We start from the raw sequence: 69364 nt of genomic DNA, 5'->3' as shown, positions 1-69364 counted from the left end.
TATGATATATGAGTATTTTTCATATTTTTTCATCAATATGTTGTATTTTTAAATAATTTTCTTAAAAACTGCTATTTTTAGAAAGTTTTCATTTTATAGAGAAATATTGTGATTTGGGTTTGGGTTGTGATTTAGAAATTAGGATTACAATAATATTTATGGATATATGAGTATTTTTCATATTTTTTCATCAATATGTTGTATTTTTAAATAATTTACTTAAAAACTGCTATTTTTAGAAAGTTTTCATTTTATAGAGAAATATTGTAGATTTGGGTTTGTGATTTAGAATTAGGATTACAATAATATTTATGGATATATGAGTATTCTTTCAGATTTTTTCATCAATATGTTGTATTTTTAAATAATTTCTTAAAAACTGCTATTTTTTGAAAGTTTTTATTTTATAGAGAAATATTGTAGATTTGGGTTTGTGATTTAGAAATTAGGATTACAATAATATTTATGGATATATGAGTATTCTTTCAGATTTTTTCATCAATATGTTGTATTTTTAAATAATTTCAAAAACTGCTATTTTTTAGAAAGTTTTCATTTTATAGAGAAATATTGTAGATTTGGGTTTGTGATTTAGAAATTTGGATTACAATAATATTTATGGATATATGAGTATTCTTTCAGATTTTTTCATCAATATGTTGTATTTTTAAATAATTTTCTTAAAAACTGCTATTTTTAGAAAGTTTTCATTTTATAGAGAATATTGTAGATTTGGGTTTGTGATTTAGAAATTAGGATTACAATAATATTTATGGATATATGAGTATTTTTCAGATTTTTTCATCAATATGTTGTATTTTTAAATAATTTTCTTAAAAAAACTGCTATTTTAGAAAGTTTTCATTTTATAGAGAAATATTGTAGATTTGGGTTTGTGATTTAGAAATTAGGATTACAATAATATTTATGGATATATGAGTATTTTTCAATTTTTTCATCAATATGTTGTATTTTTAAATAATTTCTTAAAAACTGCTATTTTTAGAAAGTTTTCATTTTATAGAGAAATATTGTAGATTTGGGTTTGTGATTTAGAAATTAGGATTACAATAATATTTATGGATATATGAGTATTCTTTCAGATTTTTTCATCAATATGTTGTATTTTTAAATAATTTTCTTAAAAACTGCTATTTTTTAAAGTTTTTATTTTATAGAGAAATATTGTAGATTTGGGTTTGTGATTTAGAAATTAGGATTACAATAATATTTATGGATATATGAGTATTCTTTCAGATTTTTTCATCAATATGTTGTATTTTTAAATAATTTTCTTAAAAACTGCTATTTTTAGAAAGTTTTCATTTTATAGAGAAATATTGTAGATTTGGGTTTGTGATTTAGAAATTTGGATTACAATAATATTTATGGATATATGAGTATTCTTTCAGATTTTTTCATCAATATGTTGTATTTTTAAATAATTTCTTAAAAACTGCTATTTTTAGAAAGTTTTTATTTTATAGAGAAATATTGTAGATTTGGGTTTGTGATTTAGAAATTAGGATTACAATAATATTTATGGATATATGAGTATTTTTTCAGATTTTTTCATCAATATGTTGTATTTTTAAATAATTTTCTTAAAAACTGCTATTTTTAGAAAGTTTTCATTTTATAGAAAAATATTGTAGATTTGGGTTTGTTATTTAGAAATTAGGATTCAATAATATTTATGGATATATGAGTATTTTTCATATTTTTTCATCAATATGTTGTATTTTTAAATAATTTTCTTAAAAACTGCTATTTTTAGAAAGTTTTCATTTTATAGAGAAATATTGTAGATTTGGGTTTGTGATTTAGAAATTAGGATTACAATAATATTTATGGATATTGAGTATTTTTTCATATTTTTTCATCAATATGTTGTATTTTTAAATAATTTTACTTAAAAACTGCTATTTTTAGAAAGTTTTCATTTTATAGAGAAATATTGTAGATTTGGGTTTGTGATTTAGAAATTAGGATTACAATAATATTTATGGATATATGAGTATTCTTTCAGATTTTTTCATCAATATGTTATATTTTTAAATAATTTTCTTAAAAACTGCTATTTTTTAAAGTTTTTATTTTATAGAGAAATATTGTAGATTTGGGTTTGTGATTTAGAAATTAGGATTACAATAATATTTATGGATATATGAGTATTTTTCATATTTTTCATCAATATGTTGTATTTTAAATAATTTTCTTAAAAACTGCTATTTTTAGAAAGTTTTCATTTTATAGAGAAATATTGTAGATTTGGGTTTGTGATTTAGAAATTAGGATTACAATAATATTTATGGATATATGATTATTTTTCATATTTTTTTCATCAATATGTTGTATTTTTAAATAATTTACTTAAAAAACTGCTATTTTTAGAAAGTTTTCATTTTATAGAGAAATATTGTAGATTTGAGTTTGGGATTTAGAAATTAGGATTACAATAATTCTTATGGATATATGAGTATTCTTTCAGATTTTTTCATCAATATGTTTATTTTTAAATAATTTTCTTAAAAACTGCTATTTTTTGAAAGTTTTTATTTTTTAGAGAAATATTGTAGATTTGGGTTTGTGATTTAAAATTAGGATTACAATAATATTTATGGATATATGAGTATTTTTTCATATTTTTTCATCAATATGTTGTATTTTTAAATAATTTACTTAAAAAACTGCTATTTTTAGAAAGTTTTCATTTTATAGAAAAATATTGTAGATTTGGGTTTGTGATTTAGAAATTAGGATTACAATAATATTTATGGATATATGAGTATTCTTTCAGATTTTTTCATCAATATGTTATATTTTTAAATAATTTTCTTAAAAACTGCTATTTTTTGAAAGTTTTTTTTATAGAGAAATATTGTAGATTTGGGTTTGTGATTTAGAAATTAGGATTACAATAATATTTATGGATATATGAGTATTTTTTCATATTTTTTCATCAATATGTTGTATTTTTAAATAATTTTCTTAAAAACTGCTATTTTTAGAAAGTTTTCATTTTATAGAGAAATATTGTAGATTTGGGTTTGTGATTTAGAAATTAGGATTACAATAATATTTATGGATAATGAGTATTTTTTCATATTTTTTCATCAATATGTTGTATTTTTAAATAATTTACTTAAAAACTGCTATTTTTAGAAAGTTTTCATTTTATAGAGAAATATTGTAGATTTGGGTTTGTGATTTAGAAATTAGGATTACAATAATATTTATGGATATATGAGTATTCTTTCAGATTTATTCATCAATATGTTATATTTTTAAATAATTTTCTTAAAAACTGCTATTTTTTGAAAGTTTTTATTTTATAGAGAAATATTGTAAATTTGGGTTTGTGATTTAGAAATTAGGATTACAATAATATTTATGGATATATGAGTATTCTTTCAGATTTTCTCATCAATATGTTATATTTTTAAATAACTTTCAAAACTGCTATTTTTAGAAAGTTTTCATTTTATAGAGAAATATTGTAGATTTGGGTTTGTGATTTAGAAATTTGGATTACAATAATATTTATGGATATATGAGTATTCTTTCAGATTTTTTCATCAATATGTTGTGTTTTTAAATAATTTACTTAAAAAACTGCTATTTTTAGAAAGTTTTCATTTTATAGAGAAATATTGTAGATTTGGGTTTGTGATTTAGAAATTAGGATTACAATAATATTTATGGATATATGAGTATTTTTCATATTTTTTCATCAATATGTTGTATTTTTAAATAATTTTCTTAAAAACTGCTATTTTTAGAAAGTTTTCATTTTATAGAGAAATATTGTAGATTTGGATTTGTGATTTAGAAGTTAGGATTACAATAATATTTATGGATATATGAGTATTTTTCATATTTTTTCATCAATATGATGTATTTTTAAATAATTTACTTAAAAAACTGCTATTTTTAGAAAGTTTTCATTTTATAGAGAAATATTGTAGATTTGGGTTTGTGATTTAGAAATTAGGATTACAATAATATTTATGGATATATGAGTATTCTTTCAGATTTTTTCATCAATATGTTATTTTTAAATAATTTTCTTAAAAACTGCTATTTTTAAAGTTTTTATTTTATAGAGAAATATTGTAATTTGGGTTTGTGATTTAGAAATTAGGATTACAATAATATTTATGGATATATGAGTATTCTTTCAGATTTTTTCATCAATATGTTATATTTTTAATATTTTCTTAAAAACTGCTATTTTTAGAAAGTTTTCATTTTATAGAGAAATATTGTAGATTTGGGTTTGTGATTTAGAAATTAGGATTACAATAATATTTATGGATATATGAGTATTCTTTCAGATTTTTTCATCAATATGTTATATTTTAAATAATTTTCTTAAAAACTGCTATTTTTAGAAAGTTTTTATTTTATAGAGAAATATTGTAGATTTGGGTTTGTGATTTAGAAATTAGGATTACAATAATATTTATGGATACATATATTTTTCATATTTTTTCATCAATATGTTGTATTTTTAAATAATTTTCTTAAAAACTGCTATTTTTAGAAAGTTTTCATTTTATAGAAAATATTGTAGATTTGGGTTTGTTATTTAGAAATTAGGATTCAATAATATTTATGGATATATGAGTATTTTTCATATTTTTTCATCAATATGTTGTATTTTAAAATAATTTTCTTAAAAACTGCTATTTTTAGAAAGTTTTCATTTTATAGAGAAATATTGTAGATTTGGGTTTGTGATTTAGAAATTAGGATTACAATAATATTTATGGATATATGAGTATTTTTCATATTTTTTTCATCAATATGTTGTATTTTTAAATAATTTTCTTAAAAACTGCTATTTTTAGAAAGTTTTCATTTTATAGAGAAATATTGTAGATTTGGGTTTGTGATTTAGAAATTAGGATTACAATAATATTTATGGATATATGAGTATTTTTCATATTTTTTCATCAATATGTTGTATTTTTAAATATTTTCTTAAAAACTGCTATTTTTAGAAAGTTTTCATTTTCTAGAGAAATATTGTAGATTTGGGTTTGTGATTTAGAAATTAGGATTACAATAATATTTATGGATATATGAGTATTTTTCATATTTTTTCATCAATATGTTGTATTTTTAAATAATTTTCTTAAAAACTGCTATTTTTAGAAAGTTTTCATTTTATAGAGAAATATTGTAGATTTGGGTTTGTGATTTAGAAATTAGGATTACAATAATATTTATGGATATATGAGTATTCTTTCAGATTTTTTCATCAATATGTTATATTTTTAAATAATTTTCTTAAAAACTGCTATTTTTTGAAAGTTTTTATTTTATAGAGAAATATTGTAGATTTGGGTTTGTGATTTAGAAATTAGGATTACAATAATATTTATGGATATATGAGTATTCTTTCAGATTTTTTCATCAATATGTTATATTTTTAAATAATTTTCTAAAAACTGCTATTTTTAGAAAGTTTTTATTTTATAGAGAAATATTGTAGATTTGGGTTTGTGATTTAGAAATTAGGATTACAATAATATTTATGGATACATGAGTATTTTTCATATTTTTTCATCAATATGTTGTATTTTTAAATAATTTTCTTAAAAACTGCTATTTTTAGAAAGTTTTTATTTTATAGAGAAATATTGTAGATTTGGGTTTGTGATTTAGAAATTAGGATTACAATAATATTTATGGATATATGAGTATTCTTTCAGATTTTTTCATCAATATGTTATATTTTTAAATAATTTTCTTAAAAACTGCTATTTTTTGAAAGTTTTTATTTTATAGAGAATATTGTAGATTTGGGTTTGTGATTTAGAAATTAGGATTACAATAATATTTATGGATATATGAGTATTCTTTCAGATTTTTTCATCAATATGTTGTATTTTTAAATAATTTTCTTAAAAACTGCTATTTTTAGAAAGTTTTCATTTTATAGAAAAATATTGTAGATTTGGGTTTGTTATTTAGAAATTAGGATTCAATAATATTTATGGATATATGAGTATTTTTCATATTTTTTCATCAATATGTTGTATTTTAAAATAATTTTCTTAAAAACTGCTATTTTTAGAAAGTTTTCATTTTATAGAGAAATATTGTAGATTTGGGTTTGTGATTTAGAAATTAGGATTACAATAATATTTATGGATATATGAGTATTTTTTCATATTTTTTCATCAATATGTTGTATTTTTAAATAATTTACTTAAAAACTGCTATTTTTAGAAAGTTTTCATTTTATAGAGAAATATTGTAGATTTGGGTTTGTGATTTAGAAATTAGGATTACAATAATATTTATGGATATATGAGTATTTTTTCATATTTTTTCATCAATATGTTGTATTTTTAAATAATTTACTTAAAAAACTGCTATTTTTAGAAAGTTTTCATTTTATAGAGAAATATTGTAGATTTGGGTTTGTGATTTAGAAATTAGGATTACAATAATATTTATGGATATATGAGTATTCTTTCAGATTTTTTCATCAATATGTTATATTTTTAAATAATTTTCTTAAAAACTGCTATTTTTTGAAAGTTTTTATTTTATAGAGAAATATTGTAGATTTGGGTTTGTGATTTAGAAATTAGGATTACAATAATATTTATGGATATATGAGTATTCTTTCAGATTTTTTCATCAATATGTTGTATTTTTAAATAATTTTCTTAAAAACTGCTATTTTTAGAAAGTTTTCATTTTATAGAGAAATATTGTAGATTTGGGTTTGTGATTTAGAAATTAGGATTACAATAATATTTATGGATATATGAGTATTTTTCATATTTTTTCATCAATATGTTATATTTTTAAATAATTTCTAAAAACTGCTATTTTTAGAAAGTTTTCATTTTATAGAGAAATATTGTAGATTTGGGTTTGTGATTTAGAAATTAGGATTACAATAATATTTATGGATATATGAGTATTCTTTCAGATTTTTTCATCAATATGTTATATTTTTAAATAATTTTCTTAAAAACTGCTATTTTTAGAAAGTTTTTATTTTATAGAGAAATATTGTAGATTTGGGTTTGTGATTTAGAAATTAGGATTACAATAATATTTATGGATATATGAGTATTTTTCATATTTTTTCATCAATATGTTGTATTTTTAAATAATTTTCTTAAAAACTGCTATTTTTAGAAAGTTTTCATTTTATAGAAAAATATTGTAGATTTGGGTTTGTTATTTAGAAATTAGGATTCAATAATATTTATGGATATATGAGTATTTTTCATATTTTTTCATCAATATGTTGTATTTTTAAATAATTTTCTTAAAAACTGCTATTTTTAGAAAGTTTTCATTTTATAGAGAAATATTGTAGATTTGGGTTTGTGATTTAGAAATTAGGATTACAATAATATTTATGGATATATGAGATTCTTTCAGATTTTTCATCAATATGTTATATTTTTAAATAATTTTCTTAAAAACTGCTATTTTTAGAAAGTTTTTATTTTATAGAGAAATATTGTAGATTTGGGTTTGTGATTTAGAAATTAGGATTACAATAATATTTATGGATATATGAGTATTTTTCATATTTTTTCATCAATATGTTGTATTTTTAAATAATTTCTTAAAAACTGCTATTTTTAGAAAGTTTTCATTTTATAGAGAAATATTGTAGATTTGGGTTTGTTATTTAGAAATTAGGATTCAATAATATTTATGGATATATGAGCATTTTTCATATTTTTTCATCAATATGTTGTATTTTAAAATAATTTTCTTAAAAACTGCTATTTTAGAAAGTTTTCATTTTATAGAGAAATATTGTAGATTTGGGTTTGTGATTTAGAAATTAGGATTACAATAATATTTATGGATATATGAGTATTCTTTCAGATTTTTTCATCAATATGTTGTATTTTTAAATAATTTACTTAAAAAACTGCTATTTTTAGAAAGTTTTCATTTTATAGAGAAATATTGTAGATTTGGGTTTGTGATTTAGAAATTAGGATTACAATAATATTTATGGATATATGAGTATTTTTCATATTTTTTCATCAATATGTTGTATTTTTAAATAATTTACTTAAAAAACTGCTATTTTTAGAAAGTTTTCATTTTATAGAGAAATATTGTAGATTTGGGTTTGTGATTTAGAAATTAGGATTACAATAATATTTATGGATATATGAGTATTCTTTCAGATTTTTTCATCAATATGTTGTGTTTTTAAATAATTTACTTAAAAACTGCTATTTTTAGAAAGTTTTCATTTTATAGAGAAATATTGTAGATTTGGGTTTGTGATTTAGAAATTAGGATTACAATAATATTTATGGATATATGAGTATTTTTCATATTTTTTCATCAATATGTTATATTTTTAAATAATTTTCTAAAAAGTTGCTATTTTTAGAAAGTTTTCATTTTATAGAGAAATATTGTAGATTTGGGTTTGTGATTTAGAAATTAGGATTACAATAATATTTATGGATATATGAGTATTTTTTCATATTTTTTCATCAATATGTTGTATTTTCAAATAATTTTCTTAAAAACTGCTATTTTTGAAAGTTTTTATTTTATAGAAAAATATTGTAGATTTGGGTTTGTGATTTAGAAATTAGGATTACAATAATATTTATGGATACATGAGTATTTTTCAGATTTTTTCATCAATATGTTGTATTTTTAAATAATTTTCTTAAAAACTGCTATTTTTAGAAAGTTTTCATTTTATAGAGAAATATTGTAGATTTGGGTTTGTGATTTAGAAATTAGGATTACAATAATATTTATGGATATATGAGTATTTTTCATATTTTTTCATCAATATGTTGTATTTTTAAATAATTTACTTAAAAAACTGCTATTTTTTGAAAGTTTTTATTTTATAGAGAAATATTGTAGATTTGGGTTTGTGATTTAGAAATTAGGATTACAATAATATTTATGGATACATGAGTATTTTTCAGATTTTTTCATCAATATGTTATATTTTTAAATAATTTTCTTAAAAACTGCTATTTTTTGAAAGTTTTTATTTTATAGAGAAATATTGTAGATTTGGGTTTGTGATTTAGAAATTAGGATTACAATAATATTTATGGATATATGAGTATTCTTTCAGATTTTTTCATCAATATGTTATATTTTTAAATAACTTTCTGAAAAACTGCTATTTTTAGAAAGTTTTCATTTTATAGAGAAATATTGTAGATTTGGGTTTGTGATTTAGAAATTAGGATTACAATAATATTTATGGATATATGAGTATTCTTTCAGATTTTTTCATCAATATGTTATATTTTTAAATAATTTTCTTAAAAACTGCTATTTTTAGAAAGTTTTCATTTTATAGAGAAATATTGTAGATTTGAGTTTGTGATTTAGAAATAAGGATTACAAGAATATTTGTGGATAGTTGAGTATCCTTTCAGTTTTTTTCATCAATATGTTGTGTTTTTAAATAATTTACTTAAAAACTGCTATTTTTAGAAAGTTTTCATTTTATAGAGAAACATTGTAGATTTGGGTTTGTGATTTAGAAATTAGGATTACAATAATATTTATGGATATATGAGTATTTTTCATATTTTTTCATCAATATGTTGTATTTTTAAAAAATTTACTTAAAAACTGCTATTTTTAGAAAGTTTTCATTTTATAGAGAAATATTGTAGATTTGGGTTTGTGATTTAGAAATTAGGATTACAATAATATTTATGGATATATGAGTATTTTCAGATTTTTTCATCAATATGTTGTATTTTTAAAAAATTTACTTAAAAAACTGCTATTTTTAGAAAGTTTTCATTTTATAGAGAAATATTGTAGATTTGGGTTTGTGATTTAGAAATTAGGATTACAATAATTCTTATGGATATATGAGTATTCTTTCAGATTTTTTCATCAATATGTTATATTTTTAAATAATTTTCTTAAAAACTGCTATTTTTAGAAAGTTTTTATTTTTTAGAGAAATATTGTAGATTTGGGTTTGTGATTTAGAAATTAGGATTACAATAATATTTATGGATATATGAGTATTTTTCATATTTTTTCATCAATATGTTATATTTTTAAATAATTTTCTTAAAAACTGCTATTTTTTGAAAGTTTTTATTTTATAGAAAAATATTGTAGATTTGGGTTTGTGATTTAGAAATTAGGATTACAATAATATTTATGGATATATGAGTATTTTTCATATTTTTTCATCAATATGTTGTATTTTTAAATAATTTTCTTAAAAACTGCTATTTTTAGAAAGTTTTCATTTTATAGAGAAATATTGTAGATTTGGGTTTGTGATTTAGAAATTAGGATTACAATAATATTTATGGATATATGAGTATTTTTCATATTTTTTCATCAATATGTTGTATTTTTAAATAATTTACTTAAAAAACTGCTATTTTTTGAAAGTTTTTATTTTATAGAGAAATATTGTAGATTTGGGTTTGTGATTTAGAAATTAGGATTACAATAATATTTATGGATACATGAGTATTTTTCAGATTTTTTCATCAATATGTTATATTTTAAATAATTTTCTTAAAAACTGCTATTTTTTGAAAGTTTTTATTTTATAGAGAAATATTGTAGATTTGGGTTTGTGATTTAGAAATTAGGATTACAATAATATTTATGGATATATGAGTATTCTTTCAGATTTTTTCATCAATATGTTATATTTTTAAATAACTTTCTGAAAAACTGCTATTTTTAGAAAGTTTTCATTTTATAGAGAAATATTGTAGATTTGGGTTTGTGATTTAGAAATTTGGATTACAATAATATTTATGGATATATGAGTATTCTTTCAGATTTTTTCATCAATATGTTATATTTTTAAATAATTTTCTTAAAAACTGCTATTTTTAGAAAGTTTTCATTTTATAGAGAATATTGTAGATTTGAGTTTGTGATTTAGAAATTAGGATTACAAGAATATTTGTGGATAGTTGAGTATCCTTTCAGTTTTTTCATCAATATGTTGTGTTTTTAAATAATTTACTTAAAAACTGCTATTTTTAGAAAGTTTTCATTTTATAGAGAAATATTGTAGATTTGGGTTTGTGATTTAGAAATTAGGATTACAATAATATTTATGGATATATGAGTATTTTTCATATTTTTTCATCAATATGTTGTATTTTTAAAAAATTTACTTAAAAACTGCTATTTTTAGAAAGTTTTCATTTTATAGAGAAATATTGTAGATTTGGGTTTGTGATTTAGAAATTAGGATTACAATAATATTTATGGATATATGAGTATTTTTCAGATTTTTTCATCAATATGTTGTATTTTTAAAAAATTTACTTAAAAAACTGCTATTTTTAGAAAGTTTTCATTTTATAGAGAAATATTGTAGATTTGGGTTTGTGATTTAGAAATTAGGATTACAATAATTCTTATGGATATATGAGTATTCTTTCAGATTTTTTCATCAATATGTTATATTTTTAAATAATTTTCTTAAAAACTGCTATTTTTAGAAAGTTTTTATTTTTTAGAGAAATATTGTAGATTTGGGTTTGTGATTTAGAAATTAGGATTGCAATAATATTTATGGATATATGAGTATTTTTCAGATTTTTTCATCAATATGTTATATTTTTAAATAATTTTCTTAAAAACTGCTATTTTTTGAAAGTTTTTATTTTTAGAGAAATATTGTAGATTTGGGTTTGTGATTTATAAATTAGGATTACAATAATATTTATGGATATATGAGTATTTTTCATATTTTTTCATCAATATGTTGTATTTTTAAATAATTTACTTAAAAAACTGCTATTTTTAGAAAGTTTTCATTTTATAGAAAAATATTGTAGATTTGGGTTTGTGATTTAGAAATTAGGATTACAATAATATTTATGGATATATGAGTATTCTTTCAGATTTTTCCATCAATATGTTATATTTTTAAATAATTTTCTTAAAAACTGCTATTTTTTGAAAGTTTTTATTTTATAGAGAAACATTGTAGATTTGGGTTTGTGATTTAGAAATTAGGATTACAATAATATTTATGGATATATGAGTATTTTTCATATTTTTTCATCAATATGTTGTATTTTCAAATAATTTTCTTAAAAACTGCTATTTTTAGAAAGTTTTCATTTTATAGAGAAATATTGTAGATTTGGGTTTGTGATTTAGAAATTAGGATTACAATAATATTTATGGATATATGAGTATTTTTCATATTTTTTCATCAATATGTTGTATTTTTAAATAATTTACTTTAAAAACTGCTATTTTTAGAAAGTTTTCATTTTATAGAGAAATATTGTAGATTTGGGTTTGTGATTTAGAAATTAGGATTACAATAATATTTATGGATATATGAGTATTCTTTCAGATTTTTTCATCAATATGTTATATTTTTAAATAATTTTCTTAAAAACTGCTATTTTTTGAAAGTTTTTATTTTATAGAGAAATATTGTAGATTTGGGTTTGTGATTTAGAAATTAGGATTACAATAATATTTATGGATATATGAGTATTCTTTCAGATTTTTTCATCAATATGTTATATTTTTAAATAACTTTCTGAAAAACTGCTATTTTTAGAAAGTTTTCATTTTATAGAGAAATATTGTAGATTTGGGTTTGTGATTTAGAAATTAGGATTACAATAATATTTATGGATATATGAGTATTTTTCATATTTTTTCATCAATATGTTGTATTTTTAAATAATTTACTTAAAAACTGCTATTTTTAGAAAGTTTTCATTTTATAGAGAAATATTGTAGATTTGGGTTTGTGATTTAGAAATTAGGATTACAATAATATTTATGGATATATGAGTATTTTTCATATTTTTTCATCAATATGTTGTATTTTTAAAAAATTTACTTAAAAAACTGCTATTTTTAGAAAGTTTTCATTTTATAGAGAAATATTGTAGATTTGGGTTTGTGATTTAGAAATTAGGATTACAATAATTCTTATGGATATATGAGTATTCTTTCAGATTTTTTCATCAATATGTTATATTTTTAAATAATTTTCTTAAAAACTGCTATTTTTAGAAAGTTTTTATTTTTTAGAGAAATATTGTAGATTTGGGTTTGTGATTTAGAAATTAGGATTACAATAATATTTATGGATATATGAGTATTTTTCATATTTTTTCATCAATATGTTATATTTTTAAATAATTTTCTTAAAAACTGCTATTTTTTGAAAGTTTTTATTTTTTAGAGAAATATTGTAGATTTGGGTTTGTGATTTAGAAATTAGGATTACAATAATATTTATGGATATATGAGTATTTTTCATATTTTTTCATCAATATGTTGTATTTTTAAATAATTTACTTAAAAAACTGCTATTTTTAGAAAGTTTTTATTTTATAGAGAAATATTGTAGATTTGGGTTTGTGATTTAGAAATTAGGATTACAATAATATTTATGGATATATGAGTATTCTTTCAGATTTTTTCATCAATATGTTATATTTTTAAATAATTTTCTTAAAAACTGCTATTTTTTGAAAGTTTTTATTTTATAGAGAAATATTGTAGATTTGGGTTTGTGATTTAGAAATTAGGATTACAATAATATTTATGGATATATGAGTATTCTTTCAGATTTTTTCATCAATATGTTATATTTTTAAATAATTTTCTTAAAAACTGCTATTTTTTGAAAGTTTTTATTTTATAGAGAAATATTGTAGATTTGGGTTTGTGATTTAGAAATTAGGATTACAATAATATTTATGGATATATGAGTATTCTTTCAGATTTTTTCATCAATATGTTATATTTTTAAATAACTTTCTGAAAAACTGCTATTTTTAGAAAGTTTTCATTTTATAGAGAAATATTGTAGATTTGGGTTTGTGATTTAGAAATTTGGATTACAATAATATTTATGGATATATGAGTATTCTTTCAGATTTTTTCATCAATATGTTATATTTTTACATAATTTTCTTAAAAACTGCTATTTTTAGAAAGTTTTCATTTTATAGAGAAATATTGTAGATTTGGGTTTGTGATTTAGAAATTAGGATTACAATAATATTTATGGATATATGAGTATTTTTCATATTTTTTCATCAATATGTTGTATTTTTAAATAATTTACTTAAAAAACTGCTATTTTTAGAAAGTTTTCATTTTATAGAGAAATATTGTAGATTTGGGTTTGTGATTTAGAAATTAGGATTACAATAATATTTATGGATATATGAGTATTCTTTCAGATTTTTTCATCAATATGTTATATTTTTAAATAATTTTCTTAAAAACTGCTATTTTTTGAAAGTTTTTATTTTATAGAGAAATATTGTAGATTTGGGTTTGTGATTTAGAAATTAGGATTACAATAATATTTATGGATATATGAGTATTTTTCATATTTTTTCATCAATATGTTGTATTTTCAAATAATTTTCTTAAAAACTGCTATTTTTAGAAAGTTTTCATTTTATAGAGAAATATTGTAGATTTGGGTTTGTGATTTAGAAATTAGGATTACAATAATATTTATGGATATATGAGTATTTTTCATATTTTTTCATCAATATGTTGTATTTTTAAATAATTTACTTAAAAAACTGCTATTTTTAGAAAGTTTTCATTTTATAGAGAAATATTGTAGATTTGGGTTTGTGATTTAGAAATTAGGATTACAATAATATTTATGGATATATGAGTATTCTTTCAGATTTTTTCATCAATATGTTATATTTTTAAATAATTTTCTTAAAAACTGCTATTTTTTTAAAGTTTTTATTTTATAGAGAAATATTGTAGATTTGGGTTTGTGATTTAGAAATTAGGATTACAATAATATTTATGGATATATGAGTATTCTTTCAGATTTTTTCATCAATATGTTATATTTTTAAATAATTTTCTTAAAAACTGCTATTTTTAGAAAGTTTTCATTTTATAGAGAAATATTGTAGATTTGGGTTTGTGATTTAGAAATTTGGATTACAATAATATTTATGGATATATGAGTATTCTTTCAGATTTTTTCATCAATATGTTATATTTTTACATAATTTTCTTAAAAACTGCTATTTTTAGAAAGTTTTCATTTTATAGAGAATTATTGTAGATTTGAGTTTGTGATTTAGAAATTAGGATTACAAGAATATTTGTGGATAGTTGAGTATCCTTTCAGATTTTTTCATCAATATGTTGTGTTTTTAAATAATTTACTTAAAAACTGCTATTTTTAGAAAGTTTTCATTTTATAGAGAAACATTGTAGATTTGGGTTTGTGATTTAGAAATTAGGATTACAAGAATATTTGTGGATAGTTGAATATTCTTTCAGATTTTTTCATCAATATGTTGTATTTTTAAAAAATTTACTTAAAAAACTGCTATTTTTAGAAAGTTTTCATTTTATAGAGAAATATTGTAGATTTGGGTTTGTGATTTAGAAATTAGGATTACAATAATATTTATGGATATATGAGTATTCTTTCAGATTTTTTCATCAATATGTTATATTTTTAAATAATTTTCTTAAAAACTGCTATTTTTAGAAAGTTTTTATTTTATAGAGAAATATTGTAGATTTGGGTTTGTGATTTAGAAATTAGGATTGCAATAATATTTATGGATATATGAGTAGTTTTCATATTTTTTCATCAATATGTTGTATTTTTAAATAATTTTCTTAAAAACTGCTATTTTTAAAAAGTTTTCATTTTATAGAGAAATATTGTAGATTTGAGTTTGTGATTTAGAAATTAAGATTACAAGAATATTTGTGGATAGTTGAGTATCTTTCAGATTTTTTCATCAATATGTTGTATTTTAAAATAATTTACTTAAAAACTGCTATTTTTAGAAAGTTTTCATTTTATAGAGAAATATTGTAGATTTGGGTTTGTGATTTAAAATTAGGATTAAAATAATATTTATGGATATATGAGTATTCTTTCAGATTTTTTCATCAATATGTTGTATTTTTAAATAATTGTTTTTTAAAAATTGCTATTTTAGAAAAAATTTCATTTTTTTAGAGAAATATTGTTGATTTGAGTTTGTGGTTTAGAACTTAAGATAAAAAAGATTATTTGTGGATAATTGAGTATTCTTTCAGATTTTTTCATCAATATGTTGTATTTTTAAATAATTTACTTAAAAACTGTTATTTTTAGAAAGTTTTCATTTTATAGAGAAATATTGTAGATTTGGGTTTGTGATTGAGAGATTAGGATTACAATAATATTTGTGGATATATGAGTATTCTTTCAGATTTTTTCATCAATATGTTATATTTTTAAATAATTTTGTTAAAAACTGCTATTTTTTGAAAGTTTTTATTTTATAGAGAAATATTGTAGATTTGGGTTTGTGATTTAGAAATTAGGATTACAATAATATTTATGGATATATGAGTATTTTTCATATTTTTTCATCAATATGTTGTATTTTTAAATAATTTACTTAAAAAACTGCTATTTTTAGAAAGTTTTCATTTTATAGAGAAATATTGTAGATTTGGGTTTGTGATTTAGAAATTAGGATTACAATAATATTTATGGATATATGAGTATTCTTTCAGATTTTTTCATCAATATGTTATATTTTTAAATAATTTTCTTAAAAACTGCTATTTTTTGAAAGTTTTTATTTTATAGAGAAATATTGTAGATTTGGGTTTGTGATTTAGAAATTAGGATTACAATAATATTTATGGATATATGAGTATTCTTTCAGATTTTTTCATCAATATGTTATATTTTTAAATAACTTTCTGAAAAACTGCTATTTTTAGAAAGTTTTCATTTTATAGAGAAATATTGTAGATTTGGGTTTGTGATTTAGAAATTTGGATTACAATAATATTTATGGATATATGAGTATTCTTTCAGATTTTTTCATCAATATGTTATATTTTACATAATTTTCTTAAAAACTGCTATTTTTAGAAAGTTTTCATTTTATAGAGAATTATTGTAGATTTGAGTTTGTGATTTAGAAATTAGGATTACAAGAATATTTGTGGATAGTTGAGTATCCTTTCAGATTTTTTCATCAATATGTTGTGTTTTTAAATAATTTACTTAAAAACTGCTATTTTTAGAAAGTTTTCATTTTATAGAGAAATATTGTAGATTTGGGTTTGTGATTTAGAAATTAGGATTACAAGAATATTTGTGGATAGTTGAATATTCTTTCAGATTTTTTCATCAATATGTTGTATTTTTAAAAATTTACTTAAAAAACTGCTATTTTTAGAAAGTTTTCATTTTATAGAGAAATATTGTAGATTTGGGTTTGTGATTTAGAAATTAGGATTACAATAATATTTATGGATATATGAGTATTCTTTCAGATTTTTTCATCAATATGTTATATTTTTAAATATTTTTCTTAAAAACTGCTATTTTTAGAAAGTTTTTATTTTATAGAGAAATATTGTAGATTTGGGTTTGTGATTTAGAAATTAGGATTGCAATAATATTTATGGATATATGAGTAGTTTTCATATTTTTTCATCAATATGTTGTATTTTTAAATAATTTTCTTAAAAACTGCTATTTTTAAAAAGTTTTCATTTTATAGTGAAATATTATAGATTTGAGTTTGTGATTTAGAAATTAAGATTACAAGAATATTTGTGGATAGTTGAATATCCTTTCAGATTTTTTCATCAATATGTTGTGTTTTAAAATAATTTACTTGAAAACTGCTATTTTTAGAAAGTTTTCATTTTATAGAGAAATATTGTAGATTTGAATTCGTGATTTAAAAATAAGGATTAAAATAATATTTATGGATATATGAGTATTCTTTCAGATTTTTTCATCAATATGTTGTATTTTTAAATAATTGTTTTTTAAAAATTGCTATTTTAGAAAAATTTTCATTTTTTTAGAGAAATATTGTTGATTTGAGTTTGTGGTTTATAACTTAAGATAAAAAGATTATTTGTGGATAATTGAGTATTCTTTCAGATTTTTTCATCAATATGTTGTATTTTTAAATAATTTACTTAAAAACTGTTGTTTTTAGAAAGTTTTCATTTTATAGAGAAATATTGTAGATTTGGGTTTGTGATTGAGAGATTAGGATTACAATAATATTTGTGGATATATGAGTATTCTTTCAGATTTTTTCATCAATATGTTATATTTTTACATAATTTTTTTAAAAACTGCTATTTTTAGAAAGTTTTCATTTTATAGAGAATTATTGTAGATTTGAGTTTGTGATTTAGAAATTAGGATTACAAGAATATTTGTGGATAGTTGAGTATCCTTTCAGATTTTTTCATCAATATGTTGTGTTTTTAAATAATTTACTTAAAAACTGCTATTTTTAGAAAGTTTTCATTTTATAGAGAAACATTGTAGATTTGGGTTTGTGATTTAGAAATTAGGATTACAATAATATTTATGGATATATGAGTATTCTTTCAGATTTTTTCATCAATATGTTGTATTTTAAAATAATTTACTTAAAAACTGCCATTTTTAGAAATTTTCATTTTATAGAGAAATATTGTAGATTTGAGTTTGTGATTTAGAAATTAGGATTACAATAATATTTATGGATAAATGAGTATTCTTTCTGATTTTTTCATCAATATTTTGTATTTTTTAAATAATGTTTTATTAAAAACTACGATTTTTGGAAAATATTCATTTTTTAGAGAAATATTGTAGATTTGAGTTTGTGGTTTCGAATTTAAGATAAAAATATTATTTGTGGATAATTGAGTATTCTTTCAGATTTTTTCATCAAAATGTTGTATTTTTAAATAATTTACTTAAAAACTGCTAATTTTAGAAAGTTTTCATTTTATAGAGAAATATTGTAGATTTGGGTTTATGATTTAGAAACTAGGATTACAATAATATTTATGGATATATGAGTATTATTTCAGATTTTTTCATCAATATGTTATATTTTTACATAATTTTCTTAAAAACTGCTATTTTTAGAAAGTTTTCATTTTATAGAGAAATATTGTAGATTTGAGTTTGTGATTTAGAAATTAGGATTACAAGAATATTTGTGGATAGTTGAGTATCCATTCAGATTTTTTCATCAATATGTTGTATTTTTAAATAATTTTCTTAAAAACTACTATTTTTAGAAAGTTTTCATTTTATAGAGAAATATTATAGATTTGAGTTTGTGATTTAGAAATTAGGATTACAATAATATTTATGGATATATGAGTATTCTTTCAGATTTTTTCATCAATATGTTGTATTTTTAAATAATTTACTTAAAAACTGCCATTTTTAGAAATTTTCATTTTATAGAGAAATATTGTAGATTTGTGTTTGTGATTTAGAAATTAGGATTACAATAATATTTATGGATATATGAGTATTCTTTCAGATTTTTTCATCAATATGTTGTATTTTTAAATAATTTTCTTAAAACTGTTATTTTTAGAAAGTTTTCATTTTATAGAGAAATATTGTAGATCTGAGTTTGTGATTTAGAAATTAGGATTACAAGAATATTTGTGGATAGTTGAATTCAAATTTTTTCATCAATATGTTGTATTTTTAAATAATTTTCTTAAAAACTGCTATTTTTAGAAAGTTTTCATTTTATAGAGAAATATTATAGATTTGAGTTTGTGATTTAGAAATTAGGATTACAATAATATTTATGGATATATGAGTATTCTTTCAGATTTTTAAATAATTTACTTAAAAACTGCCATTTTTAGAAATTTTCATTTTATAGAGAAATATTGTAGATTTGGGTTTGTGATTTAGAAATTAGGATTACAATAATATTTATGGATATATGAGTATTCTTTCGGATTTTTTCATCAATATTTTGTATTTTTTAAATAATTTTTTTTAAAAAACTACGATTTTTGGAAAATATTCATTTTTTTAGAGAAATATTGTAGATTTGAGTTTGTGCTTTAGAATTTAAGATAAAAAGATTATTTGTGGATAATTGAGTATTCTTTCAGATTTTTTCATCAAAATGTTGTATTTTTAAATAATTCACTTAAAAACTGATAATTTTAGAAAGTTTTCATTTTATAGAGAAATATTGTAGATTTGGGTTTATGATTTAGAAATTTAGATTACAATAATATTTATGGATATATGAGTATTCTTTCAGATTTTTTCATCAATATGTTATATTTTTACATAATTTTCTTAAAAACTGCTATTTTTAGAAATTTTTCATTTTATAGAGAAATATTGTAGATTTGAGTTTGTGATTTAGAAATTAGGATTACAAGAATATTTGTGGATAGTTGAGTATCCTTTCAGATTTTTTCATCAATATGTTGTGTTTTTAAATAATTTACTTAAAAACTGCTATTTTTAGAAAGTTTTCATTTTAAATAGAAATATGATAGATTTGAGTTTGTGATTTAGAAATTAGGATTACAAGAATATTTGTGGATAGTTGAATATCCTTTCAGATTTTTTCATCAATATGTTGTGTTTTAAAATAATTTACTTAAAAACTGCTATTTTTAGGAAGTTTTCATTTTATAGAGAAATATTGTAGATTTGGGTTAGTGATTTAGAAATTAGGATTACAATAATATTTATCGATATATGAGTATTCTTTCAGATTTTTTCATCAATATGTTGTATTTTTAAATAATTTACTTAAAAACTGCTATTTTTAGAAAGTTTTCATTTTATATAGAAATATTATAGATTTGAGTTTGTGATTTAGAAATTAGGATTACAAGAATATTTGTGGATAGTTGAATATCCTTTCAGATTTTTTTCATCGATATGTTGTGTTTTAAAATAATTTACTTAAAAACTGCTATTTTTAGAAAGTTTTCATTTTATAGAGAAGTATTGTAGATTTGGGTTTGTGATTTAGAAATTTGGATTACAATAATATTTATGGATATATGAGTATTCTTTCAGATTTTTTCATCAATATGATATATTTTTAAATAATTTTCTTAAAAATTGCTATTTTTAGAAAGTTTTCATTTTATAGAGAAATATTGTAGATTTGGGTTTGTGATTCAGAAATTAGGATTACAAGAATATTTATGGATATATGAGTATTCTTTCAGATTTTTTCATCAATATGTTGTATTTTTAAATAATTTTCTTAAAAACTGCTATTTTTAGAAAGTTTTCATTTTATAGAGAAATATTGTAGATTTGAGTTTGTGATTTAGAAATTAGGATTACAAGAATATTTGTGGATAGTTGAATATTCTTTCAGATTTTTTCATCAAATATGTTGTATTTTTAAATAATTTTCTTAAAAACTGCTATTTTTAGAAAGTTTTCATTTTATAGAGAAATATTATAGATTTCAGTTTGTGATTTAGAAATTAGGATTACAAGAATATTTGTGGATAGTTGAATATCCTTTCAGATTTTTTCATTAATATGTTGTATTTTTAAATAATTTTCTTAAAAACTGTTATTTTTAGAAAGTTTTCATTTATAGAGAAATATTGTAGATTTGAGTTTGTTATTTAGAAATTAAGGTTACAATAATATTTGTGGATATATTAGTATTCTTTCAGAATTTTGCATCAATGGGTTGTTTTTTTTAAATACTTTTGTTAAAAACTGCTATTTTAGAAAATTTTTCATTTTTTTAGAGATATATTGTAGATTTGAGTTTGAGGTTTAAAATTTAAGATAAAAATATTATTTGTGGATAGTTGAATATTCTTTCAGATTTTTTCATCAATATGTTGTATTTTTAAATAATTTTCTTAAAAAGTGCTATTTTTAGAAAGTTTTCATTTTATAGAGAAATATTATAGATTTGAGTTCGTGATTTAAAAATTAGGATTACAAGAATATTTGTGGATAGTTGAATATCCTTTCAGATTTTTTTCATCAATATGTTGTGTTTTAGAATAATTTACTTAAAAACTGCTATTTTTAGAAAGTTTTCATTTTATAGAGAAATATTGTAGATTTGAGTTTGTGATTTAGAAATTAGGATTACAAGAATATTTGTGGATAGTTGAATATTCTTTAAGATTTTTTCATCAATATATATTTTATTTTTAAATAATTTTCTTAAAAACTGCTATTTTTAGAAAGTTTTCATTTTATAGAGAAATATTATAGATTTGAATTTGTGATTTAGAAATTAGGATTAGAAGAATATTTGTGGATAGTTGAATATCCTTTAAGATTTTTTTTCATCAATATGTTGTGTTTTAAAATAATTTACTTAAAAACTGCTATTTTTAGAAAGTTTTCATTTTATAGAGAAATATTGTATATTTGGGTTTGTGATTTAGAAATTAGGATTACAATAATATTTATCGATATATGAGTATTCTTTCAGATTTTTTCATCAATATGTTTGTATTTTTAAATAATTTACTTAAAAACTGCTATTTTTAGAAAGTTTTCATTTTATATAGAAATATTATAGATTTGAGTTTGTGATTTAGAAATTAGGATTACAAGAATATTTTTGGATAGTTGAATATCCTTTCAGATTTTTTTCATCGATATGTTGTGTTTTAAAATAATTTACTTAAAAACTGCTATTTTTAGAAAGTTTTCATTTTATAGAGAAATATTGTAGATTTGGGTTTGTGATTTAGAAATTAGGATTACAATAATATTTATGGATATATGAGTATTCTTTCAGATTTTTTCATCAATATGTTGTATTTTTAAATAATTTTCTTAAAAACTGCTATTGTTAGAAAGTTTTCATTTTGTAGAGAAATATTGTAGATTTGGGTTTGTGATTTAGAAATTAGGATTACATAATATTTATGGATATATGAGTATCCTTTCAGATTTTTTCATCAATATGTTGTATTCTTAAATAATTTTCTTAAAAACTGGTATTTTTAGAAAGTTTTCATTTTATAGAGAAATATTATAGATTTGAGTTTGTGATTTAGAAATTACGATTACAATAATATTTGTGGATAGTTGAATATTCTTTCAGATTTTTTCATCAATATGTTGTATTTTTAAATAATTGTTTTTTAAAAACTGCTATTTTAGGAAAATTTTCATTTTTTAGAGAAATATTGTAGATTTGAGTTTGTGGTTTAGAATTTAAGATAAAAAGATTATTTGTGGATAGTTGAGTATTCTTTCAGATTTTTTCATTAATATGTTGTATTTTTAAATAATTTACTTAAAAACTGCTATTCTTAGAAGTTTTCATTTTATAGAGATATATTGTAGATTTGGGTTTGTGATTTAGAAATTAGGATTACAATAATATTTATGGATACATGAGTATTCTTTCAGATTTTTTCATCAATATGTTGTATTTTTAAATAATTTTTTTTAAAACTACTGTTTTAGGAAAAATTTCATTTTTTTAGAGAAATATTGTAGATTTGAGTTTGTGGTTTAGAATTTAAGATAAAAAAGATTATTTATGGATAATTGAGTTTTCTTTTAGATTTTTTCATCAATATGTTGTATTTTTAAATAATTTACTTAGAAACTGTTATTTTTAGAAAGTTTTCATTTTTACGAAGATTAATTTGATTTATGAAAAAAAAACACATTTTCTTTGTATGCTATCCACACTAGTTATTGGCCCACGAAGGCCCAAATTTGGAGACGCTCTCTTTCCAAAACGGCGTAAGCACATAGCAGTGACAGCACACTTAAAGCCTTTTCTGATCGTCTTCCTCGATCTCCCTCTAGGGTTTATCTCTCTCTCTGCACATTGCAATCATGGCGTCTCTAGGGAAGCTACAGCCAATTCAACTCTCCCTCTCTCAATTCTCCTCATCACTCCCCCAAAACCGATCATCACTCTCCTTCAGATCCTCACGCCGATCAACTCCATCCTTCAAATGCGCTTCCTCATCGAAACCCCAAGTCCTGCAATCACTACCTTCCCGTCTCCTCAAATCCACATGCATCACCTTCACCGCCGCAGCCGCCCTGCTCTTCGCGAATCTCCACCTCAAACCTCCTCCTCCGGCGATTGCTACTCCTCTCCCAACGACGTCGGCGATGGAGTCTCTGAAACAGAGTAACGATTCGTTAGAAGAAGAAGAGAGATCGCTCGAAGAGCATCTCGCCTCTCACCCTGAAGACGTGGCTGCTCTAAGGTCGTTAATGGAGGTAAAAATCAAATCTCGTAAGCTTCTAGAAGCGATAGAGATCATCAATCGATTGATAGAGTTAGAACCAGAGGAGAAAGAATGGCCAATCTTGAAAGCTAACATCTTTACTCACAGTGGAGACTTAGAATCAGCCAAAAGCGTCTTCGAAGAGATTCTAGCCAAGGATCCTCTCCGCGTCGAGGCCTATCACGGCTTAGCTATGGCGTATTCAGAGTCCGGTGATGATTTGAATGTAATTGAGAAGAGGATTCATGAGTCAATGGAGAGGTGCAAGAAGGAGAAGAATGTTAAGGACCTTAGGGATTTTAAGCTGCTTGTGGCGCAGATAAGGGTTATCGAGGGGAAGCATGAAGAAGCGTTGAAGCTGTATCAGGAGCTTGTGAAGGAAGAGCCGAGAGATTTCAGGCCGTATCTTTGTCAGGGGATTATTTACACGCTTCTTAAGAAGGGAGATGAGGCGGAGAAGCAGTTTGAGAAGTTTAGGAAACTTGTGCCGAGGAATCATCCGTATAGAGAGTATTTTATGGATAATATGGTTGCTACCAAGCTCTTTGCGGAGAAGGCACAGAGAGAGACGGCTGGATCAAAGAGTTGAACGGGCAATGAATGTGTTTTTGTGTTTGCAGGCTTTTGTTGATGATTTAGATGGTTGTTAGTATGGTAGTTGAGAGCATGAATTGATATCATCATCGTGTGTTGGTACTTGGTAGCATGGGTTGAATACTCAAACTCCATGGGAGTTTAAATCTTTTGCAGTGTCTGTTGAGATGTGTATAATCAAATGTTGCAGAGGAGTTTAAATGATTTGGTACATCTCTAATGCTTATAGGTGTAGGAAGAAAGTGGTGAAATGATGGCAACCTGATCATGTATTGCTTGCTTCTTTTCTGAATGTTAACGAGTTATCTCCTCTCTTCTTAGTTATAAAGTTAATGGCACGATCTTATTCTTGCTTTGGACAGCAATTAGTAGCATTTGATCTGCTGTCTATTAGTCTCGAGTCAAAGAATTGGTCTCTACAGACAAAAGAACTGTTACTGTGTTGTTTAGATGCAAAAGAAGTGTGGGAATGTCACTACCAATTGTAGCGGCTAGTTTAGTTGTTGGTGATTTTTAAAAATGTTTTCTCTTGATGAAGCTACGATGTGGTAATGTCGCTACCAAATGTTTAGTTTTAAAGCAGAGATGTTTTCGACTTATCGCTACCCTGTGGTGTTTTGAAATTATTTGTTCTCTCTTGATGAAACTAAGATCAAATGTTCACTAGCTGTGATATTAGAGGAGACATAGCCAGCTCCTTAGCCGGACCTTGATCTTTCTTTCAAGCAAGGCAAATTAGTACGGCAAAACATGACTAATATTCACAAACACTAGGTAAGATAGAACAGAAGAGGTCTTCACCGCCGTTGATCTTGTAAGGTTTTACAGAATGCTTTTGTGGTTTTGAAAATGGAAGCACAAATGCTCCCTGTAATGTCTCTTACTGAAACAGAAGTATGTGCTCCCTTTGACCTACTTGGAAACAGCTCACAAACCACCAGATTTGCTTATACTTGTTTGTAATTGTAACAGAAAAGTTAGGCAAACATTTCAATCAACTCCTATATTCACGTAGTTTGTTCTGTCCTTTTTTGGACAGCCTACTGGTGCATGAAGATATTTTGGAAGAAAAATAAACTGATGTGACGTTAAACATCGTGTTACTTTGAATCAGTGACTCTTATTTCCCTTCTCAACTTGTTTGAACTTTGAAACATAAGAATTTATATAATTTTGTAGACATTTGGTTTCTGCTTTTGTAAATCTTGTTGAGGAATGTTTTCTTGAAACAGACAATGAATATTGTCATTGCATTATAGGAAGACTATATGTGATTAATTCAAAGCTAAGTAAAACATAGCTATCCTCACTACATGTTCACTTCAAAACAAGTTTGATCTTGTAAAACATTTTCTTACAGGATTTGACAAACTCTAGAGATGTGATCTTTAATCTTTTTCGAAATATATTAGACTTTAGTGATTCTATCTAATGAGGATATTAAAGGTTCCTTCACAATCCAGCTTGGAGGATAACAATGTAAAGGGAAATCTAATGATTGCAATCCTTATTCAATGATCTTTCTTTAATTAGGTATGTGTTGGGTCGGGACTCTTGACAAATGCTACATGCATACAGTATCAAACGGTGGAATCCATTAGAATGGCAAAAAGCTTCCTGGATTAGGGAAGAAGACAAAGCTAATCGATCCACATACAAGTTAAGTTGTCCGAAAACTCATACCAGCTTGTGATCATGAAAATGCTCTCTCCTTTTGTCATTGCCTCTCTGTCTATTTGCTTCAAATTCACTTGTCTCTCATAGCACATCACATAGTATCACATCATATACAATCATTCAAACCAATTCGCGAGAATGTGGCTCCTAATTCAACTAAAAGCTAGGTTCATGCTTATTAGGTGCATGCATGGATGACTGGGAGCAGTAAACAATGAGTTTTTTGTACAAGTGAGATGGATTTTAGTAGTTAACATTTACTAATTAGAGATTTGATAAGTGTATATATAAACAGTTGAAACGAGTTATAAGATAAGTGAAGTGGGTTCCATGTACAGACATAATTGGTGTTCTTGCTTTATTTCCATTTTAGTTAGAGACACAGGATAAATCTTCGAGTCTTGCCTTTTCTGAATTGCCCCCAAAATAGATGATAATAATTATTATATTGGTTTGGTCAAATAAAAAAAATTATTATACGAGTCTGTGTCACATTTTCTGAATCTTGTATATTTTTCTATTAATCGTACGAATAGACTGACAAGATTTAGTCGTCAACTGAAACTTTTGAATGGGTCAAAACTCAAAACTGTGGAAAGGCACACTTCATCTTCTGGTTTCTGTTGTAGATCACGTGGATTTCTGGACTCTTCAACGAGGGGAACAGTTTACTGATATGCAGGGGTTTGAATGGTACTTTGTTATAATATTATTATTAAGTTGAATTTCATAATATTATTAGAATGGTGTAACAGACTAACAGTATTACGCTATAGTAAATGATTGTTTTTGACTGTTGACTGTTGAGTATACTTTAAAACCTTTTTTTTTTTTAGAAAACTTTTAAAACTTACAAGTTAATTAATTCAAACATGTGTTTTTTTTTGAAAAAAAAATCAAACATGTGTTACATTGTTTGAACATGTCGAATGTGCCACTGATTTTCTACAAAGACTACAAAAAAAGTTACAAAGCATTCGAGCATCGGTAGAAAGAGCACTAGTGTTTTTCTTTTGTATTAGTGTTTCTGAGTTTGTTTTTAATAATTAGTCGCACTTTACTAGCAAATAAAGTTTGTGCTTTTGATAATTACAAGCTACTTTAATCGTTTCGGTGACATATTTAAGCTTAACTTTCATGCATGGAAAATGAAAGCTACACACTTTCATGCAGCTGACACTCATCATGCTTCCCATGGACTCTTAAGATTTTCAACGAGATTTTCTTCCACGCGGATTTTTATTAATCTTTGTTAATTAGTCGGGATATAGCACAATATGAGCTTTTATTTTTAAACAAATTTTAGTTTTTTGTTGTTGCTAAAAGTGTAGAAAATGTGTAGTTTCTGAATCTTATTTTCTTTCACAGTTTAAAGAGACCCATGCATTAGTCATTCAAATCAGTTTTTAACAGAAAAATTACATGTAGTCAGAATTGGTCCTAAATTTTTGGGGATTAAATAAACAATTTAGTAGGAATTTTTATTTTAAAATATTTTTAACAGTTTAGAGACATCTGTTTAAGTATGTTAACTCTTAAAATTTTGGGGACTTTAGGTCAGTCAATGTTTAGCAAAAAAAAAAAAAACTCCAAAATTTTTGGGGACTTTAGGTCAACGTTTGATGCTTTTTATTTTCACACATTTTTGAGTTTTAAGACTAAATTTTACATTAACCTTAATTAAGATTCATGTATTTTCTACGTGAAAATTAAATTTCTTCGCCTTTATATAGTCTTAAAACTTTTTGAGTAGCAAATCATCCTGTAAAATCCAAATGGTTCGTAGTTGAATTCGGAAACAAGGCGTAAAACTCAATTTTTCTTGATTTCCGTCTGGAACACTTTTGTTGCTGCAAGACCAATTGGATATGAACAACGGACCGGATATTGAATATGGTATGCTTGTAGCTAACGAACTTGGCTATCTCTAGAATAGTCGAGCTACAATTCAAATTACTAGGTTAAATAGAAAAAGATCCTAAAACGGGTGAAGTCAATCGTAAAATTATATCAAAAGCTCAGAGAAAATGGCAGTAAAGTAAGGTTTGGACATAATTAAATTTCGATACAAGTGGAATGACTTTGGGTTTGAGAAATTAGGGATTAATATAAACATACAGTTTAACTTTAGTTCGATCTTTTAGACTATCTTAACATGATATTTCAAAAGCAGATTTCGCTTGACAAATGAACAAATAATAGATTATAGATGGAAATGTCTTTTTATTTTGTTGAAAAAGAAGAAGATAGAAATGTCTTTAGTAATCGAGTGAAATTGAAGGGTACTAGAAAATTCAAACTTTTATAGCACTGGACAAAGTTTAAAACAACAGTTTGCAATTGGCACATAGCAATTTTCGTTGTAACATTTAGTTTTCCGCTAGTTTATATTATCAGATGTAAGTTTCTCCACACATGTCAAACAATTAGTTGCAATCTTTGTTTATATTAATTTTAATAGGGTTGAAATTAAAAAAAAAATAGTAGAGATAAGTTGAGAAGTAATTGTAATTATAAATAGAAAATAGAAAACGTACGACTTTGTGAAACAAAACAAAAATCCAAAACAGTTAAAAAATTGAAAGAGATGGAAAACAATTTTATGTTGTGAATTCAATGAACTGAATAAGATAATACTGAGCTTTCAGAATAAATCATTGAGTGTTTTCAAGGTACATCACTATATCAGTCGTTTAAGTTTCAAAGTCTAATTGTTACATTTTACCATTTAACGGCATGAGAAAGCTTTGGTTGACCAAAAACCCCATTATAGTTTGCCATATTCAAATTTTATATATCCTTTATTCTAATAATTATAAAATCTTCATAATATAACAAATTACATCAGAATTTTAACATTGAGCTGAATAAGATTTTTTTTTTTTTTGGAACGTTTTTTTCTGTTTCCAGGGTTAATCCTGGAAGCTGAATAAGATTTTATTTTGGGTTAATCCTTAGGAATTTTTTAGTGGACCCAAAAGAAAAGGAGGAAGCAAACTGAATAAAAGTGACTTTACAGCAACACTGGTATCCATATGTTTCTTTACATATGTTTTTAAAAATATAGGTTGTTGTATTTGATGTCAAACCTAAAAATCCATATATTTCCCAGCAAATTTGTTGTAATAATAATTCATAAAGATACCATGCAAAATAAATATATGTCAAGACGTTATCATATAATATAACTCTTTTGTTTAATTTGTCTACCACGTACAGTACAGATAGAAGGAGGCCCATTTTTTGGGTCCAACTTTACATTCATATAAATCTTAAATGTAACCCCGCAAAAAAAGAAGAAGCTGAAAGTATCTTTTAATAAATTTATTTCCAATTATAAAGATTTCAATGATTGTGAGCTTCTTGAAGTTTATCACTACAAGTGATATATGGTCCCATTGATGATCCATTTGATATATTCAAAGCCATAAATTAGATATTGTAAGATTTTGGAGTGAGAAATATAGTTGGTTTGAAATGTTTGAGCAGTGAAATGAAATTACATATAAATTTAACTTATAAGATATCAAATTTGTAATTTATTGTGATTAGTAACAATAACAATACATAAATGAATAATATATATAGTTATTGTCAATAACAATTCATGTGATCTCTCTAGGCTCTAGATGATGAGTTAGTAAATGCAAAAGTTATTAGAGTTTCTGGTTTTTTGACACTGGTCATATACTCAATTACATTATATAATATATATTTTTATTAATTATATATAATGATCAACTATTGTACCATATGAGTGAACAAAAAAAAAACTATTGTACCATATGCAATCATGATGAATAGTTTCACAAAGGGAAAATTCCTTAAAAATACACTGACTAATTTTCATTTGCTAATAAAATACACAAACTATTTTGACTCCCTGTTTAATACACGAATTAATTTCCGTTGCCTATTAAATACACAAACTTTCGAAATTCGCAGGTTTTACACATAGTTTTAGACGGCGTTATCTATATTTAACGGAGGTGAAGACGATGTTAGTGTTTAATTAAACATGTGCTTAATTTATGAAAATAAAATTCCTTAAAAATACACGAACTAATTTGTATTTGTTAATAAAATACACGAACTAATTTTTATTTGTTAATAAAATACACGAACTATTTTGGATCCCCATTTAATACACGAACTAATTTTTGCTTCTCATTTAATACACAAACTTTTAAAATTTTCAAATTTTACACATCGATTTAGACGACGTCAACTATGTTTAACATGATTTAGTGGATGTCAACTATGTTTAGCAAAAGTGAAGTAGATGTTAGTGTTTAGTTAAACATGTGGTTAAACTGCGAAAGACAATTAAAAATCATTCTGATAGATTATATTGGTAGTTTTCTTCTTCATTACACTTGCATAGTGTAAATTAACCTTGATTGACGAAAAACAAGAATCAAAAACTAATTTCAAAATCAGAAACTCGTTTAAAATTACCTAGTTTTCTTCGTCATTTTTCATGACATGGAAATCAACTCCACTTTGAAGCAATATAAAATGAAATCAAAGCGAAGAAGAAGAAAAGGAACATAGTTTGATGAGTAAAAGATGTTGAAATAGATTAGGGTGTCAAACTTGAATTGATGCTAGCTTGAATATAAGGATCAATCGATTCGAGTGGTTTTGGTTGAGGGTGAGCGTGCTTTTCACATTTTAACTATACTTTTAGTTAAAACTAAAGTCATTTCTGTTAAACGTAGTTGACGTCGTTTAAATCGATGTGTAAAATCTACAAATTTTAAAAGTTTATGTATTAAATGGGAAACAAAAATTAGTTCGTGTATTAAATGGGGATCCAAAATAGTTTGTGTATTTTATTAACAAATGAAAATTAGTTCGTGTATTTTTAAGGAATTTTTTTTTCATAAATTAAACACATGTTTAATTAAACATTAACGCCGTCTTTACTTCCGTTAAACTTAGTTAACGCCGTCTAAAACGATGTGTAAAACCTGCGAATTTCAAAAGTTTGTGTATTTAATAGACAACAGAAATTAGTTTGTGTATTAAACGGGAATCCAAAATAGTTCGTGTATTTTATTAGCAAATAAAAATTAGTCTGTGTATTTTTAAGGAATTTTCCCTTTCACAAATAACAATGATGTAACTATCTCCGTAACATTTTAACTGATAGATGGTATTATGAAATTTGCGATAGCAATACTTTTTCTGCAGCACACAACCACAACGAACAGATTTACTTGTAGCACTCCAAAACTTTCCATAAACTTACATCTTATAAAATGTAATATATTGTTTTCTATAGAACCGTTAGATTTTCCATTTAGTACCGTACTCATTAGGCCTGTTCAATATGGTAATACCGAACCGAACCGAACCGAACCGAACCGAAATAGACAATATGGTTTGGTTTTGGTATATACCATTTAAACCGAATGGATATGATTTTATAAAAACCGTAGGATTTGGATATGGTTAGGTTTATAACCGAATAAACCGAATAAACCGAATAAAACCGATTAAAATAAGAACATATAAATATATACATTATATAACGCCAGGGTACATAATACGTGTAACTGATATGTTAATATGTTATATAAGTTAATTTTCTTGTTAATAAATAATACCATATACTTTTATATTAAAGAAGCCCTAATTTGAAAATACTTAAACAATAATTTAAAAAACTCACAGCAGCCGTAGGTGGAATAGTCTTCTTCTTTTAACTTTTTGCTTCTTAGTTCCTACTGCCATTGAATCATTGACTGAGTGAAGGTATCTCTTAATAATTTTCTCTTTTTGATTTTTCATGCTTTGAGAAATTGTAAAATTAGATGGTAACAAGAAATTTCTTTGAAAAAACAGAGGAGAACAAGAAGAGCTGTAATAAACTAAGTCATTGATCGTTTTGTTTGTTTCTCTGTTTCATAATCAACTAATTTTCTCTTATAGTTATTGTAGATGGGATATTGTATGGCCAATAATGCTCAATCTGCAGGACAAAAGAGGAAGCAACCAACAGAATCTTCTACCGATGCTACTAACGCTTCGATGGCAAAACCAAGAAAGCAATATGTGACTCGTTCTGATGCTTGGAAACATTTTACAAAATCTAAAGATGATCCAGAAAAGGTTACATGTAACCACTGCCCCTCAGTTCTTAAGTATAAATCAAAGTCTGGTACTAGTGTTTTGTGGACACATCATAATGCATGCAAAGGATACAGACATGCTTCTGCTTCTGCTTCTGCTTCTGACAGTCAAACGACATTGGTTAAAAGTAGTGAATCTGGTCAGCTGGTGTCAGTTGGATTTGATCAAAAAGCTTGCCGAAAAGCAACTGCTAAGATGATTGTTTTAGATGAGTTACCATTTGCATTTGTAGAACGTCCAGGCTTTGTTCAGTTTTGTGAGGTTGCTGTCCCTAAATTTGAGATTCCTTCACGTTCTACAATCACTAGGGATGTAGTCAAAATGTACATGGAAGAAAAAGCCTTTCTAAAGAGCCTGTTCAGTAAGAATAAGCAAAGGTTGTGTCTGACTACAGATTTGTGGACTGCTTCTACTACTAGTATAAGCTATATGGTAATCACTGCTCACTTCATCGATGAGAACTGGTGCTTAAAAAGGAAAATCATAAGTTTCAAGCCTGTCCCTGATCATAAAGGAGAGACAATTGCAAAACGTCTCAAGAGCTGTATGATGGAATGGGGAATCGAGAAGATTTTCACTATCACTGTTGATAATGCTCATAGCAATGACAATGCTATTAGACACTTCAAAGAAAATTACCTGAAGTATATGAGCTTTAACATTGATTATTTTATTTGCTTATTTTGTTACTCTTTGACATTGATTATTTATAAGATGAACGTTTTGATAAATGATAGCTTTAACAACATGACTCTTTAAAATTCATATAATATATAACCAAACTAAATAATAAGTTTTTCTTTGGTATAAAACCGAATAAACCGAAAACCGGTAGTATAAAAACCGAACCAAACCAAATTAGATATGGTTCTAATATGGTATCTAATTTTTATAAACCGAAAAACCGAAAAACCGAAAAAAAACGAACCGAAACCGTACCGAAACCCGGATTGGACAGGCCTAGTACTCATAGAACACGAAATAATTGCAAAATGAATTTAGTGAGTTGAAAATTGGTTCAAATAAGAGTATCTCCAATCCCACTTTATTTTTCACTTTAAAATAGAGTTTCGAGTAAAAAATGTTTCAATGGTATTCTATTTCAAAAATAGATTTACTTCAAATATAAAGTAATTTTTTTTTGTTCATCACTCTATTTTTTACTCTAAAATAGAGTACTATTGGAGCAAACTCAAACTCTATTATAAAGTTACTTTATTTTAAAATAAAAAATAGAGTAAACCATTAGAGATGGTTTTAGTACACCACTTTAACGATTACTAATATCTTCCACTATATGTCACAAGGCATTGACGGAATAAAATCCATACGAAGAAAAAGTCAAAACAGATTACATCATATAAATTCAAATGCTTTCTCTGAATAAAATGTTAAAAAAAAAAAAAAATCTGGTAACTGTAACTATTCATTTTCATATTTATCCATTACATAATATATCTGCAGGAAAACTATTTAGTAATTTTATAGCATTAACACAGAAAGAACCTCAAATTTACCAAACTTCTACAAAAAAAAAAAACACATAATAATCTTTAAAAAAAAAAAATAGAATCTGTCATTTTTCACTGTCACCTCAAGTAGAAACAGATGCTCTTGAAGAAGAGAACTCAGATTCAGCCACATTGCTCTTCCTTGTGGTGAACGATTGCTTACAATGCTTAATAGCTCCTTCAATGGAGTTGTCAACCTCCGAGCTCGCATTGCTGCTTCTCATCAGCGTCTGCAGATCCAAAGACCCGTTTGATCCAAAACTGAACGAAGACGAAAGTGACGACCTCGAGGAAGAAGACAAGGAAGAACATTTTGCTTGAGAATGCCTCTGTATTACACCAGAGAACGAACTTCTGTGACTCAATGGAGGATTTGAGGATTCTTGTTTCCCTAGTGGGTTCTTGTTTTTCGAGGATTTAGAGTTCTTGATCCCGATCTCTGATGAATCTGAGCATCCTTGTCTTGAGAAGAGAGATCTTATGTAAGCACGTGAGGCCTTGAGCTTCTGAGTTATCAATGACTGTTTGATCTTTTTGCTCTTTCCAAGATTCTCGCTGAGCTCGTCTTGGCCTCTTACTTCGATCTCGCTGCTACTGAATCTCCCTGGCAAAAATGCGGCGGCGCGTGGGGAAATCGGAGTATCTTTTTCTGCAGTGGAGGAGGAGGATGCGAGAAGCTTTTGGACCATTTGGAGACGAGGAGGGAGGTGGAGAGGAAGGAGTTGACCTTTGTAGAAGAGATCGTCGGCGGGACATGTGGTGGATTCGCCGGAAGCTACGGCGGAGGAGCACATTTGGAACTCGAACTCTCGGTTTTGCGGTGGCGAGGAGGTGACGTCGAAGCTGATGAAGCTTGAGGAGTGAGAAGTAGAAGAAGAAGAAGAGAGATTGATCTCCATGTCTATGTAATCATCATCATAAGACATAACTTGTGTTCTTGTTTCAGGTTCATGCAACTCCATTACGTATGTATGTAACTGTGTCTGAATCTTTCTCTCTCTTTCTCTTTGTGTGGTTACTTACTTCAAGGGGGACTCAGAGAACTGAGAAGAGCTCATGGGAGGTTGTGAGGAGGGAAAGAGCATCTTTTAAAGTGATATTTCTTCAATTTATTGTTATTTCTTTCTTTTTTTCATTTTTAAAATAAATAAATGCCTAGGTGGCTACTACTATTATTTTTTCTCAGTTTTATAACATTTGAATTTTTATACTTTAATTATGTAGTAAGTAAAGATTGTAATACATCCAAACTATGTAATTATTTTATCGTCGAAAAGATTTCCATTTTCTTTAGGGGTTTCCTCATTTTGATATCACGATTTCAAACTTTACCGTTGTATAGACTTTTATTAATTAAAGAATATGTTTTTTTTTTGGAAAACTAAAGAATATATTTTTAATTAATAAAAAATACATTAAACGTACACACAATATATATGGGTTATTACTGCGAGTCTACCTATATGATTGGTGGGTTCTACAATAGAGTAAAAACGGTATAACAACAGAATGGGGATGAAACTATAACTTGTGATTAATATATTAATTTAAGTATGAATGTGCTAATTAAGCCTTAACTTCCATTAAAAATGCAATTTCCCTTACAGACTCATCGACTCCCCACTTTATCAGAATACTAAAAATAGAAGCTCAAAGTTTTAAATACACGAAGTGGATGGTGTCATGGTGGTTTAATGGTATTTGTTCATTTGAATTGAGTGTCTAGCTAGTTACTAATTTAATCAAATTAGGAAGGGTGGTTTACACATCAATCTTCTCCCGAATACCAAGAAAATAATAACCAAAAACCTAGAATTTTGAAAGTTTCATACAAAATAGATTCCAAAATACCACTGGAATCTTAAACATAGTATTATCTTAAATAACTAGTTTGTAACAAATCCCAAAATTTAAAAAGGAATTCATAAATAATATGGTGAAATTCACATGACGGTTGGACTCAACACGAAGATCATCAAGAAAGTGTGAAGGCAACAACACTTCTAAAGTTTATTGTCTTTGCTTAATTTGTCCCTTTTTTCCTGTACATGGAATATTTTTAACTTTTTATATATAAAAATTCAGTTTTGTATATACATAAGAAAGAATAGTCCGTTAAAACTACATTTGAAACCATTACAAATAGCGAGGATGAAACAAAAAAATATAATCGACAAATGAGTTTGTTGATCACTTGATCTATTTTGAAGTCCTCAATAGATTTTGTTCACATTCCGCTCGTACTCTTTGCCCCTTTGCAACCTTAAACTGTTTTTCGATTTTCTACTTTTCGATAAATACACATGTTGCTACTAACTTCACTAAAACCAAAGTTTGGTTTTCAACTTGAATACTAAACTGTCCATCGTGATCCACAATACTAAACCCTTTTTTTGTTTGACAACCACAATACTAAACCTAATACTCCAACTTAACTAATTAAGATATAGACTTGGGTGTAGATCTAAAATTACTATATATATCTGAAAAAGAAAAAAATATGGGAATTGCTGACACAGTACAATACTTAACAAGATGGCTGTTTAATTGGAAAACACAGATTTAGTTTACTTATTTAAGACACTGATACTCCGTTCTACACCCAAATTCTAAAAACCATGAAAGGGTTGAATACTAACTTCATTTACAAATCTCGTATCCAAAAATTAGCAGTTCGCCCCAGTTAGTCCGCTTTCTTTAGATAAAACACATGTATATATGTGTGTGTGTCCAGGGGCGGACACATGTGCATGGGTATGGAATCATGTGCTCTCTATTCTTTTTTATTTTTTCTTAAATAGTTAAAGTTTATTTGGTTAACTTTCTTAATTTAAAGAAGATTATGCAAAAGTGTTCCTAATCTTTTTCTTTTTAATATCGGTGCCTCCAGCTATAAATGTGTCTAGATCCGCCACTGTGTGTGAATGACAACTGTCCCATAAAAAAACTTTTCAAAACCAATCTACAATCTACGAACACTAGCTGATTGCACACAGAAAATATTCATGTAGTGACTAGTGAGTATATATAAATTGTAGCTACAAGTTTATAGCAACAATACTGACTAAAAATGACACTGTTATGACTAACCAACCGTACCAAACTAACCCAACAATTTCCTCAGAGTTTAGCAAAGAGAGAAATACAAAACGGCTATAAGACCAAACATCACTCCACACAAAACTCACGGTCATAGCCATGCTAATAAGATTATAAAAATTAAGTACATAAATCATAGCCATACTTGGAGCAAAGAAAAGAAAATATTCTCTATTATTTCCCTCGTGTCTCATTGGCCACAATAACAACGGTCACGTGAACAGCAAATGAGCACAAACGGTAGCTGACGAAAGTCGCAATCTTTTATAAGAAAAATCACAACTGTTTTGTTTCAAAATGCACACCTCTAGCTTGTTTATACGTATCAAAAAGTTATATATTTAATCTATAAAGGGTAATAATTGTTGCAGGTTGTATGCGTTAGTGGACATAGCACCTTTCATCCCCACAGGCGAATTCTATTTTCTCAAGTCTTTTCGCTTTCTACTTTCTTTATTCATTAAACAATCACATGTAAGTTATATACTATACTGTCCCTTTTCTATCAAGTAAGGAAACTTAGCAATAAGATAAAAGTAAGTTTACTTTATACGTCGTATTTATACATTCGGTCATTCGTTGTTAATATTTAGTTGGTAATTTCGTACAAATCATGTCTTAATTTGATGTTGGAGTGAACTGAAGTGGGAACTCTGTCGTACACAGCGAAGTACATAAACAGCTGAGTGACTTCTTCTCTATTTCAATCATTGAAACACCTCAAAAAAGTAAATGCTTACCAAGAATCTAAAGTTTCAGCATTCTGATACTGAACAGATACATAAAGATGTGGAATGATGAACACCTACACTTGCAACTTCCAAAAACATCCCAAACTGTAAATAAACAAACGACCGATGAGTCAAATCCAACAAAAAAAAGTTACTCTAACTTATACTATATGGTTGGCCCCTATATGGTTTAAATAACATAACAAAGAATAAGTAAATAATGAAAATAGGATTGGAAAGTTAATCCCTAAATTAAACAAAGAACCAAAGTAGGAATAAGATTCAGAGTAACTTGAAAACAAATCATTTATATTCCACTGATGTGTTAATGGAGTTGAGTAGTGGGAAGCCTCTCAGTCAAAACATATGCACACCATAAAACCACCACACTTCATATAAAGGTCTCCACACTTGATATTAATGTGGACCTACCTTTTTCTATTGTTGTTATCGTTCCTTACCCTTTTTTTTTGAAACTTATTGTTCCTTACTCCACCTTATAATAAGTGGAGGACTTCAAACTGTAAACGAGCAGCTGTATCCTTAGCTACCACGTAATTCGAATTTGAACCTCTTGAAATATTATTAAAAACTGTTCAGGTAGGACTCAGCCAAGACACCAGATGATAACAACAAAAACTATTCGACTGCTTTTGCAGTTTCTACCAAAAATATGTCAATCAAATCAAATTGGATCTCATTATTTGTCTAACTTTTAAATATTTTTTTTAGCTTTGTTATTTTGTGATCCAGTTGAAGCAAACAAGTTGTGACAGTGTCACAGTGCTTACAAAAATATGGTTATAATACTGAATGATAAAATTTAAATAGAGGATAATAGTTTGATCGTTTGTTTTGTTTGCTTTTGCATAATTGTTTATTTGTTAAACTATTGTTTTTATTTTGTTTCAAAAAGAAAAAAACAAAACTTTCAGTTGTGTGTGTGTGTCCCGAGTTTGTTATTTATATGTCTGATGAAAAATTCAAATCTTTGTGTTTCTTGTAAAAAGTATATTTACATTTTAACTTAAAGACCCAAACATAAATATCTCAACGTCTGAAACAACTGGATTCTCAGTTTTTTTTTTTGAACACCGGATGCTCGGTTAACTGAGTTCAAATATTCTTGTTAGTAGCGTAGCTGCGTAGAGGACGTACCAATCAATCTGAATATACAAATTCTTTTGGTAGGTTCAATAGGCAGTAAACGTATTGTTTTGTATGAAGGTGTCGACAAATCCATTTAGTTCGGTAGAGGACGTACCAACCACACTCAATGCATTTCCAATTCACGTTTTTTTTCAAACCAAATTTGCAACAAGGCAAGAAACATTTGCCCTCGTAGTTTCCACGATATTTTGTGACAATGATGTTAAACATATCAACTAGCTAGAGAGGAAAATGAAAGTTTTTTTTTGTAACAGCATAGGTAGAAGGAATTCACTTTTAACTTAATTGGGAGCTAATTCAGTAAATACTATTTAAATACATTGATAATATGTATCTCAAATTAGAAACTCAAAAAAATAAACTTGTGAAATCTCTTTTATTTTAACTAAGAGTTTATTAATATTTTGTATATCATCAAGTCGAGTTTCTAGTTTAGGAAAAGACAAATTATAACCGGAGCCTCCAACTTTTGTTGTAAAAGGTTCACAGCTGTGAGTAACGACATTTGGATTCGAATCCGGTTATCCGAAACGCTTTAAATGGAAAGAAAACGTAGATTATGTGAATTTCATGGTGATTAGTCTCTTAACTTAGAAAGCTTTTGGAATCACACCACAATTATCCAAAGAAAAAACGAATTATGTAGATTAGTAAAAAAAAGACATAGAGAAGATCAGACATGAGTTTACGTAAGAAGTATTATGTAAAATTATCGGTTGTATAGTCGTTTGTATAATATTTTTCATAATTTGTAATATAAATAAATTAGCCATAAAAACTTATAATATATTTATTGTCTTATAACTTTAGAAGTAAAAAATTTCAGTAAGTTAATTAGAGTTATAGTCCTCTACCTCCGTCATCTACTACAGCAACAAATAACAAAACAAAATGTAACATCGAGAAAGTCTTGACTAACATTACTTGACACATATAATCATTGCATGGATTTTTGTTCGTTTAGAAACATTTGGTTTCTAGAGATTACAACATGTTTATGCAGGAAAGAATCGAACGAACTACAGAACCAATTGCAATGAGTGCCACAAGAGGTCGCAGATACAAATCTGCCTGAAAGCTACCACGGTTAAAATATCTCCATGATCCATAAAACATCATTCTTTATTATGGCTTTCCTTTTAGGCCCAACAGATTGATATACCCAAATTGCTGGGCTCGTTATAATTTGAGGCCCAACAGATTGCAATACCGCGAGGAGGTTCTTACCTCTTAGTCTTAGCCGTCGGTTTAGGGGACCCACATTAAACCATTACCGTTGGATTAAGTCGGTTCAATATAAAAAGCCCTCATAACTCTGGCTACCATACGCTGTTCTTCCCCCTTTCGGTTTCGAAATTAGGGTTTCCCTCTGTGCTCTCCTTTAATCACCAGGTATTAACAAATCGACTGAATCTGATTGTTTGGATTGAGATTTAGTGTTTCTCGAGCTCAGATTTGGGTTTTTGATTGGCTTTATGCTTCTACTGTGTTGGGTTTGCGAAGTTCTCTCTTTGTCTCCCAAAAACTCAAATCTGATTGTTTTGGATTGAAAGTTAGGGTTTTTCGAGCTCAGATCTAGGTTTTGAATTGGTTTGATGCTTATGCGGTGTTGAATTAACTTGCCCTTTTTGTAGTTTGGAAGATGCCTAGGTATGATGATCGTTACGGGAACACTCGTCTGTACGTTGGACACTTATCATCCAGAACTCGTACCAGAGACCTTGAACGCCTTTTCAACAGATACGGAAGGTAGCTGAGTCTTCTTCTTAACCTCTTATCTATGAAAAATGAAATACTTTGATTTCTATGTGTTGTTGGGGATGAATGAGAGTCTCAATGTGCTGTCTCACATATTTTAGTAATATATTGTAGTTTGATATGTGTCTTTAGAGGTACAGTGTATGCTTTTGACGCTGACTTTGTTAATTTATGAGAAGTTTGTTTGTTATTGTACATATGCAGATAATTAACACTATGTATTGAAGGCATAGTTCTAGCAATATATATTTTTTTTTGTAACCTTGAGGAAAACTTCTGGATCTAGTTATAGTGCATGCTCTTAAAACTAACATTGTTAATCTATGAGAAGTTTGCTTGTTACTGTGCAAAGGGACATATGCAATAAGTATCGAGGAGAATAGTTCTAGTAATATATTATTTTTTTGTATACGTGAGGAAAAATTAAGGATCTAGGGTATAGTGTATGCTTTTAACTTGGATGATCTTATTGAAGGTCTCTGGGATTTTGCCTAAACCTGGAGGTATTTGATGAATGGTGTTTGATGATTGGTGTGTGATGAATGGATTGGGTGGTCTTGGCGGAAATTCTCGCCAGGTGTATAGAGGACGCCTCGGCGGTTCTGTTTGTAGTGTGTTTTTTACTAAGTGTTTTGATGGAACATGGAGACTCAGTCTCTAAAATGGTGTTTAAAGTAACGATGGCCTTACCTTTTCTGCCAACAATTTCTTTCTCAGAGTGCGAGATGTGGATATGAAGCGGGATTATGCCTTTGTTGTAAGTCAAATCTCTTTTTATTATAAGGTTGTTGTTGTTGTGAACTATGCATGATGTGGGCAAATACACACTGTGCGTGTTGCTTTTCTCCCTCATATCTTTTGCAAAACAGGAATTTAGTGATCCTCGTGATGCTGATGATGCGAGACATTACTTGGATGGACGAGACTTTGATGGGAGTCGCATCACAGTGGAGTTTTCAAGAGGGGTGAGTATTATTTAGTTTGGATCTCTCTATTCAAGGCTCTTACTGTGTTTGTCAAAGTCATGGATATATAATATGTTTGTATGATAGGCACCTCGTGGCTCTCGGGATTATGACAGCAGAGGCCCACCTCCTGGATCAGGTCGCTGCTTTAACTGTGGTCTTGACGGTCATTGGGCTCGAGACTGCACTGCAGGAGACTGGAAGAACAAGTGTTACCGCTGTGGTGAAAGAGGACACATTGAGAGAAACTGCAAAAACAGTCCCAAGAAGCTCAGGTATTCAATATATCATATATTGTAGATTCTTTCGGTTTAGAAAGATGAAATCATCCTTGTAACATTTTTTGGTTGTATGTTATAGGCGGAGTGGAAGCTACTCCAGGTCACCTGTAAGATCCCGTTCTCCTCGTCGTAGAAGAAGCCCAAGCCGTAGCAGGAGCCTTAGCCGTAGCCGAAGCTACAGGTTAGTTGCTTGTAAACTTCATCTTCATGGTTTGTATTTAGATGTTTACATGGTTAGAAGTTAGAACCTAAGAACATGATCTCTCTAATCGTTGTCTTTTGATTTTGTTTGTTTATGGTCAGCCGCTCAAGATCCCCTGTGAAAAGAAGAGAGAGAAGTGCAGAGGAGAGATCTCGCAGTCCAAAGAGAATGGAGGACTCTCTATCGCCAAGAGGCAGAGACCGTAGTCCGATTATGGATGATGAAGGTAGCCCAAGGATCATAGACGGGACCCCTCCACCTTCTCCAAAGCTTGAAAAGCCAGCAGGATCAGACCATGATGGTGGTAGCAGCCCTCAAGACAATGGTAATGGAAGAAACACTGTTGCCAGTCCTGCTGTGGGACGCAGCGCCGACAGTCCGAGAGAAGACCGGAGCCCCGTTGATGATGATTACGAGGCCAACCGTGCTTCACCTAGAGGAAGCGAGTCTCCTTGACTTTGATGGCTCATGGCCTCAGGGTTGCTGGTGCTCTAGCATGTTGTACTATTGAATGAGTCTGCCCCAGATATTTCCTTTCTCTTTCATGTATGTTTGCTTTGGATCTTCTTAAGTTCATGTTGTCAGGAGTTCTTTCTTTTTACCCTGTTGAGATGATGGTTAAACTTGTAAGACATAAAATGGTTGGCTTTTCATTTTCAGACTTCAAAGGTTGTTGAAAGTATGGATTATTAAAAAAACATCAAGTTGAGAAACCATGGCTGCTCCAACACTAACAGCTATTCTTTCAGCTTGTGCGCGCTCTGGCGAATCAGAGATGTATTGGGTAATAGAGGGTTTGGATGAGTCAATGAGGGACAAAGAATATATCATGAAAAAGAGCTTGGTGCAGCTTATTGATCTTTGTTAAACATCATCCTCCTATGCATTTACTTCCCCTCAAGTTAACTGAGTTCAAAAAATTTCCTGGTGGGCTACTAAGGGAGTTACTATGTACTGATTTTTGTCCTTTGTGGGGGATTTTCAAAGAGTTGCTATTTATTTTCCCATGATTTGTACTTTCCCCTTTGTTGTTGTAGTTGAACAGTTAGTAAAATTAAACCCAAAAGCTAATAACTTGAGAGTTATTAAGTGATCTTGATTGAAGTGGTGGTATTCCTAAATCCTAATGAGAGGTTGGGAGCATTAATATTCTGCATGCATATTGAGTTTTAGATCTATGGAGGGTCACAAGATTTTCCCCCTAAATTTATTAATGTCGGTACCGTCCGAAACTTATACTCCCGTCTTGTTTTTGATACATCAACAATAGTGAAATGCCGCCTAACACAAGAAGCATAACAAATGAATACACATATAAATGCAACCATGAAACTTTTAAAATTTTACGTTTGGAGAGTGTGATATTTTTGACAAAGAGATTTGTGACACTTGGTACAGCTAGAAGAGTATAACAGTTATGTTTTTTTTTCCTTTGGAATTAACGTCAAAGAACATTATGGATTTATATCTTAGCAACACCAATCAGTGTGATTCCTCTTGTTCACATGATTTTTGTCGTCTCATATAATAACGTAACAGTGAAACTTATAATTATAGTTTTTTTTTTGATAAAGGTCTTTGAAGTGCGAGAGGTTTACAAACTCACGGGAGAATTGCAGATTCCTGTCTCTGCCAAAATATCAAAGGTAACTGTCGTTTTGCTTACAAACAAGCTTATTTATTGTCCCTACACAACAGAATCTGTTTTTCTTTCAAATATAACTTCAAATTTTCTGGGGGGGTGTAGGTTTGTTGTCTCTCAAGTTAGTGGGTTTGGATCTGTGGAAGAGTATTGTGGTAAGTTGATATGTTCCTTACTGAATGAATAATAAATGTTAATCATAATGACATGATATAACATCACACTGGTCTTATTATTGTTAGTTTACCCTTTTTGCAGTTAGTAGTGAAGTTCAGCTATAAGCTTTTACCACTTTGGTTCTGGTTGTTGAATATTTAAAAGAAAAGCTGTATGACAATTGATACCTTCAATTACAACACAAGATGCAGGTGGGTTTCTGTCTCTCTCTATATATAAATGTATTTGTTAGTATTTGTATGAATTTACCCTATAAGAAATTCTACATAGAGGTCTACTGAGAACAAGCTCTGCAAGTAAGAAGATGGAAGAAGAAGAGAAGGAAGGCATGAGAACCGTGGAGTGTCTAAGAGGGAGACTACTTGCTGAGAGGCAAGCTTCAAGGTCTGCTAAAGAAGAAGCAGAGCTCATTACCAAAAAGGTAATTCTTGTTTTAAGAAAGCTTTTGGTTCAAGATCTGAGTCTAATCAAGAACCAATATAGAGTCATTCTTTTTTCTTTTTTTTTGGTCAAACCTTTCTTTCCACTATTACCAATAAAGAGTCATTCTTGTTGCTTAAGTACCAAGAGAGAGTCACTTGCTCTGTTCCCTTTCATCTGGGTTTGGTAAAATGCTGATTTTTGTTTCAAAATATCTCTTGAAAACAGATGGAAGAGCTGGAGGAACATCTGAAAGAAGAGATCAGATTAAGGGAGAAAGCAGAGAAGCGACTAAAGTATCTGATGAGAAAGCTTGAATACATAAAAGGGTCACGCAGTTCTGAGAGTTCATCTGAAGCTTCTTGTTTGTCATATGTTTCCACTTCAGCGTCCAAAGAAGAAGAAAAAGAAACCCATGAAAATGAAAATGTGAAGGAGGATAAAATTGATCAAGCAACTGAAAATGTTGATTCCGCGGAGAAAAAGCCAAGTTCAAAGCTCAAAGATGGGTCCTCTGGTGAAGCAAGTGTTGTTGCTTCAACCTCAAGTCATGAAGGAGAATCACAGGCTGGTGAAGATTTTTTAAACTGGTCAGATACACTTTAAGCGTTCAAGAATCAAGAGATACATTTCTCATCCCCTAGACAACCTTGATTCAGATTTCAGAACAGTTTCTCCCTGAAGCTACAGCTACTAATAATACTATAGTATAATATTTTGTGGAATCTTGATGGGTTAAGGCATGAAACTGAAGAAGGTACAGAGGAAAAATGGAGAAAAAGAGAAAGGAAAGAGAAGGGGCATGTGACCATGAAGGGATTAATTGGGGTTTTAGGGACACATTTGAGTTGGGCAGTAGTATTAAATTCAAAGTGTCTCTTTCTTGTGTTTTATTTTTGTTATCAAAGAATGAAAGTGACGTTTCTTGGAAACTAGTCATGTTACCGCATAAATTATACCATTCATTACAATTCAGAGATTGGCTTGTGTTCTTTTTTTTTTTCTTTTTTCATTTCTACTGAACTAGTCGTCTAATTATGTTTGATATTATCGTTTTGATGCATTAGTATATCTAATGTCCGTTTGATTTTATGAATAAAATTTGCTTGTAAATTGTGTTAATGTTGTAAACGGTGTGACAAAATGAGTAAGTGCATGTCCTTACAGTAAATTTGCAAACTCAAGATCCTAGCATTGTTGATGGCAGCAATAGAGATAAACTTGAACCGGTCTGCATGTCGCATCGTTAGCTTCTATACAACAAACGAGATACGAGTATTAGTATTGTTAAGACGTCCATTTCGAGAATTCAAAAGAGATAGTGAATACAAAAATGATGGATCATCAGTCCTACTCTACGACAAAACCCAATGGGCCCATTATGCGAGCCCATCTGGGCCCAATAAATCGATCCAAGAGATTTAGGGTTTCGATTAATTCATTTGAGAGCTACCACCTTCTTCTTCAAGCAGCAGCGGCTGAAAAGAAACTAAGTTCTCTTCTCCACACGACACTTACAGAGATTAAGGTATTATTCCTTTTCATCTTCCTCTGCTTTGTCGGTTCTCTTGTAGCTCCGTATCTTGCGTGTTCTCAGCTAATCCTCTGTCGACCTTCCCAGCCATGGCCGCCGCCGTAGAAATCGACGCTGAGATTCAGCAGCAGCTTACCAACGAAGTCAAGCTCTTCAACCGCTGGAGCTTCGATGACGTCTCGGTAATTTCCTCTCTACCCTTGGCATCATTAATCTATTATGATTCAAGAGTTACATTAGCTTCATTGTCTGAATTAAACATAACTTCTGGAGATGAATAACTTTTAGTAATGTTTCGTTTCTTGTCCGAAAAAGTGTTGTCTTTTTGTTCTTGTCAATGCATTCTGGTTCCTGAGATGCTGTTTGGTTTATGTTGACATCAATGGCAATGTTCTTCCTAGTATCGCAAATGTTTGAGCTAAATTTTTGTTCTTTTTTTATGTGTGTTCGTGTAGGTCACAGACATAAGTCTTGTTGACTACATTGGTGTTCAGCCTGCGAAACACGCAACCTTTGTTCCCCACACCGCTGGAAGATACTCTGTGAAGAGGTTCAGGAAGGCTCAATGCCCTATTGTTGAGAGGCTCACTAACTCTCTCATGATGCACGGGAGGAACAACGGTAAGAAGTTGATGGCTGTGAGGATCATCAAGCACGCCATGGAGATTATCCACCTCTTGACTGACGCCAACCCTATTCAAGTTATCATTGACGCCATTGTTAACAGGTAAGTCACTGAAACTTTGTACATTATTGCGTGTTGCCTCTATGAATGGTTTTCTCATGATGTTTGTTTATTGGGTGAGACAGTGGTCCACGTGAAGATGCTACTAGGATTGGATCGGCTGGTGTGGTTAGGAGGCAGGCCGTTGATATCTCTCCTCTAAGACGTGTGAACCAAGCTATCTTCTTGCTCACCACTGGTGCACGTGAAGCTGCCTTCAGAAACATCAAGACAATCGCTGAGTGCCTTGCTGATGAGCTCATCAATGCTGCCAAGGGATCTTCCAACAGGTAATACTCCTTCTATTGTCTGTCTCCTAAATGTCTTCCCAGTTGTGTTTGTTAGCAGCTAATACTAATAGCATCTTGTCTTGTCTGTCTTTGCAGCTATGCCATCAAGAAGAAAGATGAGATTGAGAGAGTTGCTAAGGCCAACCGTTAAGGGATCTTCATTTTCCCTGAGTTTGCATTGTATCTCAAAGACCTCTTTGTGCTGTTTTCATTAGCTTTTGGATACATTTAAAAAGTTTCTTCTCTATCTTGGATGAAGTTTTGACGCTTTAAACCACTTTTGTTCTTGATCAAATGGTTTCATCTTTAAGAATATTTGATCTTTATATAAGTAGGTATCTCTAATCTAAAAGTTGTTTAATTACAATGATTATATATATATACACTAGGTGTTGGTCCGCCCTACGGGCGGGTGAATTTACACTAAAATTATTTTATGTTAAAATATATTTTAATTTTATAAAACATAAATTTATTTTATACTCAAAATAATTAATATAATATGTTTTATTGTAAGATCAAATTGTAATACTAACTTTTGGTGGTTTGAGTTGAAAAAAACACCAACACTGATATTTATTAGGAACTCAAAATTTTCTAATTAAATCTGTATGAACATATAGTTACAAATATAATTATAAAGAATTTGAAAGGGAAATTAAATCTTTCATATAGTTACAAATATAATCATAACAACTCACCTGCTAGTACGTGTGATTGTTTCTTCCTTCTTCTTTTTTTCTTGCAAGTGTTTCCTGGTTTGTCGAGCTAGATTAAACAGAGATACTACAGCAGGCCAGTTGAAAGAACATAGTAGCTACTGACCCTGCCTTTTGGATAATCGATTTAGATGCTCAGACAGTGTTTTTAAGGGAGCCGGTCAAGGATTTATGAAATTCTATTACCACTGAATATATTTCAGTCCTATGATCGTTAATATTAGCTACATTTCCTTAGATAATTTGTCATGTAAGGTTCCTTATGTTTGTGTTAAAAAAAAAAAAGGTTCCTTATGTTTTTTTATCCAACATGTTTTTAATTTAAAACCTCCTTGTTATCGGGTGGATCATCAGTAAACCTCATTACTGACTCTTTCTTACAATTAACCTTAGTGGGCTGATGATTGTTTTGTAAATGAAAAGTAGTGTCAACCTCGTAAGAAAAGGGGAGAGGTTTTCAAAAAGAAAGATTTTAGCTCTTATCATATTCAAAAATTGATGCTGAGAAACATGAGAAGTGGAATTTTATTAAAAAGGAGTGGGGCCCAATAAGTCACGTAGTATGAAAGCTAAGAAAATGAGAAGATAAAAAACAGAGATGTCATGATTCAAGATATCACCGAAATCCTAAACAAATTTATTGTAGCACAAAAGTAAACTAAAATCCTATGGATGTGAGCTTCTGTGAGCATTTGGGTTTCCCAACTCCCTGAGCTAGAAAGCTAAGCATTGCGTGGCTTCTTGCCGTTGCCCCCTTCCTCCGAAAGATCAGCAGAGTCGATAGTTGTGAATGGCACCACTCACAGATTCATCAGGCATGACAGTTTTTTGAGGATGTTGCTCCTTCTATATCTCCACAAGAACCTATCCCAGCTGAGGTACCATACCAGGGGCAACTTTGGACACATATGGACGTCTTAGATGAAACAGCCCTAGCTCCATGATCTCCCGGATTGTTCTTATCACCCCCTCGGCATGAACCATACAACACCAGAACAATCTATATAACCATAAGGAGAGAACATATTTAGCTTGGTTAGACTTGCATTTTCTGCAAAGTTTGGTAGTAGTGAACGCTGGTTGCGGTAACAAATCCGTGATATGGTTAAGGACTGATGCTTGGAGGCGAGTTAAACGGTGAAAGCTTCTCCTGAAAACTGAAAGTGATGCCAACCAAGTCTTTGACTAACTGTGGGATGGTTATTAGCTCTGGCTTCCCAACACCTGGATCATGCAGGAAGATGACTTCACGTATTCAATGGAGTTTGTCTACTAAAAGAATTTTGCCATGATTTCATTGTGGTTGTCGTTGGTGTTACAACTTACAATTAGTTGGCCAATGTCTACCGCACGTGCATTGGTTAGCTTTGTCATCTCTCTATCAAATGCCACAAAGACAGTTGTTTCAGCTCCATCAGAGACTGAGAACTGGATAAGGTACCTGCAAAAGGAACGACATGGTCAATGCGTAACGTGGTTAGTAAATACTGCTTCACATAGACAACCAAAATATCTTATAAATGTGTTGTCGGATCGATCACCTAAGGACCCCAACTGCTTCCTGATGGCAAGTTTTTTTTTTTTTTTTTTGAAACACGACAAGTTTAACATGTGAACGATGTGAATCCACGTTGAAGCATTCTTGTCTTCTTGAGCACTTCGAGCAAGAAGTGAAGCACCAACCATTTGTAGTATCAATAAGCAGGAAGTGAAGCATCAACCAGTGCAAAGGAAATCCACAGTCTGTTACCATAATATATTTAAAAGGATTCAAGTTTACAGAGATGATGTACTGATGGAGGAGGAGATAAGTTTCAGATTTAACCTGTGGGACAGAGTGGAGGAGATATGCATTAATCATAATCCTTTGAATTGTCTGCGGTTTCATCGTTGATTCGTTGTATGTGGTTTTGATGCCCAAAACTTCACCAACAATTGTACCAAACGGCATTGCGTTTGTTTGTCTAAGAAATGTATCCAATCCAACCAATATTTTTGTTACGGACCTGGTAAAAGAGGGTTGGTATTAGCAAGTAGCATCAGTTGCTCATAGTTACGAAACATGAAGACCTCTGATGGGATATGGTTAATGGTTTCAGTAACCTGGACGAAGATGGTTTGAGGCGTGAAGCGGATAGAGACAGGTGATATGGTCAGTTTTAAGTAATGATTACTTCTGGTGACTTCTCGGAGATGGTGTTTGAAAGTGGTGGAGATTGACTGCGCCAGAAAAAGGAAAAAGTTAATAAAGCTTAAGGAAACAAACATTTCACAATTAACTCAAGAAATCACAGATGCAATAAAGAAGTAATTCCTTCTCCACCTTTCTTGTTTCCTATAAACCGAGGACACAGGTCATGAAGTAATCCTTACATCTCCCAGACCTCAACTCAGACATACCTATTTGGGGGATTGGCTAGGTTAGTCTACGCTCTAAAGTATAGTATGCTATGAAAGAGAAATAGCGAGACATAAAGCTGTCCGGAGACTTCTTCTGCAGGCTTATATATATAGTGTTTGAAATGGTGAAAAAGAAGGGAAGCTAGAAAGATGGGAAGTTGATTCAGAGCTTAGCTTCAATGTAATCATTAACAGCTAACAATAAATCTGGGGATAGTGGAGGCAAAACGTTAAGTCTTCCGTTACATACAGGCGATGGTCGAAGGTAACAGGAGACGACAAATGAGCAGTTGACTGTTGCCCTAACTTTAATGAATCAGAAAAAATAACTTATGTCACGGGCTTTAAAACCACAATCTGGGCCTGCACGTTTTATAAATGTCCAATAGAGGGCTTCCGATAAATAATGACTGGTGGGCTCAATTTATAAAAATATAGACGAAACCCAAGTTGAGTCCATAGCACTTCACCCAACAAAACGCAACGCGCGTGAGCGTAAGAAATCTATAATAAAAAGAAACGCGTGACAAACACACATACCACAGCGAATTGACACGTGTCAAGAAAAGCACCCCTCTCCTTGAGGACGTGGCTGCTTGAGGTGGGAGAAAACTCCAAATTATTATTATAGATATGCCACTCAACATTACTGCAATATACACTAATCACCCCCAATATACTTAATAAATAAAAGGAATACACAAAATGGTTGTGTACTAATATCTGTTCGTCGCAATTAAAATGAAACACTCTTTTTATTTGCTTTTTTTCTGTTGTTTATCAAATAACAATTATCTTCTCGTCCTTACAACTTTGATGTAAAATAAAATAAATTCACAATGGAAACAAGAAATTGATTGATTAATCAAATGTGCTATGAAGATTGAAGAAGAAGCATCAATGGAGGAGTCATCAAATGGCTTGATTAGAATGTTGTGTAGACGTAAAGGGAAGAGTAGGCGAAGTTGGAGGTCTCAAGTTCAAATGGTGATTGTGTTTACCTTCATAGGTTGTAATGAAAGCTCTTGGATCATCACTAGCTCTCTCAACATGTTTCCTTGCTCTGCAGTTTGCACTCGTGCATCTGTAATAACTTCTCGGATGCGCATTGCCTCCAACCACTTTTTGACCGTACTTCCTCCACCTGAATCCATCTTCAAGACTGTCTGATTCCACTGAGCTTTGTGATACTCCTGTTTGACTTGCTTGCTTCTCGTTCTTCCTGCTATCATCAACAAACTCAGTGTAAGCCTAAATGCAGAAAGTGGTGTCTGAAACAATATAATCTTACCTTCTCTTGCTTCTGCTAGGATCATCAAGCTCTCCTTCATCACACTGGCTACTACTTCTACAACCAGAATCTGAAGTCCCACCAGTCGAGTTCGCCGATCTTGGAACAGCAAACTCGAATGGTGTTATTACACAACCCTCATTCATCTTCTCTGCTATGCTTTTAGATGAGTCATTGCTTTGATTGCTCCAAAGAGGATGGAAACAAACATTACTAGAGTCTTGTCCTATTGATCCTTCCGAAGCTAGCTCTCGTTGTGGTCTCTGAAACCCTGAAGAGGATGATGATGAAGCGCGCCGCGGAAGAGGACAAGACGGTTTAGAGTGATTATGTTCACCTTGATACACAATCTCTGAGACCAGACCACCCATTGATCTCTCTACTTTCTTCTTGACCGGACATTTAGGGTGTGTGCATTTGTAGTAACTCCTTGGACAGTCACTTCCTTTGACTTGCTTCTGTCCGTACTTCCTCCAGTTGTATCCGTCTACTGAAGATCTGTCTCCAGCCGATGTCTCTGATTCTTTAAAGGATGGAACCCTAGGGACTAGGTTAGGGCGTGTACCTTGGCTCACACTCTTCCCATACGGTACTGCTTCGCTTTGTCTCCAAACCTGTTGGTGATTACCCTGAAGCTAACAAAGAAAGAGTTAAAACGAGTTTCCAAAAATATCTTGATCTTGTAGAGCCTTGAGAAAGCAACTTACCATATTAGCCAATGCGGAGACAGTTGCTTGGGAGACAAGCTTTGCTTTAGGTTTATAAACTACATAGCTTTTGGTATCTGAATCATCACAAGACTTTCCTTTGTCATTTCCTTCCACCTAAATATCATCAGAGAGGCTCCCAAGTGTCAGAAAATGCAAAGTGGAAATTAAAGATTCAAAAAGAAGATTAGAATGTCAAGAAATAGACAAGACAAGTGGTTAGATGAATCACCTGTGGACATGAGACCGAAGCTGCCGCTGCCGCTGGCTGTTTAAACCTCAGAGTCTTTGGTCTTATAGCAGCGTCTACAGTCTCATGGGGAGGAGATACGGTAACTGAATCAGTTAAAAGATTAGCGAATGTCCTGATGCTAGTGAATGAAGGCCTTGAAGCAACTGGTTTTGCTATTACCACTCTCTTACTCTCTTTCACCTCCATTATAGTCAACCTTAAACAAAAAGATTAAGTTTGAGCTGTGAGAAACATCAAACCCTAGCATACAAGATCTTGATCTATATAGAGCTTTGAATAGCATAACTAAAGAAACTTGCTGATACCCATGAGAGGACAAAGTAGTACTCACGGTGAGAGAGATCTGAAGTTCTGAAAACGATTTGAAGAAAGGAGCCTTTGTAAAGTAGTTAGGAAGAGATCCGGGGCTGATCCGAACCCGGTTTTTGGGTTGTGGCTCGTTGATGTATCGGTCGTACCAGTTCGGTTCGTTGAGGACTAGCCGATACTAAGGGACACGTGTCACGGTAGGGTACGTTAGATGGATCAAGGTCCGTACTTTAGATGAGCTTTATGTCTATAGTGATGAAGAAGGTGGTGAAAAGGAAAGAGAAGGAGACGGATAGTTTTCGTTGAACGTTAGTTGAGTTTATAAGCCCCTTTGAATGTTAGTTGGGAAACGCAGCCAACGGAACGGCGGCGTTTTGTTGTTTTGCTGAAGGGCCAGCGACCAAAGGGACTTGGTTGGTTGTTGAGACACGCGCACGAGCTTGTTCTGTTCGAAGTTAAACACGTGAACTGAACCCATACCATCTTATTATTAGTAGAATAACTTGAGCTCAATGGTACCGAAACTAAACCGGTTTGTTTCTTGTTCTCGTCCCAGTTTTCCATATTATATAATTAGACGTGGATTATATGGAACCTATACTAAAATATTATTAATGCATAATTTAAGGGTTAAAATGTCTCAACAGAGTGATTTTTCAACGGAAGCATTTAACAATGGTTAGTTTGAAGTTTTCAACAACTATTAGTGTTGACATTAATCCCAGTCTAACAACACAGTTTGTTAGGTTAGATAAGAGTTATTAGAAAAGTTAGTTAAGCTTTGTCAATGTACATAAATTCACTCGCACAAAGTTATAGCGTTTCATTAAAAATGCAGTTTCCTGTGGAAATACTATTGGTGCAGTGGTTGTTAAAGGTCTATTAATTCTTGCAAAATTTCAAAGTCATATTTAACATAAATCTTAAATTTAATGCAATAGAACTATCGGACGTGTATGATAAAATTGATATTATATTTTTTAACCCAAATAAAAATTACTATTTTCCGATACTTTATGACTCTTATAGACAAATGATTAAAGAACTTGGAACCTTTTTTTATTAGAATTATTATTAAAAGAAATTGATTGGGCTTGATCAGTGTGCTACTGCTACTATTTTCCTATTCCTTTATATCTTTGCACCTTATAGTTGAAGACACTACAAGAACTCGAACTTTAAACTATATATAAAAATCGATATCTGATAGCTTATTACAAAGATCAGGACAGTGAAATTAGTTTGGAGTACAAAAATTAACTATTGCACTAGTACGCTTTTTGATTGACTAGCCGAACATCAAACCGGTTTATAACTCAAAATATATAGACCAAAGGGATAACCGATACAACACTACTTAAGTCAAAGCCAGTGATTGAGCTCAGAGTGTATGTGAGACAGTGAGAGACCTCTCAAAAGTACATGTTGGTTACTGTGATTTAACTTGCGAGATAAGTTGTGTCCGGCTTAGCCATTAGAGTCTGATTTCACCATCCATGATAGAACCTCGCAATTTCTCAGAGACCTCAAACGCAATTTCTCACGAGGACTGATAATTTAGCAATCATTTCCACCTCAAATTACAGCATGTAAGGAACAGTTCTATCCCGAACCGCCAATTCTAGGACAGACAGGAGCTGGTTATACGTTCCATTAAAACTTTACTGTATGCGGCTGTTTTACTTTACTGTCTGGTTGTGTGCTTTAACCAGCCAGCTCGGCCAGCCGCAAAATATTTCCACATCCAACAACAAAAATGATGATCACAATTCAAAAGAGCATAGCACAATAACTAACAAAGTAGTGTAGAAGTATTGATACATTCCTGTACCTAGAGCAAGCTCATAAACAATCATGATAATAGTTTGCAAAGTGTGTATGATTATTCTCTGGACTGAGGTATAAAAACAATCTTTTATTTCCAACACAAAATTGATTAAGCATATGGCTTCCACATGCAAAAGAATATAAATACCGGTAGGTGAACTATGCCGCGACAGATTGTTTCTCCTCGTAATCATCAAGCCTTAAGGCTTCTAATAGCCTTGGCCATGACTCCGGGATGCCTCCAGGTAAGTCAAACTCCATAAGCTTTCCCTTGCTACGGTAGTACTCTTCAAGAGGCTGGCTCTGCATAAAGATTATACTAATCATCACTTGTATCATCAAGTGAAAGCTCATCTACTAGATCGAGAGGGATCTTACAGTTTCATTGTAAATACGAAGCCTTGCTTTCACAACCTCTTCAGTATCGTCAGCTCGAGTGATGAGCTTTGACATACACTGAGGTGGAGGGAGAAGCGGATCCATGCTGATCGCAGGCTTCCCATTCTCACCCTTTAGGTTGATGTGAGCGACATTGAAACCTTTGCCGCATTGATTACATGTTCTCCTCCCAAGGCACTTGTCAACCAAAACTTCCTCAGGCAGTTTCAGATTCACCACTAGGTCGATGTCAGTTACGTCTCCAAGTATTTCCTGAAAGCAAAAGACAACAGAAAACATTCTTGACTTTGCTCGAATATGGCTTATAGATGTGTGAGTTTACTTACAGCTTGTCTCATGGTTCGAGGAAAGCCATCTAGAATGAAACCTGATTCACCTTTGGCTTCACCAGCCTCAAGTCTCTTTGACAAGAGGTTTACTATGATCTCATCAGACACAAGCTTTCCTTGGTTTACAATCTCTGATAGCTGCATCAAGTAACAGTGGAGCTCAGAACCATTACAAGAGACAACATTTACACAGACACAATAGACTTAGTTCATTAGATCTGTTCGAAGATAGATGAAAGTCAACAGATCCAATCGACGATAAGAAATGAAACCAGATTTGCTAAAAAAAAATGAACTTTCAATCACAATCGAAGATAGAAGAGACGGAAAGGGAAAGACAAAAGTGACTGAACCTGTCGGGAGAGAGGACCGGAGGAAGCAAGCTCCTCGCGGACGAGATCTCCGGTGGCGATGTGAGGAACACCGAGAAGGGTCGACAGTCTGCTAGCGTACGTGCCTTTTCCGACGCCGGGGCACCCTAGAAACACCCACTGCACGTTCCTATCCTTGGCGAGAACCCTGCTAGCTCCGCCTCCGTGAAGAAACGGCGAAGCGTGGCTAACTTCGGCCGAGGTGGAGTAGAATCGGCTTCCAAGGCCAAAGAGGGAGGAGGATCTCGCCACGCGCAGTACTCTCGCCATTGCAGAGATAGATAGAGAAATGGAGAGAGAGAGATAGAGTGAAGAAGCGGCTTGAAGGTTAATAGATTTACCCTAACGAGAACGAATGTTCCTTCCATCTTAAAAGGATCTTTAGATTCTTTTCCCATTTTGCACTTAACTTAGCTGACGTGGCGTTTACTTTTCTTACAGAACATGCTTAGCGTGTAATAAGTATTAACTCAACTCCACGAGATTAATTAACCAACGGTTTGAGCGTTAAACTTAGATTTCATATTAGAGTACGATGTCACTATCAAAGCTTGCTTCTCATGTTTTCAGAAGCGTGCTCTGTCGGAAACGAGCAGCTTATCTTTCAGACAAGAACGCAATCATTCATTCATTGTAAAAATTTCCCAAAAATATAACATGTATAAAAAGAGTTCTAATCTTCTTTATCCTTAAAACTTCTAACGAGTGGTTGGCTTTAAAACAAATTAACAAGAACAAAATAGGCAACTTAATTTAGAGCTCATCATGAGACTCATCTTCCTCCTCGGTTGCTGATTCTCCACCAGCACCGCCTGGTGCACCACCTGACCTCTGGTAAACAGCAGTGATGATTGGGTTACACACTGCCTCTACTTCCTTCAACTTCTCGTCATACTCTTCTTTCTCCGAGTTTTGGTTCTCGTCAAGCCACTCCAACGCCTCTTTCGTCGCTGCTTCAATCTTCTCCTTCTCGTCTGCTTCCAGTTTGTCTGCAAGCTTGTCCTTGTCGTTCACTTGGTTCTTCATGTTGTACACGTATGTCTCCAGGCTGTTCCTCGCGTCGATTCTCTCCTTCACCTTCTTGTCTTCCTCTGCAAACTCCTCTGCCTCCTTCACCATCCGGTCAATCTCTTCCTGGCTCAGACGCCCCTTCTCGTTTGTGATTGTGATCTTCTCTGATTTACCACTCGCCTTGTCCTCCGCTTTCACGTTCAGGATACCGTTGGCGTCCACTTCAAACGTCACCTCGATTTGAGGTGTTCCTCTTGGAGCCGGTGGGATTCCGGTGAGGTCGAAGTTCCCGAGCAGCCTGCAGTCCTTGGTGAGACTTCGCTCACCTTCAAAGACCTGGATGGAGACAGTGGTCTGTTGATCTTGGTACGTCGTGAAAACCTGAGACTTCTTGGTCGGAATAACTGTGTTTCTCGGGATCAGTTTTGTCATCACTCCTCCCACGGTCTCAATACCCAAAGTGAGTGGCGCAACGTCAAGAAGAAGGATGTCTTTGGTCTCATCACCGCCTTCTCCGCTCAGAATACCACCCTGGACAGCCGCACCATAAGCAACAGCTTCGTCAGGGTTCACACCCTTGTTTGGCTCTTTCCCTTCGAAGAAGTCCTTCAACAGCTGCTGAACCTTGGGGATCCTAGTGCTTCCACCAACAAGAACAATCTCATCGATCTGACTCTTCTGTAGACCTGCATCATCCATGGCCTTCTTCACGGGTCCCATGGTCTTCCTGAATAAGTCATTGTTAAGCTCCTCGAAACGAGCTCTGGTGAGAGGCTCCGAGAAATCAAGACCATCAAAGAGGGACTCAATCTCAACACGGACTTGGTGCTGGCTACTAAGAGCTCTCTTGGCTCTCTCACATTCCCTGCGGAGCTTTCCGAGAGCCTTGTTGTCCTTGCTGATGTCCTTTTGGTGCTTCTTCTTGATCAATTTGATAAAGTAATCCATGATTCTGTGATCGAAGTCCTCACCTGCGCAAGATTCACAAAGACAGAAGAGGGTTAGCAACATCATCGTATGAATATTCACGACAACGTAATAATACAGAACATGAATTTGTTATGTTAAGTAAAAGTTACCTCCCAAGTGAGTGTCACCATTTGTGGAGAGAACCTCGAACACTCCGTTATCAATGGTCAAGACACTGACATCAAAAGTACCACCACCAAGGTCAAAGACAAGGATGTTCTTCTCACCACCCTTCTTGTCAAGACCGTAGGCAATAGCAGCAGCAGTGGGTTCGTTGATGATTCGGGCAACATTGAGACCAGCAATAACACCAGCGTCCTTTGTAGCCTGCCTCTGGGCATCGTTGAAGTAAGCTGCAAATAAAAAAAAAAGAATCAATAAACAGTGTGTGTGTATTAATTTATAAAAACGAGGAGTAATGAGAATAAGCAAACCTGGAACAGTGACAACAGCGTCCTTGATTTTCTTGCCAAGGTAAGCTTCAGCAGTCTCCTTCATCTTAGTCAAGATCATGGCACTGACCTCCTCAGGAGAGAAAACCTTAGTCTCACCATCCTTGATCTTGACTTGAATGTATGGCTTGCCATCCTTGTCCACAATCTGGTAAGGAACAAGCTTCCTATCCTTCTGAACCTCTTTGTCCGCGAATCTGCCATGACAAAAACAAAGCAAGAATTTAAGCAACAGTCAATACCACCAAAACAAGACAAGACAAACAGAAACTTCCAGAAAGAGAATGCACTTACTTTCTCCCAATCAATCTCTTAACATCAAAGACAGTCCTCTCAGGATTAACAGCCGCCTGGTTCTTAGCAGCCTCACCAATGAGCCTCTCATTGTCAGTGAAACCAACCCAGGAAGGTGTAATACGGTTTCCTTGGTCATTGGCAATGATCTCAACGTGACCATTCTTGTAAACACCAACACAAGAGTAGGTAGTACCAAGATCTATCCCTATCACTGTTCCCAACTTGGTAGCCTCTTCTTTAGCAGTGGAAAACGCAAATACACATCCTGAAACAACGTATATATATTCCAACCGTCAATAATCGAAAAAAAAAACAAATCTCCACAAAACCTAATTTTCACACCACATTATCCATCCATCATAGCAAACAGAAACACCATCAAATCTCGCAAATTAACATCTGACTACTAACAAATCCACAACCTAATGTTCACATCACACTATCCAGTACATGAACACTATGGAACAAGATCGTCATTAGATTATCGATCTTATACTGCAATCCACGCATCAAATCAAATCTACATGAACAACGAAATTTAAATCGAAGAGAACAAAGACACTTAGATCGAGAAGTAGAGAACACTCACCGACGAAGATGATCGCGAGCACAATGGTGCCGTTTGCTCCGAGTGAGCGAGCCATATCTAATGCTTGTGTGTTCGAGCTCTCTCTTCTCTCGCTCAATTAGATCTCTCCTCTTCTCCTCCTTCGCTTCTGTTTTAAAAATTAGTTACATCGTTTGGGAGCTTTTTAAGGGAAGATCACGAAAAGTAGACTTATGTCATTGATGATGACGTGGACCAATGATATTGCGACGATCTACGGCATCAGCCAATCAGATCGGGTTTTATGTTGGAATAATCGTGGCCGTTGGCTACTTGCTAGTAGTCTACTACGTTTCCTTTTTAAAATCTAGAGAATGGGCTTTCTTTTCTTTTTCGTTTAGGCCCATTTTAACAATAAACGGGCCGGCTTAAAGTTCCAACCAGTATCCGACCCGAAACGAGATCTTGGATCCATGACTCCATCTCCTCCCTAAACCCTACACACCACTCTCTTCCTCCGTTCATGTGAGATTGAAAGGTGCAGTCTTTCGAAACACAAAGACTCTAAAAACAAAACCCATTTCTGATTACGAGAATCCATCTCCTTGTAATGGCTTTCATCTCCAGATCTAACCAATGGAACAAAGCTAGGGTTTTTCTCTCGCTTCCCAGATCGTCACACTCAGCTCTCCTCTCATCCTCCCGCTTACTCACCTCCACAACCGAAATCACCGAGAACCAATCCGAAAACCCAGAACCCAAATCACCCGAGACGAAGGCGAGGCCGCCGCCGCCGCCGCCGCTCAGGGAGAGGTTCCAACGAGGTAAGCGTCAAAACCACCACGAAAAGCTAGAGGACACGATATGTAGAATGATGGATAACCGAGAATGGACCACCCGGTTACAGAACTCGATCCGAGATCTCGTACCCGAGTGGGACCACTCTTTGGTCTACAACGTCTTGCACGGCGCCAAGAAGCTCGACCACGCGCTCCAGTTCTTCCGTTGGTCGGAGAGATCGGGCCTGATCCGACACGACAGAGACACGCACATGAAGATGATCGAGATGTTGGGACAGGGACAGAAGCTGAACCATGCTCGTTGCATCCTCTTGGATATGCCTGAAAAGGGTGTGCCTTGGGATGAGGATATGTTCAAGGTTCTTATAGAGAGTTACGGCAAAGCGGGGATTGTGCAAGAGAGTGTTAAGATCTTTCAGAAGATGAAGGAGTTGGGTGTGGAGAGGACGGTGAAGTCGTATGATACTTTGTTTAAGGTGATTCTTAGGCGTGGGAGGTATATGATGGCGAAACGGTATTTTAACAAGATGGTTAGTGAAGGTGTGGAGCCGACTAGGCATACTTATAACTTAATGCTGTGGGGGTTCTTTTTGTGTTTGAGGTTAGAGACTGCTTTGAGGTTTTATGATGATATGATTAGCCGTGGGATCTCCCCCGATGTTGTTACGTACAACACTATGATTAACGGGTATTGTCGGTTTAAGAAGATGGATGAGGCTGAGAAGTTGTTTGTGGAGATGAAAGGGAAGAACATTGAGCCTAGCGTTGTGAGTTACACTACCATGATTAAAGGGTATGTTGCTGTGGAGAGGGTTGATGATGGGTTGAGGATCTTTGAGGAGATGAGATCTGTTGGTATTGAGGCGAACGCTACGACGTACTCCACGTTGCTGCCTGGTCTCTGCGATGCAGGGAAGATGGTTGAGGCTAGGAATGTGTTGAAGAGTATGATGGCGAAACACATTGCTCCTAACGATAACTCCATTTTTCTCAAGCTGTTGGTTTCTCAGAGCAAGGCTGGTGATATGGCTGCAGCCACTGAGGTGCTTAAAGCCATGGCTACGCTGAATGTTCCAGCGGAAGCGGGACACTACGGGGTCTTGATCGAGAATCAGTGCAAGGCTAACGCGTACAACCGCGCTGTCAAGCTTTTGGACGTTCTAGTTGAGAAAGAGATCATACTGAGGCATCAGGATACTCTTGAGATGGAGCCAAGCGCTTATAACCCGATCATCGAGTACTTGTGCAACAATGGCCAAACGTCTAAAGCAGAAGTGCTTTTCAGGCAGCTGATGAAGAGAGGTGTTCAAGACCAAGATGCTTTGAACAATCTTATCAGCGGTCACGCCAAGGAAGGTAACCCTGATGCAAGCTACGAGATTCTGAAGATCATGTCGAGGAGAGGTGTCCCTAGAGAGGCAAACGCGTACGAGCTCCTCATCAAGAGCTACATGAGCAAAGGAGAGCCTGGAGACGCTAAAACGGCTTTGGACAGCATGATAGAAGACGGGCATGTCCCGGATTCATCCCTCTTCAGGTCAGTGATTGAGAGCTTGTTCGAGGACGGTAGGGTGCAGACGGCAAGCCGTGTGATGATGATCATGATAGATAAAAACGTAGGCGTGGAAGAGAATATGGATTTGGTTGCGAAGATCTTGGAAGCTCTGTTGATGAGAGGGCATGTGGAAGAAGCGCTGGGGCGTATCGATCTTCTGAATCAAAATGGACATACAGCTGATGTGGACAGGCTGTTGTCTGTTTTGAGCGAGAAAGGGAAGACTATTGCAGCGTTGAAGCTGTTGGATTTCGCGTTGGAGAGGGATCTTAGCTTGGAGTTTTCGAGTTATGACAAGGTGTTGGATGCGCTTTTGGGAGCTGGGAAGACTTTGAATGCGTACTCTGTTCTGTGTAAGATCATGGGGAAAGGAAGTGGGAGTGACTGGAAGAGCTGCGAGGAGTTGATCAAGAGCTTGAACCAGGAAGGGAACACGAAGCAAGCAGATGTTCTTTCTAGAATGATCAAGAAGGGACAAGGAAGCAAGAAAGAAGACAATGTTTCTCTATAGAAACTTGAAGTGATTCTTTTTTTAGCTTTCAAAAACTTTAATCTCTTATTGTTTCTCAAATAAATCCTTTTTTAGAAACTTGTTTTGAAGGGATACGTTTGTATGATTCAGTGCTTTTTGATAGACTGTTTCGTTTTGTGAGTGGTTCAATGATGTTTTGAATTGGATTTCAGATTTCTTTTTATGTTGTGGGCCTGTGGCGCAAATTTGATCTATGCTGGAACAAGAGTTGCAACTTCCATTGGCTTTTAATTGAAAAAATCTTATCGTCACATAGGTTGTTTTGCTTTGGCACGAGACGTGCCATCTCCACTGTCCATCTAAAACTTAGACGGCTCATATCTCATCTCACCCATCACTTCACTTCATTTAGTAGAGAGTAGAGAGTCGAGACCGTCCAATTAAACAGTAACCAAACACAAGTAATTCAAGTGAGAAAAAGCAACTTTGTCACAGAAAATATATTTATAAGATTTTCAATTTATAATAAATAAATACGGAAGCATACTAAAACAACTAAAAGATATTTCTAAAAATTTAAAATGTAATTGAAATATTCTATAAATACACTAGTAGGGGTGTATTGAATTACATATTTGGAATTATTTAATTTACAATGATTTTTAGATGATTTTAGGGGAATAAGGAAATTAACATTAGCTTGGTTAAATGACTCTGAACACTTTTGTGAAACTATGATATTTGACTTTTATATTTTTAATAACTAATAAAGTTCACAAGACATTGTAAAATCACTAAAAATCTCTTCAGATCCATTTCATAATAGTAAATTGAGAAATTTAAGTATATAAACAAAAAAAAACTATATCACACCAACTAACCATATGATCTTCTTTCTCTTCTAATTTCTCTTCCTATCTCTCTATCATCTTATTACAAAACTAATATTTTTCCAATATATTTATTTAGCAAATTAACCCTAGTAAAATTTAAAATAAGTTTAAAAATCTGTATTTGAATACAAACCAATTAAAATTCTAGATTAAATAAACCCTTAGACATAGCATTCCAGAATATTGTTTTCCTATGTTTATGACCTTTGAGAAAATTAAAAAAAAAAACCAATACTGTATAATATTATTTGAATAAACAGAAACTCAGAATACTAGCAAAAAAAATAAGTTCCAGGTGTTGACAAAAAAAACAAAATAATAAGTTCCAGGTAATATTTGTAAATAAAAATCAGGATGAGATATTTTATGCAAAAGCGCAAAGAGTTTTTTCTTTTCTCATTTCGCCCATAAATAACAAACACTCTGTGTCTTATCTCAACCCTATCTCTCTCTCTCTCTTCTCTTCTCTTCCTCCATGGCTGCTTCAGCTTCGTCCCTCGCTCTCTCCACCTTCAACCCTAAATCCCTTCCTTTCTCCATCTCCAAACCCGCCTCCACTCCCCTCCTCCCTCCTTCCGTCTCCTTCAAACTCAACTCCCAATCCATTTCCCTCTCCATCTTCGCTTCCTCCGCCGCGTCTCGCTTCCTCCGCAACGTCGCGGTCACAGATGACTTCAGCGTAGAAGAAGAAGAAGACAGCATTTTCTCCGATGACGCTGCGCCGCCTCCGCAGCAGGAGCAATCCTTCTCTGCTGACCTCAAACTCTTCGTCGGTAACCTCCCCTTTAACGTCGACAGTGCTCAGCTCGCTCAGCTCTTCGAGAGCGCCGGAAATGTCGAGATGGTTGAGGTATGAAAGAAAGAATCATTCTTTATGCTTTTTGAAGTGGTTTATGTTACAGTCACAATGGATTCCGACAAGAGACAAGAGATTGGTTCTTTTTGTTGTTGTTAAGTTGAGATTAGCTCATTTGTCTCTGTAGTTAATGTTATGTTACAATGGGATTCCGACAGGAGACAAAAGATATGTTCTTTTTATTGTTGTTGTTGAGTTGAGATTAGTTCCTTTGTCTTTTGTTAGGTGATCTATGACAAAGAGACAGGACGAAGCAGAGGTTTCGGGTTCGTGACTATGTCTTCTGTCTCTGAAGTTGAGGCAGCTGCTCAGCAATTCAATGGCTATGTAAGAAGATATCTCTCTCTCTCTACCTTATGAAGTGTTTTGTTGGATGAGTGAAAAGCTTTAAACTTTGTGTTGTTGGTTCTTATTGTTTAAGCTTTTTCTGGTTGCAGGAGTTGGATGGTAGACCCTTGAGAGTGAATGCTGGTCCTCCTCCACCGAAGAGGGAAGACTCTTTCTCCAGAGGTCCCAGAAGCAGCTTTGGAAGCTCTGGTTCTGGATATGGTGGTGGTGCTGCTGCTGGTTCAGGAAACCGTGTTTATGTCGGCAATCTCTCATGGGGAGTCGATGACATGGCTCTGGAGAGTTTGTTCGGTGAGCAAGGAAAGGTTGTCGAGGCTAGAGTCATCTACGACAGGGACAGTGGCCGTTCCAAGGGTTTTGGGTTTGTGACGTACAACTCTGCTCAAGAGGTCCAGAATGCCATCAGAACCTTGAATGGCGCTGTAAGTATCTGCTTTTTCTAACACTTACAATGCGATCATTCAGAACATATTTTGATATACATTTACTGTGGCGTGTGTAGGATTTGGACGGCAGACAAATAAGAGTCTCTGAAGCTGAGGCTAGGCCTCCAAGGCGCCAATTTTGAGCACCACTTTCCTATTCTCATAAACGCATTTTCTGAAGGGTATGTCTTAACCATTGTGCTTATAGATGGATGGCCCTTTTTGCATTAACGACTGATTCATCGGATTAAATTGTAATGTAACAGGCGTGCTTCGAAGCAAATAGAGTTTTGTGAGAGGATGGCAGTTTCGGACCGTACTAAGCTTTTAGAAACATATGATTAAGATTTATAAGTAAAGAGCATGTTCTCGTCTGTCTGAAAGCTGCCATTGACTACTTTGCTTTGGTTTGATTTGGGCTTCTCTCTATTTTGTGGTCTCTTCATAATGAATGCTTCTCTATTTAACATCCTAGTCTCTATGTTTTTTTTTTATCCTCTGCGTTTATGAATTTGATGAGAACACGTTTGAAGACCACTGAAAAACACAATAATTCACGCAATCTAACCGGAGAAATAAAATGTTGTGGAGTAACTATTTGGGTCGAAAATTGGTTAAAGAGAGATCATTCTTTGCCTAGAGACGTAAAACTCAAAGTTGTTCAATACCTTGAGGCCCCAGCTTGTACAAATTGTTTTGAGATGGGTTCTTACAAAGCCCAAATGTTGAATGTATGCATCTTTGAATAGACTAGAATTTTTGATAACTGCTAGAAACCTTAGACCCTGTATCAATCTCTATGGAGATTCATCATACAATAGGTCAACTAAAGTGTTGGTTACCTAAATCTTACAACCAAACTAACCAAATTATATTCAATTTCGTAATATTCTAGTAAGTTCATTATACCCTTATTATATATACGACACCTAGATACTAGATAGTATGATATATATTATCTGGATAGAGTTTAAAGATTGTTATATGTATACGTGTAATAATTTAGTTTTGCTGAAACGTGAAAGATACACTTTGGAAGTAGTTTATGATGATGAAGGGCTCGCTTGCTTCCACTGCTAATTCACGTTCGCTTGGTAATGATTTTACCCACAAATCCTTAGTGTCTTCCAGGATTAAAATCATTATATTTAAGGCTTCTAATGTTGTTCCATACTACGTCGTACGTACAATCTCTCACAACAAACATGCATGTTTCATGTTTGTTATATATAATGGAGTTGAAAATGTTATGGAAATTTAAAGTCCTAACGAAAATGTTGTGGAAAAAAACATTGGTGTAGTTAAAATCGCTACAACATTTTATTTTTCATCCTCTTTCTGCGATATCAGCCTATATATACGGGTGAAACTATCGCTATACGCTAGAGAAGATATCGTATTCTTGCTTCTTCATCAATTAGAAGACAATACAAGAAAAGAATTGCTAGAACCCGCAATCAGTGGCGGAGGCAGAGAATAATATTGTTAGGGGCATCTACACTAAACTAAAATATTTACAGTGGGGGCATATGGATTGGGATTAATAATTTACACTAATTTCTTAAATTTTGTTGGGTTCAATGGCCCCCACCTTGTTCTATGTGGCTCCGCCACTGCCCGCAATGTGATCAACGAATAAGCGAAGCTGCTCATGCTCACTTGTTCACAATCAAATCAGCATATCGTGACGTCATGCTTGAAGCGATCATTTCATCATATCGTATCTTGATGATGTTCATAACATGTAGACACAGCTCTAGTACTCGTCTCTCTTGTATACCATTTGAAGGAATAAAAAAGATGTTGAGAATTGAGAGAATAATGGTAGAGATAAAAATATAAATTTGTTTCTTTAAAGAAATCATGAAATGACGCATTTTGATTCTTTTTTTTAAGTAATTACGATGGAACATGCAGACAGATGAGTTATGGGACCATAGCTTTGTGTTTGGTCAGCGCAAGTAGTAGACCCACTTTGACTTATGAACCTCAAACATTGGACATGAACATGTTTCCTTCGCTAAAATCCTACAACACCCATTAACCCCTTAAGGACCATATTTCAACCTTATATGTATCAAACAGACTAATGTCGATGCAGTACTTTTCGACATGTCTTATCAATTCGATTTCATGTCTAAAAGGAAATATAAAGCTTAATCACTATTTCAGAAAGAGGATTTGACATAAAAATATTTTCCTGGTTAGGAAAAAATATATATACGATATTTCTTTCTGTCTCTCGTAAAATATACGTAGATCGCTATTGTTTTGACCAGTTGAAAACCCAAATTCCCTTCACAGTTCATACCGATTACTTGTTGGTTGAGAACTAGTGGAAACACAAACGCAAACGGCAAACATGAACAAAAAAAATTGCAACCTTTTATCACGAAGAAGTTTGTCTGCATGATTTTTTTTTTTTTGTAACTGATTGCATGAATTTTCTCAAAAATAAATAAGAAATAGTCACTTTTATATTGTTTATAGGGAAATGACGTTCGTTCTTGAATTATCCCCCTCTGTTTTAATATTACTGAATATTATTTCCTTTTGTTTTCATTAAATTTCTGACATGTATAGCACATTCAGTTGAAACAATAGACGAACACAATGTCAAAATTAACTGTATGTAACATATTGTATGCTCTTTTAAATTACTATACTGATTAATAACATGAATGCAATTTTGACTATATATACAGGACAATCCATATAAATGTCTTCGCTTTAGGTAACGGAGCTACATTAATAAACAAATCAACTCCAAAATATGCTAACCTTATTTTTCAAAAAAAAAAATGGTAACCTTGAAAATTTTGACTTTCTTGTTTAAGTAACATTGTAAAAATGTATGTAAGATGGTTTTCAATGTTGAGGGAGAAGATGCATGGTACGTATGGTGTGGTAACATGCTGTCAATGAGAACATGTGGGGTAAGTTTCAACTTTCAATAGTTGACCAAAAAAAGTTTCAGTAAATGCATGGTTTATTAGATTGGGGTAATAAACCTAAATAGCAACTAACTAACATCTGCGATTGATTGATGTGGGGGTAGTCTAATAATCTAATTGGTTAGTACTTAGTACTATAGTTAGTGATAAGTGAAAATGCGATAGATATTTGACTTTTTAGCAACGGTTTTAACTGTCCTACACTTCATGACAACAACTAAACAACGGATTTGTCCCTTTCTGACCTTTGACTGCCCCTTTTGACCATTTTCAAACACATGTTCTTTTTTTCATTTCCTTTATTTGTGGATTTAGCGTCGGTCCGTAAGAAAAAAATAAATAAACAAGATTGGGGTTTTATTTTCGGTTCAAAGCGGTAAATGCTCTTTTTGGTAAAAGCCATAACTAAAAAATATTGTCGGAATCATTTCAACCTTTGCTCAGTTGCTGATGGTTAGGCTTTAGAAAAATTAAAATAAGTTGATAAACCAAAAAACAAAAAAGCAAATATGTAGAGGTTTCGAGTTTTCAAAACGTCTTAGTATGTTTCAGCGACTAATCAAAGCGTATAACAATAATATACACCAATGCACATGCATGTAGAGTGTAGACACGATCCGTTAACGTTTACCTTTTAACGAACCAAAACACTATACTCAACAGATAAACGAACGTATATCACATTCATTCTTTATCCATCAAACAATTTTCAAAAAAAAAAAAATTAATTCGACGGACATTCGACAATCAACGGAACTATGGGTCCATAATTCATCTAAGATTCTAAGCAAATCTACCTTTTGAAGACGCCAAACAATTCCCTCTTTGTTTTTTCTGCATTTTTTGCTCTGTTTTTTTCATTATCTTTTTGACTTTGAATGTCTGATATGACTTTGAAAACTTGTTGGTTTTATTTGAATGAAAGATTCTTAGGAAAAAAAACAAAGGGAAAAGCTTACCAGCCTTTTAATTATAACTAGGTAAAGAACAAAAAGTAATAATAGTGCTTATATTTGTTTTCAGTATACTTAACACTCAATTAGATTAAATTGAGCATTTGTTTTTGTAGGAATGAAGAATATTCTAACAAGAATACATATTTGTCAGATAGAAAGTGTGGAGCATCTCCTTCACATGTATAGAACTTGATCGGTTTGTATTATACTAATTGCTTGCCTCACATTTGTCGGCAAAATAATTTACTCGCTTTATAACCAAGTTACTCTACAAAATCGCATTGAACACTTTTAATAAGAATCAATTTCGTTAACTGAAAGTAATTATAAAATGGTCAATGTTCACCCCCAAGAAAAGAATTAAATGTCGCCGAATTAGTTAAAGTTTCAGCTTTTAGAACTTTCTAATTTGAACTGAAACTCTTTATAAACTCTTTATATTTGAAAAATTCAAAAGTTTAAGCGAATGTTGACATTTTCTAATTACACAAGGATGAGAACTATTAAGAAAATTCAAAATTCTTTACTTATGAATACTTAGAATCCAAAATGAACTACACTTATATGGCAACTAATACTTTATTAACAAAAATGAACCCGTTAGATGTTCGTTATTGTTAACTTATTATGTAAGTCTTTGACATCATGTAAAATCGTTTGAAGACAAATATTACCCTTTTGTGCAAAATATAAAATATTTCTTCAAATTATATCCATTTTTCAGGTTGTCTTTTTCTTTCTGTACAAACATATAATTAAAAAGATTCAAGCATATCTAACGGAAACGTGATATCACTACCATCGTCATGGTTATTATCATAAAATAAAAACAAGACGACAGTGAAAAACCCAAGAAGAGTGCGGAGGGAAACTAGTGAGAGAGACAGAGATAAATGCGCATGCAGATACTAATACACACTAATCTACAAACAAACTTTTTTATTTATAATCTCTATAACCCTACCTAGAAGGAATGGGCAGCATCTACTCACATCTTGGGATTGCAATTAAGTTTTAAAAAAAAATACTCACACGCTTATACACATATACTAACAAGCAAAATGATATTAATAATATTGTAAGTGTTTGCTTACAGTTAATAATAATGGGGTTACTGCCATTCGAAGCCAACAATTCAATAGGGTTATGATATATAGGCTTTGAATGAAACTTTTACTTGATAATCTTAAAGAGAGCTATATTTTTCTTAACTATGATTTACAACCAATCTGCGTACTAACACTTGGATATGTTCAGTTTTAAATAGAATTTTCTACC

At 31.0% G+C, this 69364-nt stretch overlaps 10 protein-coding genes and 1 long non-coding RNA gene across 18 annotated transcripts; 6 read left to right on the top strand and 5 right to left on the bottom strand.

The window, feature by feature from the left end:
- The first annotated feature begins 23519 nt into the window (after window positions 1-23519).
- On the top strand, window positions 23520-24840 carry LOC106392787 (protein SLOW GREEN 1, chloroplastic). The gene has a single exon (XM_013833572.3). The coding sequence runs from the start codon at window positions 23630-23632 to the stop codon at window positions 24620-24622; it is 993 nt and encodes a 330-aa protein (XP_013689026.2). The 5' UTR covers window positions 23520-23629; the 3' UTR covers window positions 24623-24840.
- Window positions 24841-33841: 9001 nt separating this feature from the next.
- On the bottom strand, window positions 33842-35572 carry LOC106420132 (probable membrane-associated kinase regulator 3). Its single transcript, XM_013860975.3, has one exon. The coding sequence runs from the start codon at window positions 34913-34915 to the stop codon at window positions 34037-34039; it is 879 nt and encodes a 292-aa protein (XP_013716429.2). The 5' UTR covers window positions 34916-35572; the 3' UTR covers window positions 33842-34036.
- A 4639-nt stretch (window positions 35573-40211) lies between these two features.
- Window positions 40212-42821, top strand: LOC106392773 (serine/arginine-rich splicing factor RS2Z33). 2 transcript variants are annotated; one of them, XM_013833560.3, is made up of 7 exons: window positions 40212-40345; window positions 40588-40702; window positions 41429-41468; window positions 41581-41676; window positions 41764-41951; window positions 42037-42138; window positions 42261-42821. In XM_013833560.3, the coding sequence occupies exons 2-7, from the start codon at window positions 40596-40598 to the stop codon at window positions 42613-42615; spliced, it is 888 nt and encodes a 295-aa protein (XP_013689014.1). In that variant the 5' UTR covers window positions 40212-40345; window positions 40588-40595; the 3' UTR covers window positions 42616-42821. The 2 variants fall into 2 exon arrangements, with proteins under 2 accessions (XP_013689014.1, XP_013689019.1); XM_013833565.3 differs by having other exon boundaries at window positions 40297-40345; window positions 41187-41468.
- An 861-nt stretch (window positions 42822-43682) lies between these two features.
- LOC106420122 (myosin heavy chain, skeletal muscle, adult-like) lies at window positions 43683-45377 on the top strand. Of its 2 annotated transcripts, XM_013860964.3 has the most exons (5): window positions 43683-43805; window positions 43907-43956; window positions 44060-44169; window positions 44249-44399; window positions 44627-45377. In XM_013860964.3, exons 3-5 carry the CDS (start codon window positions 44132-44134, stop codon window positions 45002-45004), a joined length of 567 nt encoding a protein of 188 aa, XP_013716418.1. In that variant the 5' UTR covers window positions 43683-43805; window positions 43907-43956; window positions 44060-44131; the 3' UTR covers window positions 45005-45377. The 2 variants fall into 2 exon arrangements, with proteins under 2 accessions (XP_013716418.1, XP_022573269.1); XM_022717548.2 differs by lacking the exon at window positions 43683-43805 and having other exon boundaries at window positions 43815-43956.
- Window positions 45378-45807: 430 nt separating this feature from the next.
- LOC106392764 (40S ribosomal protein S5-1-like) lies at window positions 45808-47277 on the top strand. Its single transcript, XM_013833556.3, has 5 exons — window positions 45808-45926; window positions 46020-46114; window positions 46388-46659; window positions 46743-46946; window positions 47043-47277. The coding sequence occupies exons 2-5, from the start codon at window positions 46022-46024 to the stop codon at window positions 47095-47097; spliced, it is 624 nt and encodes a 207-aa protein (XP_013689010.2). The 5' UTR covers window positions 45808-45926; window positions 46020-46021; the 3' UTR covers window positions 47098-47277.
- Window positions 47278-48174: 897 nt separating this feature from the next.
- Window positions 48175-50350, bottom strand: LOC125606831. The gene is made up of 6 exons (XR_007338049.1): window positions 49989-50350; window positions 49769-49885; window positions 49491-49671; window positions 49207-49408; window positions 48992-49106; window positions 48175-48889 (listed from the first exon to the last, which is right to left on the bottom strand). It is a non-coding gene; the product is annotated as an uncharacterized LOC125606831 (long non-coding RNA).
- Window positions 50351-50801: 451 nt separating this feature from the next.
- LOC106420087 (WRKY transcription factor 44) lies at window positions 50802-52934 on the bottom strand. Of its 6 annotated transcripts, none has more exons than XM_013860946.3 (5): window positions 52648-52934; window positions 52296-52512; window positions 52064-52180; window positions 51357-51985; window positions 50802-51290 (listed from the first exon to the last, which is right to left on the bottom strand). In XM_013860946.3, the coding sequence occupies exons 2-5, from the start codon at window positions 52500-52502 to the stop codon at window positions 50978-50980; spliced, it is 1266 nt and encodes a 421-aa protein (XP_013716400.2). In that variant the 5' UTR covers window positions 52503-52512; window positions 52648-52934; the 3' UTR covers window positions 50802-50977. The 6 variants fall into 6 exon arrangements, with proteins under 6 accessions (XP_013716400.2, XP_022571669.2, XP_013716377.2 ...); XM_022715948.2 differs by having other exon boundaries at window positions 51357-51991; window positions 52622-52927; XM_013860923.3 differs by having other exon boundaries at window positions 51357-51991; window positions 52648-52925.
- Window positions 52935-54385: 1451 nt separating this feature from the next.
- On the bottom strand, window positions 54386-55908 carry LOC106392756 (adenylate kinase 1, chloroplastic). Its single transcript, XM_013833547.2, has 4 exons — window positions 55534-55908; window positions 55178-55318; window positions 54831-55103; window positions 54386-54755 (listed from the first exon to the last, which is right to left on the bottom strand). Exons 1-4 carry the CDS (start codon window positions 55819-55821, stop codon window positions 54612-54614), a joined length of 846 nt encoding a protein of 281 aa, XP_013689001.1. The 5' UTR covers window positions 55822-55908; the 3' UTR covers window positions 54386-54611.
- Window positions 55909-56153: 245 nt separating this feature from the next.
- On the bottom strand, window positions 56154-59051 carry LOC106392747 (heat shock 70 kDa protein BIP2-like). Its single transcript, XM_048775695.1, has 5 exons — window positions 58870-59051; window positions 58278-58545; window positions 57966-58180; window positions 57642-57884; window positions 56154-57533 (listed from the first exon to the last, which is right to left on the bottom strand). Exons 1-5 carry the CDS (start codon window positions 58922-58924, stop codon window positions 56305-56307), a joined length of 2010 nt encoding a protein of 669 aa, XP_048631652.1. The 5' UTR covers window positions 58925-59051; the 3' UTR covers window positions 56154-56304.
- A 177-nt stretch (window positions 59052-59228) lies between these two features.
- On the top strand, window positions 59229-61877 carry LOC106392741 (pentatricopeptide repeat-containing protein At2g37230). The gene has a single exon (XM_013833538.3). It carries the CDS (start codon window positions 59438-59440, stop codon window positions 61691-61693), a length of 2256 nt encoding a protein of 751 aa, XP_013688992.2. The 5' UTR covers window positions 59229-59437; the 3' UTR covers window positions 61694-61877.
- A 1060-nt stretch (window positions 61878-62937) lies between these two features.
- Window positions 62938-64670, top strand: LOC106392732 (RNA-binding protein CP29B, chloroplastic). The gene is made up of 5 exons (XM_013833531.3): window positions 62938-63397; window positions 63629-63730; window positions 63841-64173; window positions 64254-64358; window positions 64443-64670. The coding sequence occupies exons 1-4, from the start codon at window positions 63023-63025 to the stop codon at window positions 64317-64319; spliced, it is 876 nt and encodes a 291-aa protein (XP_013688985.1). The 5' UTR covers window positions 62938-63022; the 3' UTR covers window positions 64320-64358; window positions 64443-64670.
- The last annotated feature ends 4694 nt before the right edge of the window (window positions 64671-69364 follow it).

The sequence above is a fragment of the Brassica napus genome, chromosome A3, assembly GCF_020379485.1.
Source record: "Brassica napus cultivar Da-Ae chromosome A3, Da-Ae, whole genome shotgun sequence".
Lineage (NCBI taxonomy): Eukaryota > Viridiplantae > Streptophyta > Magnoliopsida > Brassicales > Brassicaceae > Brassica > Brassica napus.
Note: the sequence above shows the minus strand (reverse complement) of the source record. Positions and strands in the feature narration are given on the sequence as shown.

Coding starts and splice junctions, on each gene's coding strand:
- LOC106392787 (XM_013833572.3), top strand. CDS start 23,630: ATGGCGTCTCTAGGGAAGCTACAGCCAATTCAACTCTCCCTCTCTCAA.
- LOC106420132 (XM_013860975.3), bottom strand. CDS start 34,915: ATGGAGTTGCATGAACCTGAAACAAGAACACAAGTTATGTCTTATGAT.
- LOC106392773 (XM_013833560.3), top strand. CDS start 40,596: ATGCCTAGGTATGATGATCGTTACGGGAACACTCGTCTGTACGTTGGA. Junction 41,469..41,580: donor AGCGGGATTATGCCTTTGTT/GTAAGTCAAATC, acceptor TTTGCAAAACAG/GAATTTAGTGATCCTCGTGA. Junction 41,677..41,763: donor CAGTGGAGTTTTCAAGAGGG/GTGAGTATTATT, acceptor TTTGTATGATAG/GCACCTCGTGGCTCTCGGGA.
- LOC106420122 (XM_013860964.3), top strand. CDS start 44,132: ATGACAATTGATACCTTCAATTACAACACAAGATGCAG. Junction 44,170..44,248: donor AATTACAACACAAGATGCAG/GTGGGTTTCTGT, acceptor AATTCTACATAG/AGGTCTACTGAGAACAAGCT. Junction 44,400..44,626: donor CAGAGCTCATTACCAAAAAG/GTAATTCTTGTT, acceptor TCTTGAAAACAG/ATGGAAGAGCTGGAGGAACA.
- LOC106392764 (XM_013833556.3), top strand. CDS start 46,022: ATGGCCGCCGCCGTAGAAATCGACGCTGAGATTCAGCAGCAGCTTACC. Junction 46,660..46,742: donor ATTGACGCCATTGTTAACAG/GTAAGTCACTGA, acceptor TGGGTGAGACAG/TGGTCCACGTGAAGATGCTA. Junction 46,947..47,042: donor GCCAAGGGATCTTCCAACAG/GTAATACTCCTT, acceptor CTGTCTTTGCAG/CTATGCCATCAAGAAGAAAG.
- LOC106420087 (XM_022715948.2), bottom strand. CDS start 52,502: ATGGAGGTGAAAGAGAGTAAGAGAGTGGTAATAGCAAAACCAGTTGCT. Junction 52,181..52,295: donor CTTCGGTCTCATGTCCACAG/GTGATTCATCTA, acceptor GATGATATTTAG/GTGGAAGGAAATGACAAAGG. Junction 51,291..51,356: donor CCTAGCAGAAGCAAGAGAAG/GTAAGATTATAT, acceptor TGTTGATGATAG/CAGGAAGAACGAGAAGCAAG.
- LOC106392756 (XM_013833547.2), bottom strand. CDS start 55,821: ATGGCGAGAGTACTGCGCGTGGCGAGATCCTCCTCCCTCTTTGGCCTT. Junction 55,104..55,177: donor CTCGAACCATGAGACAAGCT/GTAAGTAAACTC, acceptor TTTTGCTTTCAG/GAAATACTTGGAGACGTAAC. Junction 54,756..54,830: donor TTCGTATTTACAATGAAACT/GTAAGATCCCTC, acceptor ATCTTTATGCAG/AGCCAGCCTCTTGAAGAGTA.
- LOC106392747 (XM_048775695.1), bottom strand. CDS start 58,924: ATGGCTCGCTCACTCGGAGCAAACGGCACCATTGTGCTCGCGATCATC. Junction 58,546..58,869: donor GCTCGCGATCATCTTCGTCG/GTGAGTGTTCTC, acceptor ACGTTGTTTCAG/GATGTGTATTTGCGTTTTCC. Junction 58,181..58,277: donor AAGAGATTGATTGGGAGAAA/GTAAGTGCATTC, acceptor TTGTCATGGCAG/ATTCGCGGACAAAGAGGTTC.
- LOC106392741 (XM_013833538.3), top strand. CDS start 59,438: ATGGCTTTCATCTCCAGATCTAACCAATGGAACAAAGCTAGGGTTTTT.
- LOC106392732 (XM_013833531.3), top strand. CDS start 63,023: ATGGCTGCTTCAGCTTCGTCCCTCGCTCTCTCCACCTTCAACCCTAAA. Junction 63,731..63,840: donor CTCAGCAATTCAATGGCTAT/GTAAGAAGATAT, acceptor TTCTGGTTGCAG/GAGTTGGATGGTAGACCCTT. Junction 64,174..64,253: donor TCAGAACCTTGAATGGCGCT/GTAAGTATCTGC, acceptor TGGCGTGTGTAG/GATTTGGACGGCAGACAAAT.